The following is a 72,089-nucleotide window of genomic DNA, read 5'->3' on the forward strand; positions in this document are numbered from 1 at the left end:
GGTAAATAGCACGTTTTGTCAAAAGTCGACAACGCAAGAATGTGACATTTGAACATGATGCAAAAATAGGCCACAAAAACAAGAAATCGCGAGAACGCGAGAATTCGACATTTCATTTTCACGCGGGCTCGCGTTCTCGTGTTCTCGCGTTTTCGTGTTCTCGCGTTTTAGACGCTGTACGTGCGCATGCGTAATATCATAAGGTCAAGGCGCATGCACACGTTAGTAGTCCTTTGGTCATGCTTCTTTCATGCTCTTCTTCTCCAAGTAGCATCTGGCAAAATTATGACTTGAGCTTGAAAATGCTATGTAATTTACAAACACAAAGTCCTATGTGGAATAGGGTAGAGTCCTCTCCCGTTGTGACACTTTCCTATGTCCTTAATATTAAAACCCTTAACATGCTCAATATAATTTAACAAAAGAAATTGTGTACATCAGTGTCAAATGATAGTGAAAACATTAATGTGTCCGAAAGCTGGAAACAAAACTATCACCGTCCGTGAGTGAGTGAGTAATATTGCATAAAGCCGCATCAGCAGCATTGCAGCTATGTTACATTAAGAGTCCTTTTTACATTAAGGGTTGTAAACAAGAGTTAACCCGCAACACTTAATGTAAACATTTTTACATTAAGAGTAATTTTTACATTAAGGGTTGTAACACAGCTATTCGCGGCTACACTGTCAGTTACAGAAATAACCACAAGCCAGATAGTTTCTCCATGAGGCAATATTATACACGTAACAAATGTTATATTTGGGATAACACTTTGTTAGTAAGGTACAGATTCTCGTACTTTTTTTGGGTTGATTCCCGTCCTGGATTCGAACCCACACTTGTCAGAGTAAGGCACCTAATCGCCAGCACACAAAGTCAGCGATCTAACCCACTCAACCACCGAGGCTTCCACAAAAATTTAAGTCCGACAACTGGTAGTCTAGATCGCGTACTTTGAGTACCCCTCTGACAAATATAAATTGGCACGGCTCCCATGGCCGAAAGCTATGAAAACACAATGCCATTTAGAAAGTGGTCATATGTAACAAAAGTTATATTTGGGATAACACTTTCTTAGTAAAGTACAGATTCTCGGTGTGAGTGTTTATTGCCCGAGTAGATAATGACATCCTGTAATGTACAAAACAATAACGTTATAAAAACAATAGTACATAGGTTTCATACACATCCATATTCATACAATACAAAGCCACCATTCATTTCATATAAACATACGTCTTTATTCTGCACATGAATAGAACTTAATAATCAATGATATACAAAATCATTATCTTAACCCTATAATAAACAAACAATTCATCAAGGGCGATAACTCGATCCAGACATCACTTATAAGATACAATAAAAATATAATATTGGTGAGTGCGGCGTTAACAACAAACAAACAAATCTTTCTGAAAAATACCTTTAGGCATCCATGTTGGTTATTTGACTCTTAGTTGTCAGACAATATTTGTCAGATTCAGTCAGTCCACAAACAAGAAACGGAGCGTGTTCTTGACTATTTTATGTGACTAGTTATAGATGTACAAATTTCGCATACATGTTTCTGTATTATCAAAAGACTTGGAAAATTTGCATTGTGACATTGTCAACAGTCAACAGAAAATTCTATGATGTCAAATGACACGAGCGTGAGATTTTATTCATCATCCAACATCATTTATTCCAACTTTTTCAGTTTGCAGACATAATCAGTGTCTGAAGTGTAAACAGTACTGCTAACAGCTTCAGTGGCAGAGCCATTAGTGATGTCATGTGATTGTGACGTCATAGTAACCAATGCCATCACAATGGTCCGCAAAGCATTGTGATGCAATTTCTTTGCAGCCACATCTGCAATGTAGAAATCGGTTGATCTCACCCAAGCGATATCTCCTGTGGGAGCCACTTTGGGATGATAAAACTTGATAATGCCCTCATATTGCTTAACGACGGGCCATTTCCACGTCCTTTGTTAGTTGACGTCATATGAAGTTCAATACTGACGTCATCTGGTTTGTTCTATGTCGTTTCCATATTTGTAAACGTGGGTCAGTGACATTCGTTGTTCGTTTATTGCAGTAAATATTTCAAAACCGATATTGTATAATTTAATTTGATTACAAATGCTATCCGTTGGAGCTATAATGAAGCTAACACTATTTTTAGAGCATTATCATTTGCAGAAGGTCTCGGTCTTTTCAACTGCTCTCCTTCGTCGGATACGGGGCCATTCAATATATAACCAGCCTAAGCTATTTATCAGATCTTAACGGTTGCATGCTTGTCACGTGCTGTGCACCAATGTATGTCACGTGCATAGACAAAGTTTCACTGAGGAAATTGTAGTTGAAGTCACACACGTGATCTATAAAGATGGCAAGGGTAGATTCTGCCAAATGTTCGTCAAAGGTTGAATACAGGGCTGTTATCCGAGGTGATAATTGATGGTGGTTCTGTATCTGGAGTTGATAACTGAAGGTGGTTCTGTATCCGAAGGTGATAACTGAAGGTGGTTCTGTATCTGGAGTTGATAACTGAAGGTGGTTCTGTATCCGGAGGTGATAACTGAAGGTGGTTCTGTATCCGGAGGTGAAACGTGTAAAAACCCTACCTCTGTGAAAACTGTTTCCTTGTGTCCGCAATAGAACATTGCTATGCCCCCTCGAGGTATTGGGAATCTAATATAACACGTCAACGCCAGAGAATAACCTGTCTCGCTTATCCCACGGACCAGTTTCTATTTGTGCCCCACTGGGTGTAAAATGCAAACTAACGGTTAAACCTATATGAAAAGGATCACTGAAAATCCGTTTTCACACCTGCTGTTCGTGAACACCAATCTAAGCCAAGACGTTCCTTATCGCTAAGGTACAGAACAGCAACGCTTCAACGTAACTGAACGTCATCTATCGTGATATTTCTTTATCAATTTTCATTTTATTCCAGAGAAAGCTATTTCTGGAGACCGCCTCCGTGGTCTGGTGGTAAAGCGTCCGCCCGTGGAGCGCAAGGTCCGGAATTTGATCCCCGGCCTCGTCATACCAAAAGACGTTAAAAGATAGTACTTGTTGTTACCCTTTCTGGCGTTCGGCATTAAGGGGCTAAAACAAGGACTGGTCGGCTCGGAGTCAGTATACTGTGTCTGAGTGGGGTATTCATGTTAAACTGCGGCATGGTATCTCAGTGAGCTAGCACTATAAATCGGCATCAGTCCGGACTAGTACAAGCAGCCACACGCACACACACGTGCATGCACGTCGCTATATAAGTGCAATAATCTTGGACGCCACGTTAAACCCAGTTTCACCTCACCTCACCTATTTCTGGTGTTTGTCAGCTTATGACCACACGTAAATCCAATTTGTAAGTGCTACCAGTGATATCACAAAGGTTTCATAAATGTAGCTAAACGTTTCAATGGAATTAATATAATGTCGGCAGTTTCATGCTTCATGGGAGAGTTATATCATGGCTGTATATTTCAGCAAGGTCTCAATCATTAACTTCAGTTCCAAAACAGTTTTGAATACAAGTAGAAACTGCCTCGTGTCGTGACAGTCGTCTCTATTGTTATACCGATGGACCCGATTATCAGGGTTATATAATTTAGTTTTAACACTGAGAAAATATTTTTATGTTTCACATTTATTGATTTAATCATGCCAATTATTCCATTGTCTGTAGCCCTCATCTCCGTGGACGTCATATTAGTGCAAATCAATGAAATTATTGAAGATCACTACATCAATTGCTAGAAAGGTCAAATGCGATGTTATGAGATGGTCATTCAGGGAATAGTTTAACTGAATTAATGTTTATTTGTGTAATCATCAAGTAATTCCTATAATAACCAACTCGTATATCGCGATCACACTTACAAAGTTTCGATATCGCGGCTCGGGACAAGATTTGTTCATCTGGAACAGATAATCTAGAATTTCTCACGGATGCTAAGTTACATTGGGAGGGAATACAAGTCGACGAAAGGAACGAGATTAGCCATGCAGTTAAAGGGGACAAATCAGTAAGGCATCAGCTGTTTCTGTGACTCCTCAAAATATCGAAGGTCGGGACAAATATACAAAACTACGATTATAAATGTTTCTCTGAATGAAAAGTAAACGTGTCGCTTCTTACATGTATTCCATATCGGCCGCCTTTGGCTCAGAATGTGGAAGAGGGAAATAGCCATGGCATGGACGATAACAGCATACCATATTTAATTGCACATACAATACCCGGGGTAGAATAGGTCTTCAGCAACCCATGCTTGCCGTAAAAGGCGACAATGCTTGTCATAAGAGGCGACTAACGGGATCGGGAGGTCAGGCTTGTTGACTTGGTTGATGCATGTAAGCAGCCATTTAGAAATAGCATGGACTTGTACATATTAGATTGAGTGTAATAATACGTCAGTACTGATTCAAACTTATCTCTGACATTTATTTAGATAATTATAACAATGAATTATGAAGTTTAGACATAAAATAATAATAATTTTATTTATGGGGATCAACAAATAGGATTAGCATCTTATGAATAACAGCAATTAAGTGTTTCAAGGCATATAGATGTCATGGCTCCTGGGTAATGAGCCTTTGCAATTAAATGTTCTTCAGACAATGGGTGTCGTAAATCAGTCGTTATGACAACTCACCAAATTAACAACGCATGTCGGTCTGACGTTGATTAATGAATAATTTTCATACTCGTATAAGCAAGGGGCCGACGTATGGTTCCTGTAGGAAGTGACAACTTGGAGACGATGGCTTGCGGTATATACAGTTTTACTTTATACATGTAGATATATACATACAAAAGACACTATATGCCAGGTCAGCACAGAGTGGTAGTGGTTGTTGTCTAGGTGCCCCGCAGCACCCTGCCTAACCCTAGCTAGGCTAAGGGTAAGACCTTTCTTCTTCTTTTTGTCAATCTCTCTGGACCAAATCTTATATAGCCAAGGTCACCTGACATTTAGTAAGTAATAAATATAAATGTAAAGAGTAAATCATCAGTGGCATACTTGCACATCTAGTTCTGTACACACAAATGGGGATTAACAAATAGGATTAGCATCTTATATATAACAGCAATTAAATGTTTCAAGGCATGTAGATGTCATGGCTCCAGGGTAATGAGCCTTTGCAATCAAACGTTCTTCAGACAATGGGTGTCGTAAATCAGTCTCTATGACACAAGAAAGACTGACACAAGACCTTGTGAAGGTTCCCCGAGGGCAGGTCTACTGTAACTTTGTTTAATTCAATGAAGTCAGTGCCTAAGCTGAGGGAGTGATGTAAGTAATAAAGGACGTGAAAGATTTGAGAGAGGTAGATGTGCCCTATGTAAATGTCAAGAGAGACAGAACTTAACACAGAATTGTTTTTGTCCACCTACATCTATAATTTGGGTGAGGTGACATGGGCCTAAATGACAGGGTTTGATGCCAATTTTGTGAAAGAAGTCCATGCTGACACAGCTAACTGATGCACCTGTGTTAACAAGAGCTGTAGTTCCCACTTATTGCATCTTACTATGAACAGTGTTCTTGGTCAAGGGAGGCACAAGTGCTACAAACGCTGAGTCTTGCCTGACGCCAGAATGTTGAGTATCAGGTACAAGTCCCAGAATCTTTCCATATTGTGCATAGTATGCATGCATACATATCTTTGCCTCTAAGGTGTTGTGGAAGTGGCAGCCCTTGACTGTTGCTGGGGCTGGATACTCCTATGGGGGTGGCTGGTATTGCTGTGGTGATAGTTGGTATTGTTCCTGTGGTGGTTGATATTTTTCCTACAGAGGCTGCTATTGTGGTTGTTGTGGTTGGCACTGCAGCTGTGGTTGGTACTGTTGCTGTTTTGCTTGGTATTGTTCAAGTGATGATTGTTATTGCTTCTGTGATTGTTGGTATTGATTGTACATCAGAGGGTCGTCAATTGCTTAATTTGTTGGACCAATCTGGCCGTTGTGTTGGCCTGACGAACCGCATCCAAGGTCGATGGCTCCTTCATATACACCCACAGCCTAATCTGTGGGAGTAGCCCTATCTCAGATTGTGGTAAGCTGTATTGTAACGCAGATGCCTGGACACTGGTGATGAAGTCTTCAACGTTCTCCTGCTCCGTCTGCGTCATATGGAGATGGACTCGAATCGAAGGCTGATGAACGTCAAAATTATTTGCTGAAAGGCCGCTTGTGTGTCCAGCTGTGTATACGCAGTCAGGTCCTTGAACCACACTTTAGCAGCTCCACCTGGGTAGAAGGGCAGAATTCTACAGAATTGGGAGTGCGAATTGTAGATATTTCGATAACTTAGCATCCTGCTGGCCTGTATATTTGGGGACATGTACCAGTGTCGTTACTGGGGTTTGCTGCTGGGTAAGATGAGACTGACTGTGTTGCTTTTGTTGCTTCTGTTGGAGAGGATGGTGTCAGCAGGCACAGTATGGTGTCAAACTGTAGGGGTGGTGGTGCTAGTGTGGAGTAGTTCTTGTTCTAATAATCAAGTTACTGTCAGACCTCAATATGGCGAAGTAGCTATCGGGAACTAGCCCTGAAACAAGAGAGTTTATTGAAGCAAGTGCGTCGAGACATATCATTCAAAATACATTAATTCATAAATGATAATGACATACAATTATTATAATGATAATAATATCCTAATACAGTTTCTAAGTCGGGGAATAAAGCAATGTATGTTATATTGGAGTATGTACGGCAAATGTACCGCAGCATTTACTAGAGTAATACCTGTAATGACAAATAGCATAAGTTTGCAGATTAATTAAGTCATAACAACAGTTTTACTCGTCTCCACTGTCAATGGCTGCCAATGTTGTTGTTGACATTCTCCGTGCATCAGTCAAGTTACAATGAAGCCAGATGACAACCGCTATCTGTGGTGTGGTTCAACATTAACCTGTAGATTTAACTGAACTAGATTTCATCAAGTGTGGTAACAGTGACGTCGAGGCATTTGTTTGCGTGTTTTCGTGGCCTTTCAAGGGAGGAGAGTGATGGACTTTCAGATCCCCTCCTGCCTTAAAGATCTTGACGGATAGATAAAATATCGATCGTAAAAAGGTTGGTAAACATTAAACAACATTTTGACATGAATATAGTTTCTGAAAACGCTTTTCTATGATGTTATATTTTACTTTCATTGTCGTTTGTTTCAGTGAGGAAATTACCTGTTCGCCACCGAACAGTTTCATAAACGGCATCATTTGTAAGCAAAAGATATGCCTTAGTTAAGTGCTGTCACCTCATCATCGAAAGCAGTCGGGGTGACATCAGATATTAAACGTACCGTATTTCCTCTATCAGACGCTCGGTTGTCTATTAATTTCGCGAGATCAGTTTACCGGCGTGTATCAGAGACCTGCCTTGTATCAGAGACTCAGCGTCTAATAGAGGAAATATCGATACAGTAGTAAAGTCACTATACAGTTCTTATGGCTGATCGGTGGCCGTCGTTTTATGGTTCGGTAAGTAGGCTATCGATGCATTCATACGCACGGTTTTTTTGTGTGCGAAAAAGCTTTATATATTAAAAGAGGTTTCTGTAGCAAAGAAGAAACCTCACTTTATCCAATCAGGATTATGCGATCTTCAATCTCATGATAGTATACAAAATCTTTGATATTCTAACGATTGTAATTAATAATTTCCTGCAAAGTGTATTTGCATTTTTTTAAATTTCTTTTTGTTGGTGTAGGCTCTGATTGTCGTTAGTCGACTCGGTAAAATGAACAATGAAAAATGTCTCTCCTCCCATGTCTGTTTCCTTCCCCACTTGAAAAAGCATTGTCATGACAACAGTACAGATGGCCTTGCCAAATGTATAAAGGTGCAGGTTTTTTACAGTATAAGTTAATAAATAGTTAATATTTTGCGATTTATCTGCAATTATTCAGCTAATAAGATGTACAAAACTCTTGAAGAAGACCACTTTATTAACCTTCTTCTCTTCTACTTCTTCGTGATGACGACATAGCCTATAACGTTATCCCATCCACAGGTGGAGATGTCTTGCTGCTTAATATGTTCAACCAGCAGGTCATAGAATGTGTTGACCACATCCCGCCTGGAGTCGGGGGATCTACTGGAAAGAGCCTGCATGAACATATATTCCGTCCAGGATCGGATTGTTGAGACGAATTTAGAAACAGAACTTTCCAGGTCATCCTTATCCTCTGAAACAGAAGGAGTAGCTCCAAATACAACCGCTGATAAAGTCTGCAACTGAATGTTGTTTTACTCCGCATTGCAGCAATATTTCAGTTTCATCAGACCCGTGAAGATCCGGGGTAGAATAAGTCTTCAGCAACCCATGCTTACCGTAAAAGGTGATTATGCTTGATTGATATCATGAGCATCGATCCACGCAATTTGGATACGATGACATGCATCAACCAAGTCAGCGAGCCTGACCCCCCGATCCCGTCGTCGCCTCTTACGTTAAGCGGGGCGGTCGGGTGGCCTAGTGGTTAAAGCCTTCGCTGGTCACGCTGAAGACCCGGGTTCGATTCCCGACATAGATACAATGTGTGAAGCCGTGATATTGCTGGAATATTGTTGAAAGCGGCATAAAACCAAATTCACTCACTCTTACGACAAGCATAGTCGCCTTTTAAGGCAAGCATGGGTTGCTGAAGACCTATTCTACCCCGGATCTTCACGGGTCTACATACATGTCTCGTCATTACACCTTCACTCTTATTTCATGAGTTCCATTATTTTTGTCGGAGTTAAATGTGGTAATTTGTTTAAACAGGTCATATTGGCAAAAGAAAAAGAATATCATTACCCAGAAACACAAACCTGACATAATTAGGAATTAGTATTAACACTGCACTGGAAGTAATTTCAAAGTTGCAACTAACATTGCGGTAAAACGGGGAACATTTTAGTGCGAGTCCAAAGTGGCGCAGGGCGTAGACGTTTATCACATGGTTGAAATGAAGCTGACTAGTACCCGATTATGTCATTTGTAATGTATTGTGTGACCATTCTGCATTCATTTGTGTTTTTAACTTATAGAGTAACTTGTGGTTCTGGTTGATTATTTCAACATTTGTTGACATGTTTCAATGAATAAAGTATGTATGTATTATTAATACTTATTTTTGCGTTTTTAATTTTTGCGATTGAGTCTCGTTCCCAAAACTTGCAATAATAAAACGGTCGCAAAAAATTCCCTGTTTACAGGAATCATTGGGATTCTGGGATTCCAGTCACAACCCAATGGATACCGACAGCTGAGGGTCTCAACCCTGCAAGGTTTACCCATGTCCTGCAAAAAGGGGTATCACACCTGTTTCTTGCTCTTTGTCTTTACACCTCTGCGTCAAGATGTGGACTTTTTCGTGGGTTAGTGTTAGGGACTTTATTCGCAGTCCAGCCTTGACAACCGGGGAGGCGTCGTCACGAAAAGGAGCTCTTAGTTCCTCCTCATTCCTGTAGTAGCCGGGGTAGTTGGCTGCCTCGTACTCACACTGTAGGAAATGTAGGCACCGTCAATGTCTTTGGATGCACAGCACAACTATCCTACACAACGGCCAGGCAAAGAGTGACATGAATCCACAATGCCAAGTGTTATCCCAAATATAACATTTGTTATGTGTGTCCAATCTCCCACAAAATTGTTTAGCGAATAAGTGGCAAGTGTTAAAAAAGTGTTTTGCAACTGCTTAAAAACTCTGGAATTAAACCTCTAGGTTTCATTTTCAAACATGCTTTTCCTTTGGTTTGATAAGTATATGACTGAAACTCTCTATTGGGGAGATATATAGTGCCACAACCAAGGGGATTAGAAATATAATTGATTGCCGGTGTGACATTGAAAATGGACCCTCGTTGAAAAGTGACCCGGGAGTCAGTATTCAACGTTGAAAACATACCAGGTCTCAGTTTTCAACAGACAAGGGTCAATTTTCAACAGTTGAAAAATGACCCTGTCAACTTAACAAGTCGTTAACTAGTGAAATAAGAAAATATTCTGTCACTAAACATATCAGCTACAAAATGTGTCGTTCATTGAGCTTTTGGACGTCAGTTTCGCGATCATATGACTATGATCGGAATGATCTCGTCCAATGGGAAATCCGCATATCGTGCGCACAAATTCACATAACTTACTATAAGAAAAACATATCATCAGGCGTAGGTTACAAGATGGTAATAACAATGGGAATTATTGTCAAGCATACATTTTGACGACACCTTCACTGTACGTACCTCTGTCACTTGATGCAGATCCCTTAACAATCTCCACACTGTCGTCATGGCTACCCACAGGTTCTGCAAATGAACTCTGCTTTCACCATATTTCATGTCTGTATCTTGTGCAGGAACTATCAGCAACATACACCCACCTAAATGATAATCAATGTCAATGCACGCAAAATTTAATTGTGTAGTTATAACGTTTTACAAAGACAAATTTTCAAACATGTTGACAAGAGGGATGACTTCAACTTTCCAATAGTCATATTGATATTTCAGCAGCTCCAGCTTTGGTTATGTACATTTCACAACCTTTTAGGCACAATTGAGCATGCTCCTTCAACATAGTTTTCACAGAGTCTCATACGACTCATGCTCGGACGTTGTTTGATCAATGTGACAAAATACATGGCCAAACATCTTTCATTTTTTACAGTAGACATGTGAAGGACATTACAATATGTAGCGCATGGGTGACAAAAATGATGTCCGAGGCTTTTCCATATTTTCACTTGTACCATATGTTCCAGCCGATTGTACCGGTGAGCAACTGACTTGCCTTTCCATGTGTTTGTGACGAGGGTAGGATATGCTCACCTTTTCGCGAACACCTGGTATCATCACTATTTGATTGGGATTCATAAACACCTGCTTACCATTTCACCGGAATCGTACACTCGACTATGCTTATTGCAGATATTTCTCATGAATATGGCAAGGGTTTTGTTGCTTTTATGTATTTATGATTCTGAATATCTGTAAGGGTATTCTCGCGTATTTTTAGCTGTATGAATGGCATTGAATACAAAAGTTAACTTTTAACTAAAAATGAAAATTACTTTACCACTTTTGATTTCCTTTGCTCTAATGAGGAGGAATCGTTGCCATCCATCGCACGCCAAAGCCGCTATAGCATCGCATTCAGCACGTGAGCCGTCAGGAAACGTATTCAAGGAATCTTTATACCATACAGAACTGAAAGCAAAACAAAGCACGCCTTCGTGTGTGTTACCATATAACATTCTCACATTGTAACAATGGCCAGACATGTGTGCGCCTAAAATAGATATATACCTTATTACAAGGATTGAACAATGTGGCATTATTTCACTTTAAGTCTCCTCTGCCATGATTGGAAGTGATGAAATTGGTATGGAATGGACTGTCGCAACCCGATGTCATGGGATCTTTATCATGCTATCAACGAAGTGGCCTGTACTGATTCAATGATTTACAGGCCGCAGTGACATTGTTTGAATATCACTGACTGCAGCGTAGAGCTATCAAAAATCAAAAAGTAAATTTAATCATTAGACACAAATCAAAACAACGTTAATAAAGAGAAATGGTGCGTTAGGATAACGGTACGCCACATCCGGTTGTCGCAATGGCGGAAAGAGACATTGGCATTGGAAGTTAAGGTGAGAAGCTGACGTCCTTGGTTCTAAGAACAAGTTGAATAGGCATTTACATATTGAGGAGTAAATTCTGCAGTGTGACATGTTGGCAGTTGGGTCCACTGGGAGTATTCCGCTGCCTACATAAAACCTTGATCAGTAGTGGTATAAGGGTATTGATTGAAAACACTGTATACATGTAACGCTGCTGTTTTTGAAGACAGGTTATACTGAATTAGGTATACACTTTGATTTCGAGACAACATATATAAAACCAATTTGAAAAGTGATATAAGGTTCACGGCAGCTGCCTGGCTGTGTTCTGTCATTTGATGACACCAGCATGAAACTAGTTTCAATATAGATTCCTGCCAGTGTTAGCCGGAGTTCCGTTTACTTGGAGAAATACTTACTGACAGTGTTTTTTTTTTAATTTATAGGTTTTTGGAATTTGGAACCGAACGCGAAGTGGTCATTGTGATTTGAATCGAGTATTTCCCAAATTCTTGGCAGAATAAAGCTTTACTCACCTAGGCAGGAAGTGAACAGACCAAAAACTGAGGAGCACGTGGAACGTGTTGTCAGGAACACACTGCTCATAGAAGCTGGTGGGGCACATGGACAGAAAGACCTTTTGGTGGTTAGGTGACTCTCTCCAATTACCTTAAACACATAGAGGGGACACCCAAGTAGGTATAAATAAATTACTTGCAATAAAACCAATTACCGCTTACAGCTATTGTGTTGTCAGTCCAGATTCGAAGAGATTATTCCACGACAGACTCGTATTGGCTATTCCAGATATACACATGAATATTTATTGAAAGGATCCTTCATTTTGTATCCCTTGTGATGAGAGACTCATAGTCAGGCATGTCCTGCTTGAGCGTATTGATTTTGACATCACAATGGATAATTATTTCAAATCATTATCTGTCAAGGATCTTTTTAATAGTATTAGTTCTCATGTATTTAAAATAAATAAAAGAAATTGAATTGTTTGAACATTTGTGATGTTTTGAAATGATCTACATTTCGTTTTAAAATCTGTAGATTAGATTCGCAAACTGAGATTGTTAGTGGCTGTATTCTTGAAAGGGGGTCAAAGTACTCTGAAATTATTCCCCCCTCAAAGAACCGGGAACCGTGCTGGGAAACCGTGCTGGGGAACCGTGCTTGGGAACCGTGCTGGGGAACCGTGCTGGGAAACTGTCCTGGGAAACCGTGCTGGGGAACCGTGCTGGGGAACCGTGCTGGGTAGCCATGCTGGGTAGCCGTGCTGGGAAACCGTGCTGGGGAACTGTGCTTGGGAACCGTACTGGGAAACCGTGCTGGGGAACCGTGCTGGGAAACTGTGCTGGGGAACCGTGCTGGGGAACCGTGCTGGGGAACTGTGCTGGGGAACTGTGCAGGAAGCTGAAGTATCGTAAGTCCCCACGGTCCCTAGTATGGTGGCTCTGGTGGCTGGCGAAATCTAACTTGTTTGTATCATGTTTTGTTATGTATATTGATATCGTTTTATCTTCCCATACTAGTTTTAAATATGTCTGTGCTACTCTAATTATTTTACTGTCCTTTGCTGATAGGCTTTTTAGAAAGTCTACATGACGTATGTATGTTTAAATTGTTGAAGTGACGATATGGCTGAAATAGTGCCGATTACACCATAAATCTTAACTCACTCACTCACTCACCCAAAAAGTGAAAAAAGTCCATCTTTTAGAACAGATGTTTGTTTCAGTTGGCCAAAACATTCTGTTTGTTATCGAACATAAGAAAAGCTTTATAATGCGCATAACTCATGTTGCATTTTCTTAACATTGGTTTAAACTGTTCCAATCTCATTAAAATCAGATCTCAGTTCTCGCTACAGCTAAACAAAGATCTGAGGACATCCCATTAGAGTTCACGTCAGAACGACCTTTCATCGGACCAATCAGAGCGTCGCTTACCAAATCATGAAAGTGACAGTCGGAATGGGATTTCTAATCATGCAGCCTCGGAAACTTCTAAACGGGGTATTCCGAACGATAGTTACGGGCTTAACGACTGAATCTATACAATCTAGACCATATATTAGCCATTCGAGAATGTTCTTTTGTTCAGGTTTCAAATTTTTAAGCAAAAATTTGTCAAAATATGTTTCAAAGCGTAGTCGCCAATTTGAAATTAGTGCCCTAAAGCACGAGAAAGCTGCCTTCTGATTGCCTAATATCAACTTCTTGTCAGTAATTCCATTGGTTGGTCAGAGTTCGCGAAAGGTCGGTCTGACATGACCTGTAATGGGATGTCCTGAGATCTTTGTTTAGCGGCAGCGAGAACTAAGATCGGATTTTAATGAGATTGGAAATGTTGTTTAATTTATTTATCGCTCATTTTTCATATAATGCATGGATCTGTACTTTTAAAACATGTGTATTTGTAAAGAATTATTTGTTTGTTTCCTGTTTAACGACGCACTTATCAATATTCCAACTATATGACGGCGGTCTGTAAAATAACCAAGTCTGGACCAGACAGTCCAGTGATTGGTATCATGAGCATCGAACTACGCAATTGGGATACGATGACATGCATCAAACAAGTCATCGGGCCTGACCACCCGGTCCTGTTAGTCACCTCTTACGACAAGCATAGTCGCCTTTTATGGTAAGCATGTATGAAGATATAAAATGTATAAGTTGCACAGAAGTGACACACAAACGATTGTCTGTATGTGTAGTTGACAAGCATCATCGACAAATAAAAAAGCAAAAGTCATTCGACCTGCATTGGGACAGCCAAGGAAATTGTGTAAAATATCATTAAAGTTAAGTTAAGTTAAGAAAAGTTATAATTACAGCCCGATTTGACTCCCATATTTTTATTAATTATCAGTCGTCAGTTTGCTCAATAAGTCACCTACAGCAAACCTTCTTAACCAAGGCATTGTAGTCATTATTGACGGTGTCTTCGTAGATTATATGGACAGGGAGGTCTTCTCCATGGTGCTGCTTGAGGGCGCCTTTAATGACAAATAATACAAAGAAACAATATGTGACGTACATACTTTAATCAATAACCTCTTGATTTATCACTGTAATCAATGACAATTCTACCATGACATTGAACAACGATTGATTCTGATTCTTCAGATTCTATACTAAAACGTGTATATGAAAACGTGGATCTTATCGAACGACAGCCTATGTAGGCATCGATGAATAAAATGATTGATGCCGATAACCGGTATTGTCCTATGGGTTCGTGTAATTTGAAATAAGCACTGTCACCAAGAACAACTTTCTGGGCAACTATGGATATAGAGAATAACGGAAGAAAGCATCAAGTGATTGTTTCCAGAATAATATTTAATTATATTACAAAATCAATCTCCATTGAGAGCTCTCTGTAAATAAAGAATATCTCTCCATAACTTCTATGCCAATAAATAACATAGAATCAAGGATGTGGGTTTTGTAAGTTGTATCAGTTGATCAAATACCTCGTATCTTTTCATTTGGAACCTCGGACTGTGTTCCAAATCAGAATTAGTGGTATCTTATCTACAGTGGGACAACATAAAATTTCAGAACACGCAGGGTTTTTTTCCTGAAGATGTAATTCAGGCAGGAAATAACAGGCGTCGAGTTACCCCAGTGGCTGACGCGATGCTTCGTCACACAGAAGGTTTGGTTTCGAGTCCCTACATAGGTGCACAGTGTGAAGCTCTTTTCTGGTGTGTACCCAATTGCTAGAGTGAGTGAGTGAGTATTGTTTTAAGCCGCTTTTAGCAATATTCCAGCAATATCACGGCGGGGGACACCAGAAATGGGCTTTACACATTGTACCCATGTCGGGAATCGAACCCGGGTCATCGGCGTGACGAGCGAACCCAATTGCTAGAAAATAGCTAAGGTCATAGTAAAGTCATACTCACTAACTCGTACACATCATGTCGAGGTAATTACCTAGTAGGTGTTCGAGAATATCCTTCGATGAAGATCCGTCATGACTCCCATAGTCGCCAACTGTAAACGGTTCGCCTCTCGGAATGATTGAAGTTTCTTTGAATAGTGACCAGAAAGATGTCGTTCAAACATTAAGGCTGTCCTTCAAATCCCACATACATGTAGGTATCATATGACTCACTTTGAAACTTGTCATGTGCTATGAACAACGTTTCAGTTCTATCACAGCATGTCAGCTTAACTGTGAAGGACACCTAACGGAATATAATCATTTACCCCAATTTTCTTTGTTTTGTGTGTTGTTTAACGCCGCACTTAGCAACATTCTAGCTATATGACGGCGGTCTGTAAATAATCGAGTCTGAACCAAACAATCCTGTGCTTGATATTATAAGCATCATTCCACCCAATTGGGATACGATGACATGCATCAACCAAGTCAGCGAGCCTGGCCACCCGATCCCATCAGTTGCAACTTACGACAAGCATAGTGGCCTTTTACGGCAAGCATGGGTCGACCATTTTGATCAGCGGATCCTCTTACTACTACGGAATGCAACTGTGCACATGGATAGCAATCCTAACTTGGATAAAACATGGATAAAATCCTTTTCTTTTTCAGAAATGAAACGTCAATCGTTCATTAATATCGGACGCATGCAGATATTAAAATTGTGTATTATATACTAAGTGAGAAATGGATTAACGAATATCTGGAAAAATTAAATACATATTACTCAAGTTATGCTTTATACAAGTTATATTTAGTACATTATCCATGTTAGATCTAGCAAATTATTAACAATGAAACCAGACAATTATACCAATACCTATGATCTGACGCACTGTGTCGTCAAAGTTATGGGTTTGCGACCTGATGATGACGCCAACAGAGCTTGTGTACTGGTCATTAAAGACGGCAGGGCATTCGTAATTCATTGTGCTGCAAAGAGAATTGTCGAAATATTTTCTAATGTGGTAAGCCTGAGATTGGTTTCAACTATACATTTTCCCGCAATGATACACAATGAATATCGCAACACAATAAAACATATGTAGATAGTATAACAAGAAGGTTATGCATTTAAAAATTGACATTCACTTTGTGTGCGTTCATTGGAGTAAGAACCTTCATAGACTGAGGGCCAAATAGCGTGAAGGTCGGAGCTTGCATAAAAGGGAAAAAATATAAATGTTTCAATGAAAGATGGCACCAGATATTCGCGAAAAGGGTAAGCATAACCGGGTCAGAGAGCAAACCAAATTGGTCACCCTGTTTCATTGCAAAGACCGAGATTCATTTGAGGAATGTCTACCCGAAAATGATGTTATTTCTACCAAGCTTGAACGGGATAAAGTCAGAAAACTGTTAGCGGAAACGAAGCACCGTAAACTCGTATTAAAAACCGATCAACCAGCTGCTTATTCAACTGCTTATCAAAAATAGCAACTGTTGAGCAAAATTATAGCAAAAATATAGCAACTGCTGAACAAAATTATAACAAAAATGGCAAAATTATAGCAACTGCTGAGCAAAATATAGCCAAATACAATAAATTGAACATAAAGGTTATCATGTAATAATGTGGTTTGAAATCCTCATTCATTAACCACAGTGTATTATTTTTGGCTGTATTGGATATGCAATATTTCATTATGCTAGACTTAAATATATCCTTAGGTATTACATTATGGAATGCGATGAACTTATCGAACAAATGCTCAAAGATGAGCCTGATCAACATACAGATAAACATAAAGAAAGACTCACGGCTGTGGTAGCTGGTGGAAAATGTTCCAAATATTTGGGGGGAAATTATACCACTGAAAAAATTGATAATATGACCGACGAAGAAATTAAAAAAACTGTACGCACGTTACGAGTCTAGACTGGGAGCTCTGATGACTAAAACAATAGGTTTAGCTATTTTACAACTATACACAGCTGTAGCTAGTACGTTTCTTACTGTCCAGGCAGAAAATCGAATGTATTCACGCGAATTGAGAAAGACCCATTCATCGAACACACTAAAAGCGCAGTAAGCTGTGAGTTTTATCATACATACGGAATGTTCTTAGCGCCACTTACCACAGCTTTAATAACGGCTAGGTATTGTCAATTTAAACATATGTGCCTACTTATTAATAATGGAGACGGAAATACCGCAAGCGAATGAGGAAACACAAGCGATTGCACCACAAACACAAGCGATTGTGGAAACACCACTAGTAGTCCATGAGCCAGACCCCTGATTTTTATGTTTGACTACCAAATGGAGGGACAAATTTCCATTGTGGTTTTCAGATAGCCTGATGTCTACACTTCATGAAATCACATGATAGACATCTCACATGTCCAGCTAAATATCATTTTGGCCGCCATTTTCAAGATAGCCGCCATTTTTTTCCAATTTGCTCCAAATTTCAGAAATAAGCATGAAAAACAGAATTTACAATTCCTAGGCAACTTTTGTGTAATGAAATGTGTCAGGCACTGAATTCCACACATTTTGATATACAGTTTGTATGGTTTTGTGCAATAAATGTTTCTCTGTTATCAAATTATATTTAAAAATCTATAAAAAAATTATTTTTCATAATGCAAAGACATTAAGAATTGTATACTTCAGTGTTATGACTTTACATAGCATTAAACTTTTGTGATTGATAACAGCTATTTGTTGTATTTGTAATAATAAGTGATCACAGAAATTACATTGTTTTCTTGCACTGCAAAGCTTATTTTCCTTGCTCAAAATGTTCTCCAAATTTACACACAAATGCCCGAGTGCTAACCCCGTGTTTGATGAAATCTCTGCATTTCAGTTTAATACAACAAACAAATAAATTTTGCAGATATTACCATAGTTAAAATAAACATTATCTATTTAAAACCCTGCAAGAAAAAAAAGAACAATATTTTCTTTCATATGAAGTTTAATTACTCACAATGAGACCTAAAATTGTGTAACGAAAAATATAATTCCCCAATAACATCTAAAACTACTGTCTGTTGTCAGTTAATGGATAAATACAATGCATCTGTGTTTAAATAAAATTGATGCAATGACTTGTCCTTTCGATATCATCTTCGTGGGAAACTTGAGGCTGAATTTAAAGAATCTTTGCATTTTTTCACTGTTGGACGGAGGGTATACATCAGACCTGACAACTTGTTGCTTGAAACTATAGCTGCTGATTATGTTTCATTGAAGGACAAACTGAATGCAAAGTCAGATGATAAATATGAAACATTAGTCAGTGATACAGCGATGTTCTTACGTGGACAAAAAAAGAGTGAAATCAAAGAACAGCCTTGGCCTCCACATTCTGAAGAATTGAATTCCACATATTCTTCTTTACCCAGTAGTGTCATAAGGTTTCTGAATCTCTTACTTGGTGGCAAAGAGACACCCTCAACTCGCATTAGCAGACTTTCATGGTCCATTGCCCAGGACATTGTTGCTGCTGTTACTGTTGGCAAAGTAATAACGCCAAAGCACATTCTTCTTCCATGGGTAATAAAAACTCTGACAGCTAATGTTGAGCTGATCAAAACTTTAAATCACTTGGGACACTCTTGTTCATACTCAAGTCAGAGTGACTAATAATCCTTGAAAAGTCGCAGCTGGTAGGAAGGGCACACTAGCGAGGAAGGCAAAGGCCTACAATACTGAACATAGCCTGATTAAAACTGATTACTGATCAGTTAACATAGCATTTGTTGCTGAGAAAAGGTGTACATCCTTACGAATATATGGATGATTGGTCTAGATTCGATGAAATTAAATTACCACCTCTTGAATCATTCTATAAACTTAACAGAATCTAAAACAACCGATGCTGATAATAAACATGCTCTGACGGTGTGGGATAAATTAGGTCGTAAGAATTTAGGTGATTATCACGATCTGTACTTAAAAACTGATGTACTGTTTTTCGCTGATATATTCAAGATATTTAGAAAGACATGTTTAAAACAATACATCTTGGACCCGGCATGGTACTATTCCAGCCCCGGACTATTGTTGGATGCATTGTTGAAGAAGACCGGTGTAGAACTAAAACTACTCACTGATTACGATATGCACTTGTTTGTTGAGAAAGGATTAAGAGGTGGTATATCGATGATGGCGAAAAGGTATTCTGAGGCTAATAATAAATAAGTGGAAGGATATGATCCGAGTAAACCCGATACGAACATATTATATCTCGACGCCAACAATTTGTACCGATGGGCTATGATTCAACCTTTACCCACGGGTTGTTTTGAGCGGCTCGATGTGAATGATATCCCCACAGATTCCGATAAAGGGTACATACTAGAAGTTGACTTGGAATATCAAACAGAGTTACACAAAGATCATAATAGTTATCCGCTAGCTCCCGAAAGATTAATGGTTAACAAAGTTTGGATGATGGAATATCAACACTCCTTGATGGGCAATACTAGGTTAGCTAACGTAGAAAAACTCGTACCAAATTTTATGGATAAGACAAAATCTATAGTTCACTACAGAAATCTCAAGTTATATCTATTGTTAGGTATGAAACTAAAGAAAATACACAGAGTTCTAAATTTCGATGAAAGCCCTTGTATGGAAACATATATAAGACTGAACACAGATTTAAGAAAGATGGCTACCAGCGATTTCGAAAAGAACCAAAATAAGCTCAGTATTAGGAAAAACTATGGAGAATCTAAGGAAGCGTATTGATATTTAATTAGTCAGATCTAATGAGGAAGAAAGACTCAGGAAACTTATAGCCAGTCCGGCTTTTAACAGAAGCAAGATATTCGATAACGACTTAGCCACACTACATATGCAGAAGAGTAATATAAAATTCAACAGACCGGGGTACGTTGGTATGAGTATTCTTGACTTGTCAAAACACTTAATGTATGACTTTTATTACAACGAACTTAAGAAGCAATACGGCGATAGGTGGGAGGTGTTATGTACTGATACAGTTTCTTTGTTGATTGAAAATACAAACCGAGGATATATATAAAGATATGGCAGAAAAAATATATATGTACCACACGAGCGATTACCCAAAAGATAATCCACTGCACAGCATGGTAAATAAAAAGGTGTTAGGTAAGATGAAGGATGAATGTGCTGGGACCCCTATAGCAGTGTATGTTGGATTAAGACCTAAGATGTATTCTATAAAGAAGTTTGATAATTGGGAGATAAGAAAAGCTGAGGGTGTTAAGAAGTATGTGGTAAAAAAGCATATCAAACACGAACAGTATAAAGAAGCATTATTCAACGGTAGAACATTCAAACACGAGATGAACGCTTTAAGAAGTGTCAATCACAGGATATATGGATTAAGATATGGAACAAGACATCATTATCCCCCTTAGATACAAAGAGATGGATTGATAAGGATGGTGTAACTACCTACGTATATGGTTATGGTTATGGTGGTAATACTGTATCGTTGGGAACTATGAGCAACTTTTCTCGTACAAATGCCATGCCCTGTCTATCTTTAAGATAATAAAGAATAGGCTCTCCTTCTTTCATAACCAACCGACTAATGTTTTATATCTTAAGGGACCAAATCGGATCGGTTGCACGACGTTGGCCTCCTTTGAGTTCACCGGGCTGGTATAAATATCTTACGCTTACTCTATCCGGAATTTTTTGTTCTTTGCCTGTCCTCGGTGCTGAAGATTTGGAAGTCACATATTTCATTTTAATCGTTTTTGATGGTTTCTTCCCGATTCATCTCGTTACTTCATTATTCAGCGCTGATATGTATCCGGTTAGGGTGGTGCAAATCTCACAAGGAAGACCAACGCCTGCTGGGAGTTGTGACCAAGAAGCCACAAGTTTATTTTCAATACCAATATTCACCCTGTCACATAATTGAACAAATAATAAATAAATAGTTATACACATTAAAACATTGCACTTATCACCGTTATTGATATCATAATTAAAATGCATCCACCACATTATTATATGATGTCTTCAATATTACTTCAACTGCATCAATGCACTTTTATATACAAGACGTATGTTATACATATATACATGAAATAACAATAATAAATAACTAAATTACTATGCCTACAGGATGTGTGGCACTCAGGTGATAGTAGGCCAAATCACTTGTCACTCAGATCCATCTATAAATAACATACACATGTCATTCTAACTGAAAAATATATATCATAAAATAATAAACATATGATCTACGGCCATATTAATTCAATCTAAACCTACTACAAACAATCTCAAATAGAATGTCATAGATAAACCTGCATAAATATACCCTTATCTAATCCTTACTAACACAACATTACCTGTGCTGTAATATGCTCAGACATTTCTCATGGCGAACAATATGGTGGACACAATGAACAAAAGAACTTACCAGCCCAAGTTCAGCTTGGAGCAATCAGGCTGGAAACTTGTACCGTACATGATCTAATAAAATACACCAATTACACTGCCTAAAACCAGTACCATATATATATATAGATAAATTATAAAAATGCCACTGACACAGATACAACAGCTGATAATCGTGTCACCCATTCGGTTGATCTTAATCGTTCCGATTTCATTTCAATCCCATACTGATAGCCAAACAAACGTTCCGCTAATGTCCGGTTAAATCTTTTTACAATAGCTTGACTACGGTGGGCCTCTTTTTCACCACGCCCGATTTCAACATCGTGCTTTGTTAACAGTTTAGTTACTGATCCCATAAACTCGCGACCGGGATCTACTTGAAATAGCTAAAATCATTTTAGTGGTCCGCGTTTATATATGCGACTCAGTGCATTAGCTACTTCTGTTGAATCTTTTGAGGTTAATGGTTCAGCCTCCTTGTAGCGACTAGCCACATCCACTACGGTTAAAGCGTATTTATACGTTTTGCGTCTTACCTTATCATGGGGAAGAAACAAGAGGTCAGCTTGGTGAACTTCATTCGTTGTAAATATATCAAACTTCTTCCTCGGGATATAACGCGGTGCCGGTAAGTATATTTGCCACATCGCTTGTTGCTTCAGTCAATCCTTGGCCACATCTTTAGATACCTTAGCCGCAGTGGCTAATTTTTGTATTGCTCCAATACCTTTCCACTACAGGGGGATTTTTTATGCAAAAATGATGATGCGATTCAACGATCGTCATCATTCGTATTAAAAGAAACATCAATATTAATTAATAATGGATAGAATTTACTATAGCCCACGAGGATATTGGAAAGGTATAGGAGCAATACAAACATTAGCCACTGTAGCTAAGGTATCCTGGTGGGTAAATAAGTGGAGTGAGTGAGTGAGTTGGGTTTAACGCCGCTTTTAACAGTATTACAGTTAAATCACGATGTGTCAGCTTAATGTGGGAGGAATGCTCGAAGTGATGCAGGTCTCAGACGTTTACCACTTTTGTGAAACCCACGAGCACGGGTATGGTGCTGACAAACCTAGAAACATAATCGGGGCGAACCGGAAGTAAATACGTGTAAGGGAATTGACTACATTGTATTTGATGGTAAGTGAATGTAACTAAATTTTGATGAAGGACTTATTCGTGTTCAAATAATAGAGAAATCTTTCCTGAAGACCGCTAAAACACATATAGTTGACACGCTATATCGTTAACCTATACAATATATTCAGAAGTGAGTGCATCTCAAACTTTAATTACTGTAATGCGGTTTAATTCCTACATGTGCACATTTTTTTTTTCACTTTGTGCTGGTAATGAACATACACCACACACTGCCAAAAATAGACACTGACAGTCATCTGACTTACTGCCTGACCTAGAAAGTAACCATGTGATCAAAACTCAATGATGATGTTTAAAATTAACAAAGTGGAAATTTCTCGAAAAGTTCACTTTGAAATATTTGTCATTACTGTAAGTAATATAATCATTAACGCCTAAAGTTGTTTTCACTTTAAAAGTATTAGAACACATTTTTGTTAATTAACAATCACGACATTTTGTGATTCTATTTCAAGTGGCGCCGACAAAACAGTACAACCAGTAATATTCCTAATCATGATAACTGCTGTCACTGGTTGTTTGGCTGACTGGCATATACTAGTAACAGTTGTGCGTGACAGTGAAAAATCTTTTTAATTCTCCATATGAAACAAAAGGAAGCAGAACATAATTACTTTGTTCGTTCACCGAACATACATGAATAATCGCAGGTGTTACATCATCATCATCATCATCATCATCATGATGTGTTAAGTAAATAACTATAGTAACCGGTATTCAGAATGCAAATGATAAACTCTTTAACTGACTCAAGTTTGGAGTTTTGCACATGTGCACTGACAGCCCAGTGTTAATTATTCTAATGAGACACTAATTATATTCAGATGACAGCAACACACAGATATACAACTGAGTACCTGACATAAAATGTAACTGTTGAATACAGAACAAAGGGAAACACTATTGATTAATTTTAGCAATTATCTAAATGTTGGTTATAACTCAGATGTTGAACATACACCAACATCCTGCTCCTGGCCATTTACATTCCATCCCTCTTCTATTCCATATCATTCTGTATTTATCAGATAGTTTAGTTTAAGAGCATAATATCTGTGGGATATAATGTCAAACAGCAACAACCCGGGCACATCTGCCAGGACACAGGTTTTGTTGTTTCGTTTGTATGTGGGGCATGTACAAGAAGTAGTTTGTATGTGGCTTTGCTTTCTATTTTCTCGTATTGTTTTTCTAGAGCTGCTTCTTGCAAAGTTGCTAGCTTCTGGGTGTCTGATGATTCTTCTACAGAAATAGGATTCCAGGAAATTGTCCCCCTACTAGAATAGAATTGTTGTGCAGGTTGTACGCATATATACAACCCTACTTGTTCGGTATCGTCTTCCTCTGGGTTGTTTTCTGCTGTGGATCCAGCAAATTTCTCTTTCGAATCTGTCTACATGGCTTTCTAAAAGTCGTGGCATTTGTCTAGCACTTTTGCGAATTGTTTGTTAGACCAAACAGCAACAACTTCTCCTCCTTCTTTGGGCACAACTACAACTCTGTAGGAGGACCAATTTTTGTTTTGGCTTCGATATCCTTCGATAGCCCAAACAGTTTTTACGTCTGCTATTTCTGCTGTTTTCTTTGTTTTTGGAATTCGAAGTATATCTTCTACCAAGGTTCGTGTATTGTTCGAAATTTGTAAAATATCACGCTCAAAATGTCGAGATAACCACAACGTTCATAGAAATTCCTGCTTTACAAATTAATTTCACGCTTTTTCAAAATGGCTGCTTCAAAATCACGTGACTTTTGATAATGTCCCAAGTCTTTTGATTATACAGAAACATATACAGTCAAGTCCCGTCGGATAAACGAAATGAAGTAGTATCAACGTTCGTGATCGAAACTACACGATAGATATAACGATTCAAACACGTAATAAAAAATATAAAATAAATATTCATATTGTTATGTTACATTAATATATTGTTGGCGGAATATGTTTTCTATCCATGTAACCTCTAAAGTTTAACACAAAACAACTGTTACGGACTGTATGACTTTTTCAAAATACTTTAAAAAGCATAGTCTGGAATGGAAGTCGCAACTTTAAAACTGGTACCTAAAGCTTAAGAAAACTGCTTTCTAGTAGGCTAACGTCGACTTCCTGTTGGTCATTTCATTGGTAGGTCATAGATCGCGAAAGGTTGTTCTGACGTGACCTGTAATGGGATGTCCTCCTCGTGAGCGAGAACTTGTATCCGATTTTAATAAGATTGAGTTAATCTAAGCATGTGATTTGTCCTGTTTTCTTTTTATTTAAAGCATTAATTGTTTATTGTAAAGCAAGTTTATCTCGGCAGCCGTTGTAATATGCAGCTACCAGCCGATTCGTCTCGCATCAAAACATGGGGCTGTGTACTCGTGGGCAGATGACCACAGAGTACACTGATGATTGTGTCGGATTAACTTCACTTTACTTCACTTTATTCTCCAGAGAACCACGCATGGTGGTATTAGAGTACATTTTACATGTCAATCATTATATACAAGTAGTCAAAATGGCGGCGGACTAAACAAAATATTGTAGGTAAACAGTTTCAGATATAATATGCATGTCTATTATCGAAGTTTTGATATAACAGAGAAGATAACATTTATACACTTTGCCAAGTTTCTTAAAACAGTGAAATCTGATGATGTAAACAACCGTCTATGAGATACCATATTGGAAAATTTGGTTAGTTTTGTTGAAATAAATCTTTTTCTATTTTCATCAAAACCTTAAGCAGGACAACGAAATATATAATGAAACTCGTCTGCAATTGAGAGTCACACAATTTACAAGTTCTAAATTCCCTTGGAGTATTATACCAACGCCCTGTCTCAATAGGTAAGCAATGATTGGATGTTCTAAATTTTAATAGTGGGTAGTAAATATATTTGGGCAATAAGATAAAGGCATCAAGTAGTGGTAGGGTCTTAATGTTGTCCCTTGGGACTTACTTCTATTGCATTCCTACATACTTGGTAAAAGAGATCTTTTAGTGTAGTTTCTACTTTAGTAAGCAGCCATGTTCTGTTAAAATTACCTGGGAACATATAAACATTACCTAGCCCACATGAGTAAAGGATATTTTCAACAAACTTAAGCCAAGAATAAGAATGATTATTTTACACACTATCTAAAGACATGAAGTTGTACAGTACCGAGTATAACTTAAGGTGAGACAGGGGCGTGTTGAGTTTATACCAATAACTAATCATTCTTTTAGAAACATGGATGCTGATAGGAAATCTTCCAAATTCACCATATAAGAAATAATTCGGTGTGGACATTCTGAGACCAGAGGCTTATTTTAAAAAGTTGGTATGTTTTTTTCCAAGTATATCTATTTTAACATGTCCCCAAAATTCAGAGCCATATAACATAATGGATAAAATCATTAAATCGAATGCTTTAAACACGCAGTCAAGTGGTAAATCATTGTTACTTGCCATTTCAATAACAAAAAACATACATTTCTTAGCTTGTGTGGCTAGAACACTTATACCAAATGTAAATTTTCTATTTTTGTGAAAGATAAAACCTAGATATTTATAATTATAAACTATTTCAATTTCTTCTTTGTCATAGTAAAATGATGGCTTATTTACTTTACACTTATCACTTCCAAAAATAACAATTTTAGTTTTGTCACTATTTACAGTTAGTTTTCATTTCTGACAATTAACATGAAAATAATCCAGGGACCTCTGCAGGGCTGACGCTGAAGTAGCAAATAGCACTGTATCGTCTGCATATTACAGAACTAGTAGTTGTAGACAAACTAAATTCAAATCATGTTTGCAGGATATATCAACACCATTACAATCAATGTTTTTAGTCTGGATTCTAAATCATTTATAAAGATCGACAACAATAACGGAGAAAGGTTTTCTCACTGTCGGACCCCCGAAAAACTTGGGAAAAACGCAGATTTTTCATGATTAAACTCGACACAGGATTTTATATTGGAATACATTTTTTGTACTAATGTAAAGAATTTTCCTTGGATACCATAAGTTAACATTTTTTACCAAAGACCAACTCTCCAAAAGTTGTCAAAAGCTTTAGAAAAGTCAATGAATGCACAGTACAATTTCTGTTTGTTGTGTTTTAGGAATTCTATAACTGAATTAAGAACAAACATGTTATCAACTGTTGAGTAACCTTTACGAAAACCGGCTTGGCAAGGGGATAATAAAGAATTAATGTTTATAAATCTGGATAATCTACAGTTAAGTATACTTGTAAAAAGTTTTCCCAGACAGCTCAAAATTGTAATGGGTCAATATGAACTAGGATCACACGAGTCACCTTTACCTTCATAGATAGGTTTAATGACCCCAATTAACCATGAGTCGGGAACTTCACCTGTGTCAAGTACGACATTAAAAAGTTTCTCTAAAAATGGGAGAAATAAATCTATTGAGTCAATTATATATTCGTTTTCTACAAAGTCTTCACCTGATGCTTTATTTCTTTTCCGTTTTGATACTAATTCACTAATTTCTTGTTGTGGTATGGCAACATTAAGAACTGAGCAATCTAAGGGTACATGTGTATTATTAATATCTTCAGGAACTATATCATCATACTCTTGTGCGTTTATATTCTTAAAGTATTCATATAGTTCTTTAACACTGGGGGATGAGTGATTATGCGCAGGCTTACATTTACGCAGTAATTTCCAGTAGTCCCTTTGGTTCTTCTTCTGCCAATCTCTAATTTCAACGGCTAATTTACATTTATATCGTTTCATATATTTGTTCATACATTTATTATACTCCTTAGGTGCATGACTAAAACAGATATGGTTGTCTTGATTCCTATGTCTTCGATATTTTCTCCTAGCTTTATGGTAGTGTCTTCAGAGTACATTCTTTTCCGAACCAAGGTTTGTTAACTTTATGTTTCTTATTGCCAGTATAAATATATGAGGGGGAAGAGCGTATGCCAAATGTATTTATTGCTGCATTTGTAAGAATATCAGAGAAGATAACAGTTGCATTATTAATTTATTCATTTGCCTTCGTAGTGTCATCAACCACTTTATCTAATAATGTGCTTACATCTTGTATCTGCATAACATCAATATTGTTCCTGTATTGGTTTGTTTTTGATGAGTCATATCTTTTGGGTTTTGTAGAAATTGTTACAGGTTTACTGGTAGATGATTTAGGTACATTACCATACATTCTGTTATTCATACTTGATAACGAAAGTGCTATAGGACAATGTACATCTTAGTATAGTGGAGAACAATCAACAATGTTAAAGCTCTTAAAATATGACAGGCACCTGTTGGAACATATGACATAGTCAACAGTACTTGTATCCTTACAGGTAACCTTTCCGGATTTTGCCTCTTTGTCCATTCTTCCATTACAAATAAACATATAACTTTTTTTACAGATGTCAATCAATTTGTAACCGTAATTATTAATTTTGTTACTATTGTACGAGTATCGCTGACGTGGAAGTCCGAGTTTATCTAGAACAGATTCAGGATCAAAGTCATCTGACATTTCATCAGAATCAATATCTAATTCCTCTAACAAATGTTTATCTAAACAGGCATATTCACACAGTGTTCCAGTACGAGCATTAAATTCTCCTTTAAGGATGACGGCTTCAGTGTGAGAGTACATATATAATCGTGCTTGTTCTAACTGATCAAACATGTCTGTAGTGGCGTACTTAGAACCTTAAGGGGCACTCGTGAAGAGCAACCTCCTCGTGGTGAGTGCTGGGTAACGCTAATCGCTCTTCCCCCGTGTGGAACCGGGGTAGAATATTTCCACAGCACCCCATTGCTGGTCGTAAGAGGCGACCAAAGTGGGCAGCCCGTTTGCCGTGGGTTGCGCCCCTGTGTCGGTGGAGGACGGGATTCTGGTGGTTGAGGGCACTGGAGCCAGGAACAGGTGTTCCTTTTGCCCAACACACCACTTTGACCCTTACTTCACCTAGACGGGTGGTAGAATGGGCCCGGTTCTATCAATCGGCTGGTCATGTCATGCCCTGGCATGGTAAATACATAGTATTGTATTACTTATACAAAGTACTTTTGAATATTGCTCATTATAACTGTATGGCTGTAACTTTGCCTAGAGTCCAATGCCTGTAGGCGGTGGCTCATGGGCCAATCTGGCATTATTGACCTCCGGGTTCTATTTGTCTTGAGATAATTGTCAAGGGCCGAACCAGCCTGACTTTTCTTCTGTTTGACATATATAGCTACCTGTGTCCTTCTTGCTGGAGTATAGCATCCCCGTAACCCTGGTGTTTGTAGTCGGCTTCCACTACAATATCGTCCTTGTTGACACTCCATGGTGGGTGGGGAGCCGGGATGTTGAATCACTTTTCTATATCATGGCTACTCAACAATACACTGGTTCTCGAACGAAAAATAAGAGACGACATTTAGACACAGACACAATTTCATCCTCTGATGATGAGTGTACGTCACAACTTAATGTTGACTCCTGGCCCCGCTTTCTGGTGGTCGATGGTGTTGATGGAGCTCCTCTTAAGATCAACCCTTTCATTGTGTCGAAAGCTCTTGAAGGAATTTGTGGAGATGTAAAGAACGTGACTCGCCTCCGGAACGGGTCATTGCTTGTTGAATGTTCTAAACGTCAACAGTCCATAAATCTGCTTAATGCACACCATTTCGGAAATGTAGAAATTGCTGTCTCTATTCACAAATATTTGAATTCATGTAGAGGTATCATCCGTGATCGTGCCAGATGTCTTTCTGACATGTCAGAAGAGGAAATTACGGTTGAACTTAAATCTCAAGGAGTCACGTCTGTGAAAAGATTCACAAGGAAAGATAATGACAGGATTGTACCAACAACCACTTATCTTCTCACTTTTGCCTGTCCAAAAGTACCTACTTCAATTAAAGCCGGTTATTTCAACATCGGAGTGGATGTGTATATTCCAAATCCGCTCCGTTGTTTCAAGTGCCAGAAATTTGGCCATGGGGCCAAATCCTGTGACAAGTCCCCCGTTTGCTCCCGATGCAGTAAAAGTCATGATAGTGCTGATTGCACAGATGTTATCCATTGTGCAAACTGCAGTGGTGAGCACTTATCTTCTTCCAAATCCTGTCCATTCTATCTGAAACAATCTCAGCTTCTCAAAATTAAATACACTAATAACGTTTCCTTTTCCGACGCTATGAAACTCTTGGCTCAACAAACTCCGAACACACCTTCCTCCTTGTCGTATTCTGCTGCAGTTGCTACTTCCACTCGCAAAGTTGACTGTGCATGTCAGACAGACATCAGCTGGGTCTCTGACAAGCAGTCAGTCTTACCTCCAGTTCCTCGATACAGCAATGACTCTTCTTCGTCTGCATCTCAGACTGAGCTTCAGTCTGAGTCTGTGCCTGTGTCTGAGGCTGTACCTGTACCTTTGGCAGTACCTGTGACTGTTCCTAAACCTGAGACAGTGAGAGAAGTACCTAACACTAAACATCTCACGAACAAGGAAAAGAAACAATTGAAAAAGAAAGAATTAAGGGCCCTCAAACAAGTAGAGGTGCCATCTCCTTTGATCATCCCTGTAGAGGTTCATAACACTTTTGAACCTCTAGCTATGGAGGTCACTCCTTCGCTGGCATTACAGCGTAGAGGACCTTCCCCCAGATCACGATCTCCAATTGAACCCCCATGAGCTGCTCTGCTCCCTTAATACAATGGAATTGCCGAGGACTTCGGAACAATTTAAATGACCTTCAGCTTTTAATTCAAGATTTAAAACCATCTGCATTTTGTTTACAAGAAACTTTCCTTAACATTACTGACAAATTTGATTTAAGACAGTATGATTCCTACCATTGCTTTTCCCCTCCGGGGGATAGAGCAACTGGGGGATCTTCTGTTATTGTGAGGCAGGGCATCATCCACAGTCCTGTACCTCTCAATACCCCTCTTCAGGCTGTTGCGGTACGTGTAACATTAAATGTTGTTTTTACATTATGTTCTTTGTATGTACCACCATCGTACTCTCTTCGACAGTCTGATCTTCAGGCACTATATGACCAGCTCCCTAAGCCGTGTGCTATCATGGGTGATCTGAATGGTCATAACCCACTTTGGGGTAGTAATGTCACTAATAATAAGGGAAAGGTACTTGAGGATTTTCTCTTAAATAATGATTTATGCATATTTAATGATGGTACTCACACATATCTCCATCCTGCAACTGGCACTTACTCTTGTTTAGACCTGTCAGTTGTAGATTCTGATTTACTTAATGAATTTGAATGGTCAGTCCACGATGACCTCTGTGGAAGTGACCATTTTCCTACTATTTTACAATCTGTGACACCTTCTGATGTTTCTCCGTCATCGCGATGGAATTTTACTAAGGCAAACTGGGCATTATATGAAGTCCTTTGCACTAATCATCTTAAACCTGATGGTTTTCTCGATGTTTCCGACCCTATAAAACTGTTTTCTGATAAACTAAATCAAATAGCTGATAAATGTATTCCGAAGTCCTCTTCAAATCCTCACATACGTAAACCATGGTTCAGCAATGATTGCAAACTAGCTAGGAAGGCAAGGAAAAAAGCTGAACAATATTTCCGTCGCCATCCTATGGTCCACAATTTAAATAAATTTAAAATATTAAACGCTAAGGCACGGCGTACTTTTAAACAAAATAAGCGTCAGTCTTGGCAAAATTATGTCTCCAAGATAAATTCACGTACGCCGATATCTAAGGTATGGAACATGATTAAGAAAATTAAAGGTAAGGGTTCTAAATTAGGTGTTCACCACCTTAAAAATGGGAATGACTTATTAACCGATACTTCAGATATTGCTAATAAACTTGGTGAAACTCTGGCTCAACATTCTTCCTCCTCGAACTATGCCCCTCAATTCCAAAAATATCAAAAGCAGCAAGAAAAGAAACCTATAAATTTTAATTCAGATAATGGCGAGGATTACAATGAAATCTTTTCCATTCATGAACTCAATACTGCCCTTGTGCAAGCTCATGACACTGCTTCAGGGTCTGATAATATACATTATCAACTCTTAAAACATTTACCGCAATCCTGTTTAGAAACCCTCTTGATGATCTTTGATAAAATCTGGACGTCAGGAGAATTTCCTTCTTCATGGCGTGATGCTATAGTAATTCCCATACCTAAACCTGGTCGTGATCATACTGATCCTTCCAATTATCGATCAATTTCATTGACTAGTTGCGTTTGCAAAACCATGGAACGCATGGTCAATAACAGATTAACCTGGTATTTGGAATCAAATGACTTAATCACAAATATCGAATGTGGATTCCGTAAAAATCGCAGTACCATTGACCACTTAGTTCGACTGGAGTCATTCGTTAAGAATGCCATTGTAAATAAGCAACATGCAGTGTCTATCTTTTTCGATCTAGAAAAAGCATACGACACTACATGGAAGCACGGTATTTTAAAAGACTTACATGACTTTGGATTGCGAGGCCGTTTGCCTCAATTTATATCCAAGTTTTTATCTGACAGACAATTTCAAGTCCGCGTGGGTACTACCCTGTCTGATCATTATAATCAGGATCAGGGTGTCCCACAAGGCAGTATTTTGTCTGTCACATTGTTCAGCATTAAAATAAATTGCCCATCTAAGGTTTTAAATGACTCCATTGATGGATCTTTATTCGTGGATGACTTTAACATATCATGTCGTGGTAAAAACATGCATACTATCGAAAGACAATTACAATTATGTCTCAATAAGATAGGTAGATGGTGTTTAGAAAATGGTTTTAAATTTTCGAAATCCAAAACAAACTGTTTACACTTTTGTAGGAAATACAAACATCATAAAGACCCTGAGTTAGTTTTAGATAGCACACCCATTAAAGTTGTAAAAGAGGCTAAATTCCTGGGTATTATTTTTGACCACCATTTAACCTTTTTACCACATATAAAATATTTGAAAAATAAATGCCTGAAGGCCCTTGACCTACTGAAAGTTGTTTCAAATTCCAAGTGGGGAGGGGATCAGAAAACCCTACTCCAATTATACAGAGCACTAATTCGCTCTAAACTGGATTATGGCTCCATCATCTATGGTGGAGCCTGCAAAAGCAACCTTAAACTTTTGGATACTATCCATCATCCAGACTATGTCTTGGATCTTTCCGAACTTCTCCTATTCACAGTCTGTACGTTGAAGCTGATGAGCCATCTCTTAAACAACGCCGCATTAAGTTATCCTTACAGTATGTCTCTAAATTACGCTCTAATAATTCGAATCCAGCATATGACTGTGTTTTTCACCCCCTTTATGAAAATCTCTATAAAAACAAATCATCGGTTCTCCCCCCACTTGGAATAAGACTTCAATCTGATATTTCAGCTGCTCAAATTAATCTTGAAGATATAGCCCCCACGCAGCTTTTGTCTTCTCCACCTTGGCAGTTGGTAAAGCCAGAGGTGGATCTGACATTTACTAAATTAAAGAAATCGGAAACAAATCCACTTATTTATCAACAAAAATACAATGAATTAAGAAACACATATAATACTTACAAATCTATATTTACTGATGGATCCAAGGATAGTGGCGCTGTTGCCAGCGCCACTGTCATTGGATCTAGGACTCTCTCCTCCAGATTACCCGATAATAGTTCTATTTTCACAGCAGAGGCCAATGCCATTTTAACAGCTTTACAATATATCAGTAAACAGTCAAAATATAAGAAATTTATCATATTTTCCGATTCTCTTTCTTGCCTGCAGGCTATCCATAACGTATCCTGTCAACATCCACTTTTAATCAAAATTATTGAATTATTTAATGAACTTGCTACTGGCCAATACGACATCGTCTTTTGTTGGTTGCCCAGTCATGTGGGCATCAAAGGCAACTCAATGGCTGATGCTGCTGCTAAAGCAGCACTCAACAAATCTGTGACACCACTTCTTATCCCATACACTGATTTTAAACCTGTAATCAGATCTTATATTTGTGATCTTATGCAAAAGAAGTGGGACTCCCAAGTCGGTATCAATAAATTACATGTAATTAAACCAAATATTGGTTACACCTACTTGGGCTGTCAGTCCAGATTTGAAGAGGTCATTATGCGACGATGTCGTATTGGCCATAGCAGGTATACACACGAATATATTTTAAAAAGCGAGGATCCTCCATTTTGTATCCCTTGTGATGAGAGAATCACGGTCAAGCATGTTCTGCTTGACTGTATTGATTTTTCCATCACAAGGGATAAATATTTCAGTGCAACTTCAATAATGGATCTTTTTAATAATGTTTCGTCTCATTTAATAATTAACTTTTTAAAAGAAATTGAACTGATAAATAAATTTTGATGTACATAATTGTTTCTTAATTTGATAGTGTCTAATTGTGAACTGAGATTGTTAATGGCTGTGCCCTTGACGGGGGTTAAAGTACTGTAAAATTATTGTCCCCCTGAGAGGGCATAGTAAGTCCATATCATTCGACGTCTGTTATTCCTATCATAGTTTTAATCGTAGAATATATGTTCTTTTAAATACAGCTACATTCCCTAATCGTCGCCAACAACTGAAGGGATGATGTAAATCCTGCTGGGGTCAATGCAGGTAGCAAAGGTACTGTAAGTCCCCATGGTCCCCAGTATGGTGATCTACCTTCAGTTGCTGGCGATCTATAGCCCATTTTATAATGTATTGTCCTGTCTAGTGATGTATTTTTATGGTTCCCTGCTAGTTTTACATACTAATCTGTGATAAGTCTAGTTATTTTACTGTCCCTTGTCGACAGGTTTTTATGGTTTACATGTATTTATTATATATAACTTTTGAAAGTCACGATATGGCTGAAATATTGCCGATGTGACTTAAAATCTTAACTCACTCACTCACTCACTAGAACCTTAAGGTGGAAGGTACACAATACCAATTAAAAGGTCATCTTTGCTATTGAAAGCTAACTTAGAGAGTTTAAAACATAGTATGTAATCCGATTCAAAATCTAATAAAGTGACATATGTAGAGAAACAAAGTTTAACTGCAAGGCCTATACCTCCCGAACGCCTGTCACCCAGGCCCCTGTGTTTCAAAAACAGTTTACAGCCATCAATTTCAATATCATCGAGTGTATCTGTTTTGGTTTCTTGAAGAGCAACAAAGTTAAAACTATTTACAAGATCCAAAAACTCTGGATAATTAAGTCGTTTTCTCAGACCGCACACATTTATGTTAATAGCACTAATTTGTCCAAGTTTATTAACAAATAATTCTGAATTGTAATTTTCCACTGAGCAACTTTCACTAAGAGGGACAGTTTGTGCACAAGCTGGACTAGACTCTCGATCATGTAAACCATGTGAGCCACGTGGTAGTTCAAGTGCATTTTATAGCAATTGGGTATTTACTGTCGAGTTCACCCTGGTTGTTTTTACAAGAAATATGGCGGCTAAAAACATTGGATGAAACATGTTCATAACATACCTGTTTATCTAGAGTTCCGTTTGGTTCAAGTGCCACATGGTGTGAGCTCGCTGCGTCCTGGCACAAGTCATTCCCGCCTTGCCATCCCTACACTTCCGGCCTAGTTGCCAGTTTAGCACGTGCAAACAACCGTTTTGTATTTGGAGGAGTATGATAGGGGGGAAGCACCGACGGGTTTTGTAATTTTTCATCTACATAAAGTGTGTCAACAAACATGGACGCGCGTTCACCTTGACTCCTTGCAGAACGGAACAAAAGTATTAGGACCTTTCGACGATAGGTACTAATCTCTTCTGGGAACTGCTAAACAATAACGTACGGCTTGTTTTTTAACTTGTACCCAGAGCGTTTGACAGCATCCCTCTCGCGGGTGTATATGAATTTAGCAATAATTGGACGAGGTCTGGTAGGATTTCCCTGGTTTGGGGCACGCTTTCAGCCTATTCTGTGTACTCCCATAAATTTCATATTCTTGCTGTCGAGACCAAGCTCTTCTTGTATAAACTTGCGTACAAGAGATTCACAATTGTCCCCCGAACCACCAGGGGGAGTACCTGGTTCACCCTCTGGGGCCTCTGGGATATTTGTAAATATAAGGTTATCTCTCATGGAGCGTGTCCGTTGATCGATCCGTGCTTCTCTCAGTCTGATCTGTTCTGTTTTCATGTCGTCTAACTTGCCAAGATCCTCTTTAACCCGTTTGACAGTCGATTCCATTTCAACCCTCGAAGTTTTCCACGATTCAAAAGTATCACTAATAAAATTGCAGGTGCAACTTGGAAAAAGCACTAAAAACCTTTTTACAGGAGTAAAAACCTACATTTAAAGGGCAGTGAGTTTCCGTCACAGATATTTACAAAATTGAACATGCCGTTCTCATGGATACATAAAAAGGAAGATTAAAAAGTATAAAAATTGTTTGAAAACTCAAAACTTAAACTAAGATTGGCCCATGTGCAGGCCCATGGGCGAGAATATTTTCCTTTGCTCAAAACTCATGGTTTCTTTGGCAAATATATACATCTTTGTCTACAAGCATAGTGACACATGATTCATCTCATTTTAACTTAGTTCAACTAATTTGTGGCGTTATTAAATACATTAAGTATGTTCTTTCCGTAAGCATGTGGGAGCACGGGTGGCCCAGTCGTCTAAGGCGCCGCAATTCGCTGTGCAAAGTTGCGTCATTTTAGCACGCCAGAAACCAATGATTGTGGGTTCGAATCCCGGTTCACCCCAGTTATGTTTCTAGGTTTGTCATCACAATACCCGTGCTCGTGGGTTTCTCCGAAGTGATAAACGTTTGAGACCTGCATCACTTCGGGCTTTCCTCCCACATTAAGCTGACACGCTGTGATATAACTGGTATACTGTAAATAGCGGCGTTAAACCCACCTCACTCACTCACTCTGTTAACATTTGTATATTCCGCATTAATGCAAATGTTCACGACGTTGCACATGAAAGGAAGATACGATAGTGTACTTGACACTTGGCATTCTGACTAAGACGCTGTTCCAAGGCAACGAGAGTCAATAGTACGGCCATGCCGGTGAATAATCCTGACAGGTTACATTGGACAGACAACATATAATAATGTACCTCGTTGGCGACCAGTTCTTGTGTGACACCAATGGACGGTTTACAGCGGAACAAATGCCAGCATACTGATCACATCGCAAGATAATTTCAAATAGAAAGTACTGAACTATGGAATACTGTAAGGGGCATTCTCGCGATCTCGACCTATGGAAACGAGCTGAATATGCCCCAAACACGAGAAGGCGAGATCGCCAGAACGCGAGATTTGGCCAAAAACTCGCATTCTCGTGTTTTTGGTAAATAGCACGTTTGTTAAAAGTCGACAACGCAAGAATGTGACATTTGAACATGATGCAAAAATAGGCCAAAAAAACACGAAATCGCGAGAACGCGAGAATGCGACATTTCATTTTCACGCGGTCTCGCGTTCTCGTGTTCTCGCGTTTTAGACGCTGTCCGTGCGCATGCGTAATATCATAAGGTCAAGGCGCATGCGCACGTTAGTAGTCCTTTGGTCATGCTTCTTTCATGCTCTTATTCTCCAAGTAGCATTTAGCAAAATTATGACTTGAGCTTGAAAATGCTATGTAATTTACAAACACAAAGTCCTATGTGGAATAGGGTAGAGTCCTCTCCCGTTGTGACACTTTCCTATGTCCTTTATATTAAAACCCTCAACATGCTCAATATAATTTAACAAAAGAAATTGTGTACATCAATGTCAAATGATAGTGAAAACATTAATGTGTCTGAAATCTGGAAACAAAACTATCACCGTCCGTGAGTAAGTAATATTGCATAAAGCCGCATCAGCAGTATTGCAGCTATGTTACATTAAGTGTCCTTTTTACATTAAGGGTTGTAACAAGAGTTAACCCGCAACCCTTAAAGCAAACATTTTAACATTAAGAGTAATTTTTACATTAAGGGTTGTAACACAGCTATTCGCGGCTACACTGTCAGTTACAGAAATAACCACAAGCCAGTGAGTTTCTCCATGAGGCAATATTATACACGTAACAAATGTTATATTTGGGATAACACTTTGTTAGTAAGGTACAGATTCTCGTACTTTTTTGGGGTTGATTCCCGTCCTGGATTCGAACCCACACTTGTCAGAGTAAGGCACCTAATCGCCAGCACACAAAGTCAGCGATCTAACCCACTCAACCACCGAGGCTTCCACAAAAATGAAAGTCCGACAACTGGTAGTCTAGAGTACCCCTCTGACAAATATAAATTGGCACGGCTCCCATGGCCGAAAGCTATGAAAACACAATGCCATTTCGAAAGTGGTCATATGTAACAAATGTTATATTTGGGATAACACTTTCTTAGTAAAGTACAGATTCTCGGTGTGAGTGTTTATTGCCGGAGTAGATAATGACATCCTGTAATGTACAAAACAATAACGTTATAAAAACAATAGTACATAGGTTTCATACACATACATATTCATACACTACAAAGCCATCATTCATTTCATATAAACATACGTCTATATTCTGCATATGAACTTAATAATCAATGATATACAAAATCATTATCTTAACCCTATAATAAACAAACAATTCATCACATGCGATAACTCGATCCAGACATCACTTATAAGATACAATATAAATATAATATTGCTGAGTGCGGCGTTAACAACAAACAAACAAATCTTTCTGAAAAATACCTTTAGGCATCCATGTTGGTTATTTGACTCTTAGTTGTCAGACAATATTTGTCAGATTCAGTCAGTCCACAGACAAGAAACGGAGCGTGTTCTTGACTATTTTATGTTACTAGTTATAGGTGTACAAATTTCGCATATATGTTTCTGTATTATCAAAAGACTTGGAAAATTTGCATTGCGACATTGTCAACAGTCAACAGAAAATTCTATGAACGTTGTGGTTCATCTCGATGTTTTGATGTCAAAAGACACGAGCGTGAGATTTTATTCATCATCCAACATCATTATTCGAACTTTTTCAGTTTGCGACATCATTATTCGAACTTTTTCAGTTTGCAGACAGTAATAAGCAGTGTCTTAAGTGTAAAATGTACTGCTAACCGCTTCAGTGGCAGAGCCATTAGTGATATCATGTGATTGTGACGTCATGGTAACCAATGCCATCACAATGGTCCGCAAAGCATTGTGATGCAATTACTTTGCAGCCACATCTGCAATGTGGAAATCGGTTGATCTCACCCAAGCGATATCTCCTGTGGGAGCCAGTTTGGGGTGATAAAACTTGATAATGCCCTCATATTGCTTAACGACGGGCCATTTCCACGCCCTTTGTTAGTTGACGTCATCTGGTTTGTTCTATGTCGTTTCCATATTTGTAAACGTGGGTCAGTGACATTTGTAGTTCGTTAATTGCAGTAAATATTTCAAAACCGATATTGTATAATTTAATTTGATAACAAATGCTATCCGTTGGAGCTATAATGAAGATAACACTATTTTTAGAGCATTATCATTTGCAGAAGGTCTCGGTCTTTTCAACTGGCCTCCTTCGTCGGATACGAGGGGCATTCAATATATAACCCGCCTAAGCTATTTATCAGATCTCAACGGTTGCATGCTTGTCACGTGCTGTGCACCAATGTATGTCACGTGCATAGACAAAGTTTCACTGAGGAAATTGTATTTGAAGTCACACACGTGATCTATAAAGATAGCAAATTTTCGTCAAAGGTTGAATACAGGGCTGTTATTAGGTACTTCTACTTAAAAGGGAAACCGGGAAAGGAGATACATGATGAATTGTCAGATGTTTATGGTGACAGTGCACCTTCGTATGCACAGGTCAAATTATGGGTTGCAGAAAAAAGAGGGGTTGGGTGAACCTGGAAGATGAGCCACGCCCTGGCACGCCTGGGGACAACTGGTGAAGCTGTGAGACAGCTGGTTGTCAAAGACAGGCGAATGAAGGTGTCAGAAATGGCCATGGCCTTGGACATTTCAGAGGGAAGTGTCCATACCATTTTGCATGATCGTCTGGGTATGAGGAAGCTGTCTGCCCGATGGGTCCCGAAATGTCTGAGTGATGATCAGAAGGCTGTACGTGCGTCAATGTGTCAGGCACTTTTGACTTAATGCAGTCGGGATGCAGACAACTTTATGGAGGGAATTGTTATTGGTGATGAAACCTGGGTACACCACTATGACCCAGAAACCAAAGAACAGAGTAAGCAGTGGACTGGCTTTGCTTCACCCCGTCCCAAAAAGTTTAAGACTCAACCATCGGCTGGCAAAGTCATGGCGACTACTTGCCACGTGGCCAGACTATTACTGGAGAGTACTACTCCGATCTCCTGGACCGTTTGCGGACTGCTATTCTTGCCAAACGTCGTGGAAAGATCACAAAAGGTGTGCTGCTCCAACATGATAATGCCAGAGTGCACACCTGTCGACTTGCGGTTGCCGCAGTGAAGCGGAACGAGTTCAAAGTATTGCCTCATCCACCTTACTCACCAGACCTGGCACCAAGCGACTACTTTCTCTTCCCAAACTTGAAGATGGAACTGCGTTGACGTCATTTCCGGTCCGATGATGAACTCACGACAGGAGTGGAAGGGTGGTTACACGAACCACCCCATGGTTTCTATCACAACGGGCTTTTAGCTCTCACACATCGCTGGACAAAGTGCATAAACCTCAATGGTGATTATGTGGAAAAAGAAGAAGTGAGGAGAAGTAGCAAATAGGTTAGGCTGGTAATAAATTGAATGGCCCTCGTAGTTAATGGAAGACCTCGGTATTCTGAAGAAAAATAGTGTTACCCTTATACTATTGCCACCAAGTTCCTGGAACTATATATACATATACATATCGCTAATGTGCACGCATTATGCATGTGAATCGCACCCTTCGGCAGTAATCAATCAAACTCTAACTATTAATTTATTGCGGCATTGCCATCTACATGCTGGGTAAGTGTGTGATTTTGGCTTATGGACACAAGAGCACGAGAACGCGAGATCGTGACATAGGTCAAGCGTCACGATCTCGCGTTCTCGTGTTTTATGGTGCTAATTGCCTAATACAGTCATATGTAACTATTTTCAAAACATGAGAACGCGAGATTGCGACATTGGTCAAGTGTCGCGATCTCGCGTTCTCGTGTTTTTGTGCTAATAGCCTGATGATGATGTTAATTTAATGACTACATTTAACAACTAAATTTTTTTCTGTGTCATAGTAAATTGAGACTGGCATTGATTTTAGTCAAACCAAACTTAAGTTATATCTGGCATTTATGAGCTGTAGTACCAATGAAGACAGAATTGAAGTATGGATTAATTAATCCTCCAGTTATACAAGCAATGACACGGCAGAAAGGTTTCCTGGCACAGCCTGGTTAACCTTTCCGGGAATTGCTTTCAGCCTAAACAGAACACATTCCTGAGGAGGTGTCGCTACGCACTGTCACTTGTTACGTTTTCATGGTGCAACAACAGCTGCGCCCTCACGAACAAAAGCTATGTGTGCAAAACTAGCACAGCCCATATGAACTCGCTGGCAAACCATCCTCAAATCAAATTCAAACCAACCTCAAACCACCCCCAAACCTCAAATCAACCAACCTGAAACAACCTCAAACCTCCTCATGCTAACCTCAAACCAAAATCAAACCTCATCAAACCACCCTCGAACCAAATTCAAGCCAACCTCAAACTCCTTAATCCAACCTCAAACTAACCCCAAACCTCACGCCAACCTCAAATCAACCAAAGTCTAACCAACCTCAACCTCCCCAAACCAAACTCAAGTTAACCTCAGACAATTTTCAAACCGACCTAAAACCCACTTTCAAACCAGCTTTAAACCAACCTAAACCTCCTCAAACAGCCCTAAAAAAATCTCACTCAAACCTCAAATCACCCTCAAACCTCCTCAAACCAACCTCAAGCAAACCTCTAACCAACATCAAACCGCCCTCAAATCAAATTCAAACCAACCTCAAACCATCCCAAAACCTCTAACCAACCAACCTGAAACAAACTCAAAACTCCTCACGCTAACCTCAAACCAAATTCAAACCAACCTCAAACCTCTTCAATCCAACCTCAAACCATCCTCAAACCATCCCCAAACAACACGCCAACCTCAAATCAACCAAAGTCTAACCAACCTCAAACCTCCTCCAACCAACCTCAAATTAACCTGACAACTCTCAAACCAACCTCAAACCACTTTCAAATCACCTTCAAACCAACCCCAAACCAACCTCAAACTAACCCTAAACAGACTTCAAACCAAACTCAAACCAAAGTCACACTAGTCTCAAACTAACCTCACTATAATCTGACACAGTCACTCAATTCAATCAAAACCAGTCTCAAACGGCAACAAATCCAGGACTACATGTTTGCCCTTCACGCCCTGGAGTACCATGAGTGCACGGTGCCAGACACAAAGCTACTCGGGGCAGATTTACAACCGGGGACAGCCAGGGCTTTCAACAAATCTTTCACTTTAAAACACGTCAAATCCACCGCACACAGTCTTATCATTTTGTAATAGTTAAGTAACTACGGTTAAGAAACGATATCCCACGTACGGTTTTTATTCAAGGAGGGTGGGCGTCGGTTAGCCTTAGGTATCTGTGTCTGATAACAAACGCTGGCATATTAACCTAACATGTTCATGACTGGAAATGAGTTCCAGCCAAATGCCTTTTCAACTGTGGGAACAGATGATAGTCCGACGGAGTCAAATCAGGTGAATGAGGTGGATGTTGGAGAAGTTCAAAGCAACACTCATGGATTTTGGCCATTGCTATTAGTGATGTGTGTGCTGGAGCATTGTCGTGATGACAAAGCACACCTTTCGTCAACTTTCCACGTCGCGTAACTTTGATTTTCTCTCTTAACTGTCTCAGAAGTTCCACATAGTAAGCCCCTGTAACAGTACGACCTTTAGGAAGCCAGTCCACCATGATCACACCTTCAGAATACCAAAACACGGATGCCATGACTTTCCCAGCTGAAGGCACAGACTTTGCTTTCTTTGGAGTAGGAGATGTGACATGGTTCTACTGTTTAGACTGTTGTTTTGATTCAGGTTCAAAGTGGTGGACCAATGTTTCGTCCATTGTAAAAAATCGTTTGAGAAAGTTATCTGGATCACCTTCAAAAAGCTTGAGGTTCTCCCTTTGACGTTTTTGATCAGCTGTCAACAGTTTGGGGACCCATCGAGCAGAAACCTTGGGCATTCCTGGAATATCTGTCAGAATGAAATGCACTCGCTCCTGAGAGATGTCCGCTAAGTTAGATATCTGTCGCTGTGTCACTCGTCGGTCATCCATGTTTTTGTCCAGGATTCGCTATACCATTTCAGGTGTTGAAGACACAATAGGTGGACCAGGACGGGGTTCATCATCAGTGCTCGATCGCCCACGTTTAAACTCTGCCACCCATCTTTTCACTGTTGCATATGACGGGGCATCTTCCCCTAGTGTGGATAACATATCCTCATATATGGCATTGGGTGTTACGCCTTTCTTGTAAAGGTATTTGATAACAGCTCGCTTTTATTGTTTCTCCATTTTCAGTCATCTCATAAACCCCCTCGCAGTCAATAGCTTATACTAAACTAATTAATGTGTCGAATACAACAATCCTCATGTGTATGTCACTGTACTTGATCATTCTATCACCACCACAAAGGAATTCATCCGTACCACACTCCTTCAGAGCTAGGCTCACAACTTATCAATCGCCCCGATAGACTGATCAAGTACAGTGACATACACTATAAATCACACCCGACTTTCTTTGTTCATTTGTTGTTTAACGCCGCACTACGCTATATGACGTCGGCCTGTATATAATCGAGTCTGTACCAGACAAACCAGTGGCTGATATTATGAGCGCCTTTCACGCTGTTGGGGTACGATGCCATGCAATTAATAATATCACAGAGCCTGACGACCGAGATATTAAGTTGCCACGTAAGACAAGCGTATAGGTTGTGGGGTTCAATTCTAACCCGGATTCCCAACGGGCCTTCACACATGAGGCAGCGACGACATGTTAAATACCCTAAGTCTAGGCCACAGTGAAGCCCATTTCTGGTGTCCCCCGCCGTGATATTGCTGGAATATTGCTAAAAGCGGCGTAAAACCATACTCACTCACTCACCCTAGGCCACACATAGAGTAACTATGTCATGTGCATGAGAAATTGAGTGAGTAAATTATGTGTTACGCTTCTGTTAGCAATATTACAGCTGTGTAATTTATTCATTGAAAAATGTACCATACCAAGCAAACTAGTGGTCAATAGCACGAGCAGCAATCTACGCCGTTGGGGCAAGGTGACACACAATCGGTAACTGAATCACCTTATGTCTCACCCGATCGTCATCTTGCGTTCACCCGATCTTCATCTTGCATACACCCGATCTTAATCTTGTATACACCTGATCTTCATCTTGCATACACACCCAATCTTAATTTTGTGACACCCGATCTTTATCTTCTGTACACTCGATCTTCATCTTGCGAACACCCGATCTTCATCTTGCGGACGTCCGATCTTTATCTTGCGTGCAACCGATCTGTATCTTGCATACACCCGATCATCATCTTGTATACACCCGATCTTCAACTTGCCTACATCCGATCTTCATCTTGCATACACCCGATCTTTAAATGCGTGCACCCGATCTGTATCTTGCATACACCCGATCTTCATCTTGCATACACCCGATCTTAATCTTGTATACACCTGATCTTCATCTTGCATACACACCCAATCTTAATCTTGTGACACCCGATCTTTATCTTCTGTACACTCGATCTTCATCTTGCGAACACCCGATCTTCATCTTGCGGACGTCCGATCTTTATCTTGCGTGCACCCGATCTGTATCTTGCATACACCCGATCTTCATCTTGTATACACCCGATCTTCAACTTGCCTACATCCGATCTTCATCTTGCATACACCCGATCTTTAAATGCGTGCACCCGATCTGTATCTTGCATATACCCGATCTTCAACTTGCCTACACACGATCTTCATCTTGACTACACCCGATCTGCATCTTGTGTACACCTGATCTTCATCTTGCGTACACCCGATCTTCATCTTGCGTGCACTCGATCTGCATCTTGCATACACCTGATCGTCATCTTGTATACACCCGATCTTCATTTTGAATACAACCGATCTGCATCTTGCATACACCCGATCTACATCTTGCGTACACCCGATCGTCATCTTGCATACACCCGATCTACATCTTGCATACACCCGATCTTCATCTTGACTACACCTGATCTTCATCTTGCATATACCCGATCTTCATCATGCATACACCCGATCTTCATCTTGACTACACCTGATCTTCATCTTGCATATACCCGATCTTCATCTTGCATGCACCCGATCTTCATCTTGCATACACCCGATCTCCACCTTGCATACACCCGGTCTATATCTTGTATACACCCGATCAGCATTGAGCATCTACGACAACATGACAATGACCAGGTTAGACAGTCGTGCAGCTACCAAGTGCATTTCTTTCCTTTACGAGACAGGGTTGTGACACTGATATACCCCGTAGCAGGCCGACCCGAGACGTAACGGAACGCTGCTCAGAGACAGGATAACGTAACAGGATATTGTGCGTGACATCAACAATTGTTTGGACGTGCAGAACCTACCAAAATAGCATTCTAACTTTGACCTTGTCTCATATTTTCTAAACGAGTGAATGCCTTTTCGTCTTTTCTTTGTTCGTCGTCGATCTGTTCATTCATCGTGGTTACACATTCCCTGGCAATACAATCGTTATTATTACATATCACGACATTGCTGTTTGGTGGTGGTCCGTCGTCTTGAAACTAGATAACCAGTCCAGGAGGATTCACCACTCTATGTCATTCGTGTAATCTCATTGTTGAATAAATACTGCGATACACAGGTTCCTGTACTCGCTTGTTAAATGTGGCGTTATTGTTAATAATATGTTAGTATTTCATTGTGGGTATATTGTTTAGCCAAAATGTATAAAGTTTCACTGAGGCAATTTTTTAAACGCCTAAATATTCAGTCATTTTACAAATTGACTGAAAATCGGTCCATTTATGTTATTGTAATTACGAATTCCCAACATTTTTTATGTTTTAATTTCATCACACAGTGACTGAAAATGATAGGATTAAAAGAAATAGAAATTCAAAGTTCGTTTCTATAGTTTTGGCTTATAATACTAGCTGGGCGGTAGGGTAGCCTAGTGGTTATTGCTGGAATATTGCTAAAAGCAGGGTAAAATCAAACACACTCACTCACTCTAATACTTGGATAAATAGTCTATTGTAATGTTTTAAGCCCTTTGAACCTCTTAAAAATTGTTAGTCAATCTGGACTTGGATTCAATTAATTTGTATATTACTGAACTATTTAAACATTTTATAAATTGCCTGAGTGAATCACATTTTACACATTGAGTGTAACATATACCCGCCGACAGGAACAAGAGGAACAAAAATGATTCTATCCAATGCAACAGCAAATGAATGAAAACAAATGCAAATATAGTTGCAAGCAACGATGCGGGCTCCCTATCGGAATTTGTAGCAGCGGATCCTGCTCTCCATTCATATAAGTCCTTTTACAAAATCGCACTTTTGTTATACAGAGTACTAAAAACCATTGAAACTGAGTTCTTAATTACCCTAATCTATTACCATTGAGGCATTTACCCCCGTTGTTATATAAGTGCATTCCGATATAGAGAAGGATATGTGCACTACTGTGTACGAATATAATATGATCTGGATTATCAATAGGATATTTCACCGGTCCGTTTTGACCAAGAAAAAAGTCCATTTTGGCTCTGGACCTGTTTAGGATGGGTGATACCAGCATGCAGGGGTGTTGGTGACTTGTTGTTGTAATTTGCAGGAAATGGATCTTGACATTTGACACGTGCTAAGGGCTGCCATGGCTTGGGACATTATCTAACAGTAACAACACATGTCGGTCACCTCTTGTCATCTTCTTGTTGAAGTAATTCAACCAATCAACGAAGAAAACTCCAGTCTTCCAAGCTTTTGTGATTAGAGTTTCTTTAGTAAGTTAAGAAAGGGACTGGTCTCTAAACGATAATGCTGTTGGTAAAAAACACTTGCTAAAGTTGGCATTATATCAGGGTTGTTTTCAGAAAAAAATGGAATTATCAATAATGAATAGGTTCGCATTATAAAAAGGTAATTTGATAGTGCGGAAAACCGTTCCAAGAAAAGACAAGGCATTTTATAAAAAAAACAACATGTTTTACAACGATTACAAAAGGGCCCTTGCCTTTTAGGAAGGGAGCAACTGGATGGATCTACCATGCAAGTACGCAAAACTGTGCACTTTCCACTGGCAGAGTTTACTACATACAACGTGAAGAGAATCCATAAAGAAACAAACTAAAGAAATCTAGAGCACTCTCACACCATGTTAAAATGTTACATCTACCGTCGAAACATCAAGTGAACGGATTACCCCGTTTGTTATTACCTTTAGTTGTGGTAATACAATACAGATTAATTAGAGCGCTACAGCGCTACCGCTATCTTGCTATACCGTTACCGTGGCTCTCGTTCAAATATGCATACGACTGACCCATCCTCAAGCTTACACGCTGCAAGGTCAATGAACATCCGTTGTGTATTGTGTATTCGCGTCAATGCAGATATGAGCTTTCACGTACGCCATTAACTAACAAAAAATACGATGTTCATATAGATCCAGCTGAAAACATTAATGCTCTCCATACATACATTAAGCAGATCGCAGAAACAGAGCAAGTGAAAAAACGTTTTTGACTTGAGAGCGGATCGGTAAAACACAACCGAGAAGTAGTTCCAGAAGAAAGAGTTCCCTCTTTAAAACTGGAATCGCAAGGACATGGGCTATCAGGCCAAACGGTTGGATGAAGCACTTTCAACAGACGTTGTTCAAGTGCTTTACCTGATAAGTTTCCAGTGCCAGAGCTTGCTAAATAAGTCCTGTCAAAAGTTTGAAGATAACGTTGGACCGGAAGTAAGAGTCAATATGGCGGCCATGGAAGACATATCTCTGCATGTTGTGTGGTTCATGGGTACGTTTAATAACAGTTGAAACAAGTCGGGTCTGGTACACAAAGTCAATTCACAAGGCTCAAAATCCTGGTTCGGGTCAGGATCAACACATTTGCTCCACATGGTGGCTGACACCTTGGATCTAACAAAAGTGGAATTTCAGAAAAATTGGATATAGACTTGGTTAATACTAAAAGAATGAATAGTATTAATTAACTGAAGCCCAGGTTAAATATCTCCAAACACATAAACAGCTATCACTGTATAATAGCCGCCCCAAATTTAGGAACTAAATTTGAAACTAAATAAAGATCATGTCAATGTTTCACAATATATCAAAGTTCATGATTTCTTCAACCTGAAAGAAACACATTTGAAACAAAACATGGAATCAATGGATAAAGGACAAAAACAGGTGCATCCGTTGTGGCAGAAATCACAAAGAGCAAGACTGCAACCTTAAGAAGCCATGCCGAGAGTGCCAAGGTCAACATCTAACCATACTTCATGCTATCCATGAACTGAACAAAATCACTGTGAAGAAGACAACTTCATTCTATCTAGACAATCCCAACAATGTGATGTTGAAAATTGTTCCTGTAACATAACATGGCAAATGTGACATTGAAACTTTTGCCTTGGTGGATGGTGGGTCAATGCGAAGCATGATCTTGTCATCTGCGGTGAATGACCTTGAACTGTCAATAAAACCTGACTCCATATTGTTGACAACGATCCAATCTGAACCTTTTCCTTGTGATGGTCATAGAGTGAACCTCTCTATTTCATCCCCCTTTGATCCAGATACAAAGCATGAAATCAAAAATGTGTTCACCTCTGAACAAATGAACCTGTCCAACTATACATATCCTGTCAAAGACATTCAGGAAATGTATCCGCACCTACAGAACCTGCCTCTACCAGCCATCAGTGATGCCAAACCTCTAATCTAGATAGGATCAGATAATGCTGACTTGATATTGCCCTTGCAACCAGTCAGAGCTGGGCCTCAAGGAACTCCAGTGGCCATCTACACACGACTAGGGTGGTCACTGCAGGGACCATGTGCCTTTGAACCTAACAGAAAGCAACACTGCTTCCTGACTCGAACTTTACACGAACCTCAACTCCAGATAACTGATGATGTTGAGAGGCTATGGAAGATCGACATCTTGCCATATACCACAAAACAGGTGACTCGTTCCAAGCGAGACCATTTTGCCTTCAAAACCCTTGAGGACAAAACCGTCAAAGTGACAGTAGATAGTGAAATCCACTTCGCCACTCCTCTTCTCAGAATACCTGACAAGACTGTACTCAAAACAGGTAAAGAGTCTGTGTTAGAGAACATGAGAAGAACTGAGAGAAGACTCAGCAAGCATCCTGACATAGCATCCATACACAATGAGAAAATCCAAGAACTTGTTGTCAAGGGATATGTCAAAGTGATAAGTGAAGAAGAAGCATCTTCAACACCAGAGTCCTGGTTTATCCCACATCACGTTATCGCAAAGTATTCAGTACAACTTGTTCACCATGTTGTGCCACATATGCAATTCAGAGACTGGGCACAGAAAACAAAGAGGAATATCCTGATGTGCAACAAGCAGTTCAAGATTCCTTCTATGTTGACAACTGCTTGTCTGGATTCCCTACAGTTGATAAGGCCTGGGAGTTCATCAGTAGACTACGTCATGTTATGAAGTCTGGTGGATTCAATATCCGACAGTGGATAAGCAATGATCCTGACGTTGTTACGGACTTGCCCAGTGAAGCCAGATCTGAAACTTGTGAATTGTGGCTCATGCAAGGCAACACTGAACCACACGAAGGAACTCTTGGCCTTCAATGGCAATGTGAAAAGGATCGTATCACTTACAAGTTCAGACCCATTGCATATTCTACTCTGACACTGAATGTAGTATATCGGATACTAGCAAGTCAGTACGATCCTCTTGGATTCCTCACACCTTATCTAGCAAGAGCCAAAGTCATCGTTCAGCAACTGTGGCAACACAAACCTCAGTGGGGAGAACCACTTCCAGAATGTGAACTTCTCACAGAATGGCATCTGTGGGAATCTGAACTGAAACTTATGAACCAAGTCTCACTTCCAAGATGCATTGATCCACCTGAACCAGTCAATCAGAGACAGTTACATATTTTCTGTGATGCATCAGAAAAAGAATATGGTTCTGTCGCATACCTCAAGTCAGAGACCAATGATGGATCATCTCATGTCTCCTTTGTTGCAGCACGAAGCAGAGTAGCTCCTAAGAAAGCCCTCTCAATGCCCCGCCTTGAACTGTTAGCTGCTCTAAGAGCTTGCCAGCACACTCACCAGTGAAATGACCATTGACATTCACAAAGTGATCATTTGGAGTGACTCAACAACTGTCCTAGCATGGTTGACATCCCAATCATGTCGCTACAAAGTGTTTGTGGGAACTCGAGTAGCAGGAATTCAAACACTTACTGAATATCCTGACTGGAGATATATCCCGTCGGAAGAAAACCCGGCTGATGATATCACCAGAGGAAAGACACTGCAGGACTTGTGTCCAGAGATGAAATGAAAGCATTATCGAAAGGTCTGAGAATAGCATCTAACAGCAGGCTCTCGCAACTCAGTCCAGAGTATGAAAAAACCATCACGTCATACGTGTTGGTGGTAGACTGAGAAGATGTGATGAACTGTCAATCGATGTAAAACATCCCATTGTTCTAGATCCAAATGATAATGTTACGAAGCTCCTCATAAAGAAATATGACTCTGACCTCCACCACTATGGTGCTGAAAGACTACACGGTGAAATCAGAGGAAAATTCTGGATTCTTCGAGGCCGTGAAGCTGTTAAAAAACATCAGAGACAATGCCATGATTGTCAGAAATGGAGAGCAAATCCAGAGATTTCTTTGATGGCCGACCTACCAGAGGCTCGGCTAAGACTGTTCAAACCACCCTTCTATTCGACAGGAATAGATTGCTTTGGGCCTATGTATATAAAGATTGGCAGACGCAGAGAGAAAAGGTATGGAATCATCTTTAAATGCATGACAACCCGAGCCGTCCACATTGATATACATGTACTTGACAGTCTGGACACGGACGCATTCCTAATGGCCCTTCGCAGATTCATCTCAAGGAGGGGTTGTCCCTTTGAACTGTTGTCAGACTGTGGCACAAACTTCAAAGGTGGTGAAAATGAATTGTGCAAAGCTTTTGAAGCTATGAACTCTGAACTGAGAGAAAAACTTGCCAAAACCATATCCGATTCCAATTCAATCCGCCATTTGCCCCTCACTTTGGTGGATTGTTGGAACGTGAAATTAGATCAATCAAGTATGGCCTACGCAGTATACTAGGAACTGAATCCGTCAGTGATTCTGTCCTGAGAACTGTCATGACAGAGGTAGAATCTATTCTGAACTCCAAACCTCTGTGTTACACCTCATCTCACATCTCCGATACCGATCCTGTAACTCCATACACCTTGCTGATCGGGAGATCAGACCCAGCACTTCCTCAGGATGTCTACCTGAATGAAGACAGACTAACAAAGAAACGATTTCGTCGAAGTCAAGTACTAGCTGATCACTTCTGGAGGAAATTCATCAAGGAGTACTTGCCAAATCTCCAGCCACGTGTGAAATTGACGGACGAACGGCGCAATGTACAAACTGACGATGTTGTGCTAATCATTGACCCTCTTCACACTCGCAGTGAGTGGAAGATTGGACAAGTGATAGAGACCTATGCAGGGTCCGACGGTAGAGTACGATCAGCAAAAGTGAAGACCAGTGACAATGAGATTCTCCGACCAGTGTCAAAATTGATCAAATTGCCAAAATATGACTGAATAAGACAATGTGCCTGAACCAGTTGACAATTAATGACATTTTTATTCTCAGAACTTGGTAGCATGGTACTTGGACACAAAGTATGGAAAGTTCGGTAGCTTTTGAGCTGGTAGTTTGAGCTGAGCACATTTTGGGAGACAAGTACTGAGCAAAATGGTAAAACCTACGTAGGAGATACTAAGTCCTACGTAGAAGATACTAAGTCCTACGTAGGAGATACTTAGACAAAAAAATCACCGTGGCCCTACTAGGCTTCCGTACTTTATCATTATCATAACTTCATCGGTAGGCGAAATTCAAAACATTATCGCTCATGATCAGACAAACCGGTATAACCGGAGCATGTTTCCAACCACGATTATAGGATTCTGGCAATCCTGAGGACCCAGCTCTGCTGGCACATAGAGGAACATTGAAAACACTACAAGTGTACTGAAAGTTTTCATAATTCAATAAAAAATTGTGAATGAACAAATATGACAAAACATAATACCTTAAATTGTGACTGTGCCTAAAACTTATATCTGAACACAAGCATATACTTACTGAGCACCAAAGCAGCTGTAGTTATCAGACTATGTTGACTGTCGTACTGGTGTGTCTTTGATCACGCAGTCATTGTTTGTTTATATGGGGACATGCAACATGATTGACATATTCCATATAATGCAGTCTGTGATCACGGCCCCATTGCCGTTGAGATTTTCAGATTAGAATTGGTCCCCAACAACCCCTGCCTGTTGTATGAGGTTATTGAATGGATCGGGAGGCCAGGAGCTCGGTGTGTTTGTGTGTTGGGTAACACCGCAATCAGATACTCAACAACAGCAACAAAAGTATACAACTTTGGCTTTTTCATTGGTGTGTTTTATCTGGTGTTGCATGGGCTGAAACTATCATGGAAAACACGAGGACAATGCACGTGCACGATGGTACGTCGTTTGGACTGTAAGTGTCACAGACGAACTGAACACTGTTTTGATGAAACATGGGGTTTCTACAATTTGTATATTTCACATACGTTTCTAAGGCAATAAATTAGAGTCGATTTTCCATGATGTATAGTTTCATTTTGTTGTCGAGTATATATGATGGTGGCGGAGAAGCTTGGTGACTTGGTTGATAGCGCACAACTGAAGTAGCAAAACTTCGGCGTTACCTCAGCGACGGGTATCAACATAATTTAGCTACTCTTATCAAATGGTGTTGACGTCGACGTCATTGACATGAACAAAACCCACGAAGCTTTTAACTTCTATAAAATCGTATCTCCTTTAATTGATTAAAGAGTTTTAAGTTTCATGATTAAGTTATTGTTTGAGAACACCTCGAAAACAGTATCAGTTAGCATGCCACTTATTGATATTCACAGAAGAAACATATGTGTTCTGGGTAGTTTAGGTAGGTCAAGGTGACCTATTTCCTTCAAATCGTTCATTATAACACAAAGTCATTTGAAACGTCTTTCTCTTGTATAACATTTGGATCAACAGTCTATAGGATTGTCATTGTTCCTCTATCATGTCACCACTAAATGTTTGATGCTGAATAGTGTGTTGTACAAATATGTCCGTCTGTACATTTTCCAAAATTGTCTATTAATTCAATCTCTGTGTTAACCCTTTCCATAATCATATGAAATCTCAACAAAAAGTCCATTTGTGTCTGGAATAATGACGGTAATCAGATGAAGGCTAAAATGTGAGCGGATCCATCGGTAGCACCCGTAACAAACACAAGCAAAGGCAAGGCAACAATACCTATGAATAACGTAATTATTCACGAATATATATTCATTGGACGACATATCACGTCCCAGCTCCATCACTACAATAACAGACCCGTGACGATCCGGGGTAGAATAGGGTTTCAGCAACCCATGCTTGCCGTAAAAGGCAACTATGCTTGTCGTAAAAGGCGATTAACGGGATCGGGTGGTCAGTCTCGCTGACTTGGTTGCTTGTCATCGATCCGAATTGCGTGGATCGATGTTCAAGATGTACATCACTGGATTGTCTGGTCCAGACTCGATTATTTAGAGACCGCCGTCAGATAGCTGGAATATTGCTGAGTGCGGCGTCAAACAACAAACCAAACCCTACAATTACGAGTTCAGAACTCATAACCAGCTTATAACCAACAACCAAATTCTATATATATTTGTTTGTTTCATATATAATGTGCATGGGGATTGTGTTGGTTTAAGGTGCACCTTCATATATAATGTGCATGAAGATTGTGTTGGTTTAAGTTGCACCTTCATATATAATGTGCATGGGGATTGTGTTGGTTTAAGTTGCACCTTCATATATAATGTGCATGGGGATTGTGTTTGTTTAAGTTGCACCTTCATATATAATGTGCATGGGCATTGTGTCGGTTTAAGTTGCACCTTCATATATAATGTGCTTTGGGATTGTGTTGGTTTAAGTTGCACCTTCATATATAATGTGCATGGGGATTGTGTTGGTTTAAGTAGCACCTTCATATATAATGTGCATGGACATTGTGTTGGTTTAAGTTACACCTTCATATATACTCTTTAAAAAAAAAGAAACTTGACATAGATGTAAAACCACTTTTTGCCAAATATCTAAAACAATTACATTAAATGAGAACCAAATAAGTCAAACAGACAGATGATGTGTCTATAATTCGCGAAAACACAAGCACATAACCGTAGCGTTTGGGGATCAATTTTACAGCTTCATCCAAACGCAACCGCCTGTAAAGAAGGTGCAGCACAGGATCCTGCATTTAGGCAAGAATGCCCCCCCCCCCCCCTGCTGAATGGGTATAAAAATCCACATAAACGGCTGTCCTTATAACGGCATTAGAGGCGGTGACAGAGTGCACAGACTGAATGCAGCTCAACGGAACAACGCCATTGGGAGATTACAAGCTGGAGCAACTCAGTAAGAGGTGGCCAGGCACTTTGGCGTAGCCAGACAGACAATCTCCGCACTGTGGATCCGATACAACAACACCAACAGAGTTGACGACAGACCAAGGTCAGGAAGACCAAGGGTGACAACCCAAGCACAAGATCGATGCATCCGGCTGCGACACCTCCTAGACCGCACTACCACAGCCACGTCTACAACCACACAGATCCCTGGGGTACGCAGAATATCAGATCAAACGGTACGCAACAGACTGAGGGAGGCTGGACTTTTTGCACGAAGACCTGTTCGACGTCATGTATTGACCGTCTGCTTTGGTGCCAACAGAGGGTTAGATGGGCACGTGCAAGGTGGAGAAATGTACTGTTCACTGACGAGTCCCGTTTCCTACTCACACGTGCTGATGGGCGCGCACGTGTCTACAGGCGTCGGGGTGAACGTTACGCCCCCAACTGTGTGCAGCAGGTTGTCCCATTTGGCGGCGGGAGTGTCATGGTATAGGCCGGAATTCATCACGTTGGTAGGACGCCTCTCGTGCATGTGACAGGTGCATTGACAGGTGGGCGTTACAAAGACTTGATCCTACAGCCTTACGTTCTTCCTTACGTCAACGTTCATGGCGGACAGTTCCAGCAGGACAACGCTCGACCGCATGTTGCACGTGTTTGTCAGGACTTCTTACAGCACAACAACATCCAGACATTACCTTGGCCAGCCCGGTCATCAGATTTGTCCCTGATTGAGCATCTGTGGGACGAGTTGGATCGACGCGTTCGCAGAAGGAATCCACCGCCCCAAACACTTCCGGTGCTTCTTGATGCACTTCAGCATGAATGGCAGCACATCCAACAGCTTGTTATTGACAACTTGATTGCATCTATGGGTCGTCGGTGTCAAGCGGTGATTGATGCACGTGGTGGGCACAACCTATACTGACTTTTTCTGTACCCCTGTGACATTAACTGTATCGTGTACGTGTGTCTGTCTAGGTGACACGATTAATGTTGTTAACATTGTGCACATTGATCTTCAAACAGTGTTTCAATTATGGTTTCTGTGGCCCTTTTTGAAACAACCGCATTATATTACATTTTGAAAGTCGGTGTCAAGTTTCATTTTTTGAAGAGTATATATATATATATATATATATATAATAAAATAATAAAGTCCACGTTAGTCCATCATCTTCTTTATATCAGTTTCATACATAGTACTTTCGCTGTCTCATGACAGCTCTTCAGTGTAACTGACATATACATATAATGACGTCATACTTATGATGACGTCATAAATTACAACTGTGACGTCACAATGTATTTACACACTCCAGCGACGACACCAAGTAATTTAACAATTGTAGGGAGACATTTGAATTAAATATACAGTATTTGTAAAGTAACAGTGCAACATTTACGATTGAAATGACAAATCTATTAATACATTCTAGAGTTCAACTTTGGTTTCATCAATTGGATAAACATTTGTTCTTTTTCCAGTCTCAGCTGCTCGTTACTTGTATACAATTTATAAAACGGAAAAATAGTAAATTTCCCGTTTCCGCAATCATCAATGTGTTTGCAATGTGATTGCGGATACGGGAAATTTACTATTTTTCCGTTTTATAAATTGTATACAAGTAACAAGCAGCTGAGACTGGAAAAAGAACAAATGTTTATCCAATTGATGAAACCAAAGTTGAACTCTAGAATGTATTAATAGATTTGTCATTTCAATCGTAAATGTTGCACTGTTACTTTACAAATACTGTATATTTAATTCAAATGTCTCCCTACAATTGTTAAATTACTTGGTGTCGTCGCTGGAGTGTGTAAATACATTGTGACGTCACAGTTGTAATTTATGACGTCATCATAAGTATGACGTCATTATATGTATATGTCAGTTACACTGAAGAGCTGTCATGAGACAGCGAAAGTACTATGTATGAAACTGATATAAAGAAGATGATGGACTAACGTGGACTTTATTATTTTATTATATATTACATGTACACCGAGTGAATATTTACCTCATTTTTGTATATATATATATATACATATATATATATATATATATATATATATATATATATATATATATATATATATATATATATATATATATATATAGTAATAATTAAAGAAGTGGAGTAAGATTGAACACAGTTTTAATACGCTAGCGCTTTCAACTCGTACCACGTACGAGTCTCATCAGGCCATACCTGAATAACGGACATGAAGTAGTAACATATAGTTACGTCACGTCATAACATTTAGGAAACTATGACGTCACAATGCCAAGGTGACAATGGACAAATAACTTACGCCTTTACATTTAACATATATAGAATACTAAACGAGCTCCCGTGTAATACCAATTTTATGAAACGCGTGAATAGTTGTGGTATCTGAACGAGTTTCATAAAATTGGTTTAACACGGGAGCGAGTTTAGTATTTTATTTATTACTTGCCATTTATAATGTTTTTATAATTATAATGTTGAGTGTGAACAGGCTGACACCTACACGATCCACGGCATAATCCAATTGAGTTAAGACCAATAATACTTCAAACACGTCAAAAGTTGAAACGTATGAATTTAATACCATACAACGGCCCACCTTTAGAATTCAGGCGTCCGTTCCACAAAATCATCGTAGCGTTAAGGTTATCGCAACTCACATATATACTTTAACCCTCATGGTGCCTGGACGTCAGAAAAACCACCAGAAAACATACATCCTCGTATCAGGTCGTATTTCGCACTTGGCTGCCTAACTTTGACCTTTGCTCAAAATATACTTGTATGGCCAGTCCATGAAATACCACTTGTTCTTTCATTTTTTCTTTTGATTTATAAATACGACTTGAGAAGTGTATTTACACCTAGCTAGGTATATATACATGTACATTTAAGGACATAAAGGAAAAGTTTGAAACAGATAATGCTAGACTGCTACGTCATGCATTTCAAGAACTAATATCCTGAGAACTAAATCTAACAATATAGCTTATCTCATTCAAAAAACAATCTTTGCACACTGTAGCAATTAAAGCTTGGGTCCCAGGCAGTGTATTGTGTAGTAATTCAAGACTGTGAGTTCAGATTGTTTCATAACCTTAGCCTTATCGCCATCTAATTAGTAATCTAATATGAGACCTCGAGAACATTTTTCACACATGAATGAGTTCAACCTTGGCAGTCCACTAGTACAGGTAAACAAGGCTATTAATGCTCATGTATGTCAGGTTGCCCTAACCTGGCCGTCACCTCTGTACTAAAACAATTACATAGTCTAAACTAGGCTACATATGCATTTCTTCAGCCGTTTCAATAATGCAGTGCGCTGTCACAGCATGCTGTGAAGGTCTGTACATCACAATGTATTTTATCAGTAATTGGTCGATCCTTCATAAATCATTTTTTTGCCATTCCTTTCACATATACCTCGGTAGAATTGAGGTAGGGGAAGGACTTCTGGTCGGTTAACAAGGTATTCAGATATCCAGAAACTCGTTTATCCGGACAACATTTTAGAAAAAGCATTTGTCCGGATAAGCGAGGTTCGACTGTCTAGCGCGTGATACATGACAAAACAGATGTGTTAGGACCTGATTCGCACTTGCTGAAGGGATACCAATGGACCCTGATCATAATACATTGGTTGCTATTATTATTATTAAACATATTGTATTGTCCAAAAAGACAAAGGGATTGGACACATGTGCAGCACTTATTACCGCCTTCTCCCTATAAACAGTTATACATAATATTGCAAATGAAAATGAACAATTTAAATTTGAAGCTTCACATTGTGGAAACATAGTGCGCAATATATATACAGTGCAGACAGTAACTGTGCATCTCATACATATGCTAATATTTTACATGTTAGTGTTGTATATAGATTTAACAATATTAATGATTAACAGTTTGGAAACAATAATATGCTAGCTACTGAACCTGTTAGTCGTTACTATAAATTTGTGTACAGACAAGAATATTTTTGTATTCAGGAAAACATCTAAGTTTGGATCACCAAAAAGAATACTATGTAGAGCTTTTTGTCCTCCAAGATTATCGATAGCTGTCAGTAATGTCTCCCTAAAATCATCATATAAGTTACATTCGAATAAGAAATGGAATGCATTTTCACACGGAGCTCCGCTTTTACAGGAAATAGTATCAGAAAAATTAACACGAAACAGGTCGGAATTATGGTGCTACAATTGTGTCTCAATCTAGTGTGCAATATGCTTGTAGATCTCTTACCGCAATTATAGTGCATAGGTGGTGATGAAGGCTGCTCAAATGCGACAGCTTTAAAATAAGATATTGACGGACTATCCCTGATTCCTGATGATAGATTATTCCATTGGCCTAATGTATCTATAATATAAGACCTTTTAAACGTAGATGTCCGTGCAAATGGAACTACAAAATGATGGCGGTTTCTGAGATTATAACTGACGTTCTGTGACACAGCTGGTGGTGTAAGATCAGTTACAGATGAAGGACATTGTTTATTTTATTGTTCATTTTATACATAGTTACAAGTTTGTTGACGTTTCTTCTATAAGCTTATGTATATGTATCCACGTCACACACACCAAGAACAAGTACACTTATTTGAATATTACTAATATTACATGAATGTTTCTGAGCAGTCAATGAGAGTTTATATCTTTGCGCTTAATCAGCAACATTAAGCCTTTCACGTATATTACAACTTTGTAAGCTTTGTAAGCTTTCCTTTCCAGAAATACTATAGAATGGTGACAGAGATGAACTTCTACCCGAAGAGACTTTGACTAAAATCTGCTTTGTTAGTTTGATTTCAAGTGATAGCCCTCACCTGGAAGGAATTTATATTTGTATTATTTAAATTTTTCTTTCCATAAATATCACTCTGAATTTTGGGTTTTGAAATAGCATGTCGCAGAAATAACTTCTGTTGGACCTTTAGACTTGCAAGAATACTCTAATCATTGGCCGAAACATGCCCCATTTGTGCTTCTTGCTTTGTCAGACCATACCCATACTTTTGAATTTCTCAAAAGCTTTAAAAGGGTTAAAGCTATTTTTGGAAGTATAAATGGGTTGATTGGTGACTACCACAGAGGTAGCATATGCAGTTATGTCCGATACAATTCTCTGTTTTGACTTGTGCCATATGTTTCCGTGTTTTTCGGGTTTAACAACTAACTTGCCTTTGCATGTGTTTGTTCCACCGGTGGTGCAGGATACGCTCACCTTTTTGCAAACACCTGTTATCCTCACTGTTTGGTAGTAGTTTATACACGTAAGTATGTATGTCATCTTAATATATCACTTGTGTAATCCCTCTTTTTGGGGTGTACTACAAACATAAATCATAAAAAGTTTCTTTTGAGCTAGCATGAATATCATAAAATACTTAGCAAGTCTATGCTTATCATTCCCTCAACTCCTACCAAAGGCTCTAATTGTGGCTAATTGTTAAATATTCTTCACGAATACTGTAAATCATGAAACGTGTAACCATATTAATGCGAGTTTAGACCGCTGGCTAGACAAACATCTAGTTTCTGAAATGAACATATTTTACAAAAATAAAAACAATTGTTCAGTTATATTAATAAAATATATAACTGCAGTAATCTAGACTTGCCAAATATGATTGACTTGCATCGGCTGTATTGGATATATTTGTTTCGGGAACTGTATGACAGGCCTGAAATGCGTCACGAAGGTAATGCGATAAACTTTGCTTTTGATCTGTAAAAGCTAACCAGCAAACCAAGACTGTCGACTTAGAGTTCTATTATGTAGTTTTGGTGGCAGTTCGATCGAAAACTGCCATTTGCTATGCTCAAAAACTTGACTTCAACTGTTGATCTAACTTCTATTAAATCAAAAGCAGGAACATTTATCCTAATCTTTCAGGAAATAAAACATGAAAGACTTAGACATCTTGAGTTAATAGCCGATTTCATATTGAATTCACTACAAAGGACAACTTTATGACGGGGGTGGGGTCATATGAGCCTTGATGGCAAAGGTATCAACATATGTGAGAACAAAGAAACGTGAACCCAATATTTCAAATGTTGGAAAAAAAGGAGAAAAACTGTACAGTCACGGTCTAGTGACCGTACCGTTTCCCCCTCGCTTAATTGTCTGGCTTCCGTCACCATCCGGCAGAGTCCGGTGGTCGTCGTTGTCCAGTGTCTTTACATTCATTGTTAGAGAATTGGTGACCCGTAAAATTGGTGTCCTCCCATCTGTCAGACATCCCACTTGTTAGACACTTTTAGTAATGGTTGATTCATTACTAATACCATGCCTGTTACCTACGGTTTAAGTGGACTCAGCCCTTCTTCACCCATTTGTCAGCCAGTAAGGAGTAAGGAAAGAACACCACAAAGTGTTACTCATATGTTTATTTACAGCACAAACAATTCAAAGACATGAGTCATATCAACAAAATTAAATCAATGTCAGCACTAAAACACGCATATCAAGTATGTAATGTATTGATTTGATATATTTATCTCATACATGTTTGCTACCTTGAGGAAGCCTATTAGGGCCACGGTCTAAGAAAATGTATATACGTGGCTGAAAGTAACATCGACGTCGCGATCGATGAAACTATAATCTACGTAGATGATGCTTGGCTGACTTTTATATGCCAATTAGAGTAGGTTGGTGGCAATGTATCCTACATAATAAAATAATATGCACTTTATGTGGTTTAAAAGACATCGGTGACGAATACCAATATTTGTATTTTTGTGTTCTACATCTAATAAAATATCTGTATGCAGATGATACCGTTCTATTTGATGAATCACCGCAAGGATTACAGAAAGCATTAGACTCTTTCGAAATATATTGTGACAAATGGAAATTGTCAGTCAATATCAGCAAAACTAAAATTCTCATCTTTGGGAGTGGACCAGCAAACACATTAAAATTAAATGTGTATTATAACAACAAAAGACTTGATATAGTTGACACATATAACTACCTAGGCATAACATTTCATAGGAATAGAAGACTGGTTACAAGTATTAAAGATTTCGCTGATAGTGCTACAAAAGCTATGTTCTGTCTGTTGAAAAAATCACGAAATATCGATTTGCCATTGGATTGTTTACTGTATGCCTTTGATACAATGGTATTACCTATTCTAATTTATGGGTCCGAAATTTGGTGTTTTGAAAATGTTGAATATCTGGAAAAAATCCATCTAAAATTTCTTCGACTTGTTATAGGATTAAGGAACTCGACCCCTCGTTTTATGCTCTATGGTGAACTCGGTAGATTCCCTATCACGATAAAGATGTACAAACGTCTCATTTCCTTTTGGCATAAATTAACCTATCATAACGGTGTAAATAAACTTTCAAACCTTGTCTATATTTACTTGACCTTGAATAATGAAAAACTAGAAAACCCCTGGTTGTCAAAGGTTAAAGACATTTTAGATGGAACTGGTTTGACGTATGTATTCAATAGCCCGAGCTCATGTACTACCCAATGGCTAGCTTCACAGGTGGAACAAATACTTAAAGATCAATTTATCCAAAACTAAGAAAAGATGTTGCCTCGAGCTCAAAAGGACTTTATTATAAATATCTCAAGACGTATCCATTATTTGACGCATATCTATCTTTTCCAAAGTGATTCTATATTCCTTTACTAAGATTTATTACATCTAATCATAATCTACCACGATGTGAGAGAACTTGCAATCTTTGTAAATCTTTTTCTATTGCTGATGAATTTCATTACATATTTTACTGTAAAACTCTCTGTGGTGCAAGAAAAATGTACTTACCATCCCTCATAACAAAATATCCAAGTATACCAAACATTGTTAAATTCTTTACAACCAAAGGCGCCAAAGAAATTATTAATCAAAATACGTCTCGAAGGTATTATCTCTTACAAGAACAGTAGAATCTTAACTCCAGCCATCTTGTATAATATCTTGTATTTATTAATTCTTCAATTCATCATTGTGTATTGATTAGTTTTTCATTTGTCTTTGTATACTGTATATGCTCTTGTACCACCAAACGTGGTTTTTGAGAATAAATGAACTTGAACTTGAACTTGTTAGAGCGCCTCACTTCTAATTGACGTATTTATCATATATAATTGCTGCATTATTTAGTAAATATGATATTTAAATTCGTGTTTGGTTTGTTGTGAATGAGAATGTCTGGCAAATGATTCTCATGTAACAGTTCTCTTAATTGACCAAACAACAATGGGATTATCCTCTTCTCCATCTACTGGGATAGAATATGCTCAGTTTCTTTTGTAACGCAAAGGTAGTAAAGATGTAATCTGCTACAGTGTAACAAGTAATCGTTTTGTCTGTTTGCAAATACGGAAGATGTACAGCTATATGCATTTACCAAGGGTACAAATCTACGTTTGTACATAACTTCATAAAATATTGATGCATGAACTTTTCCGTTGGAATTAAACTAACTGAACAGAATAAGCTGTGGATAAAATGATGTTTATGAAATCACCTTCATATAATTACTTAACATTTGTTGTGTGCTCATGTAGTCTATAACACAGTATCATAAACGATCATATAGTTCATATAATTTAAGTATCTTAACAGACAACTTGCAATTGTGAAATAAGGTACGGCGATACTAATTGCAAATCTTCCCCGATCCGTCTTGTCCATGTGGAGACCCATTTGAAGATACTAAACTCTTTATGCTCGAATGTATATTATTTCAAATGTTTAGAACTGATCCTTCGTTAATCATGATTTTACAATTGGTGACATTCTTTAATGTATATATGGCACGTTTCGGATTTCCTATGTTAGTTATCTTATATTTATAAACACCAAGAGATTTGTGATTAAATAAGTCTTCATTACATTTAAATTATTTTTTATACTAATATCTAAATTATTTTGATACTAATATAGCAAAGAAAAGAATAATACCTTATATTACCATACGATAATACAATAACACGTTGTCATAGATCCATATCTGACTCCAAAACACGTATTATTGATATATCATGTTCTTTTATTACGGTCTTCGAATTTCCCCCACGCCACTGCTTTAAGGCCATACAAACTAAGAACTACAATTTTGAAAATACCGGTCATGGTTTGTTTCATCCGAGGCTGTAATCTATCCCAGTAAGCAGATGTGACTTGTGATAACATTGTCTCAATTTAAGTAATGATAAATAAGACAATTTGATTTTTTAAAATATTTACGTCATGGGGGCTACTGAATTTTGAAAGGATAAAGGATGAAACATTTCATTTTGTTCTGAGGTAGTTTATAAATTAATTGTAACTGTGAATTGTACGGTAGGCTTGACCGCCTTTCTACGGATAAAATACATGTCCGTCTGATACGAATATGCATCAATATAAAAGGAATTATATCAAACTTTAGCAAACTAACACTTCTCTGCAATGTGATTGTAGTCGTCTGTGGGAATTTCGGGTGAACGACCTGTGCTCAATTAATATATGGATATACAGTAAACTACGGTTATAACGAACTCGAAGGGACCACTAATTTTAGTTCGTAATAACCGTAGTTCGTTGTAAGCATATATACGACATTTATACAACAAATGGTCGGGACTGAAAAATAAGTTCGTTATATCAGTCAGTTGGTTATATGCGTGTTCGTTATAACCGTTGTTTACTGTAGTTAAAATTGCTATCGGGATCTGCCAATGGTGTTGTGCTATGTTCAAATTTTGGTGTGTATGTGCGCGCGTGTATGTGAGTTTGTTTGTGTGTGTGAGTTTACAAGAACCTTGCAAGTTTTAAAAAAGGAACACGAGATTGAATAACTCTAAAAAACACTTGGATATAATTATGATCTGTTGAGTTCATGCTGTGATACAAATCCACTGTAACAACTTACATAAACACCGATAGCACAGACGCTGACAAGAATTACGCTTCCTATATTTGGCTAAGATGTATTTTTGTCCTTATGACAATATCTGTGATGTATCATATTAATTATCTTGGAAACAAAATCTAGTAAAATACCCCTTGTTCCAAATTATTTTACCCTTCACAACGCCTGACTGATTATTTATATTTCAGTGTCCTACATTCATAACTACAACATAGACTTAAAACCTAAACAATATCTGTGGTATTATTTCAAACTGCTTCAGTTGAACTTATGCGTACAAGTGATTTGACGATTTTTCATAAGGTGACATGTATCCATGTGACATGCAGTTCATACCGAAATAATCTTCCAGATATGATTTTGTTTCTTAAATGCGTGTTACACGAATGTGTAGTGATAGAAACATATGCACACAAGTTGCGCGTCAAGGGACAGCGGGTGTCATGGTGTATGGGTCTCCTTGTGTATGGTCTTCATTGTTAACACATGAGATCTATCTATTGTGGCCCGATTACCCGAAGCCTGTAAATTATAGTGACGTAGTCGTCCTACTTCATAGGACAAACATATCTAAACAGAATGTTAACAGCAAAATGAGATAAAATGGCGCTCCAATTATTCTGGGCAGGCTGATCATGAGGTCAGTAAGTCCACAGCAAGGCTATTCCTTCCACCACATGTCTCTCATTGCCTTGACGGTTACATAATTTCCTGACCTCCGTGTGTTTATGTTTGTCTCTGAGCGGGACAGAGGCTACTGTTTATTGATAATGACGAATTTCACATCAACATTATGTTGAATCGGTTTAAAAACTATTATATTATACTGGTACTGTCAGACCCAAATAGTTACAAAACTGAGATTGTGTATTGAACTCCTGTAAACACTAATTACTTGAACGGGAAACATGATAGAAATATCTTTAGAGTAAATGCGCGAATGCATCTTGGTTTTCTCATACCTTACAAGACAATACCGAAATCTCAGGCACAGAGATGATCTGATCGCAATATCCCTACAATAACTATGACGCGTGGAGCAGGGAGCCTCCATATAATTTCAGACCAGATAGAACCGACACTTTCATTTTCTCTCTCTCTCTCTCTCTCTCTCTCTCTCTCTCTCTCTCTCTCTCTCTCTCTCTCTCTCTCTCTCCTGATAAACAAACACCAGGTATCAATTCAGATATTAACACTGTCTTAATAACTCACCCAAGCACGGGTGAGACAGGAACAGTCAAACCACAGCCATCTGCTGTAATTCAGCCAAACACAGAAGAAACATCTCAACCACGTTCAGTAATTGAACAAACACCATATATTGTTACTCAAAATCAACAACATATCGATCAGAAAACAACACTTAGAGTAAGTGGAATTGCGGCAGGTTTATTCATGATTTTGATAAATAGTTTGACTAACCTCAGTAGCAGTATCAGCGAATAAAGTCTAGAGCCAGGATACAATACTTCTTAATATACCATGAAGTGCAGATGCAGCTTTCCCTGCAAGATTTCCTAGAGCTTCTCCTAATGACTTAAAATTCTTTTTATCCACTCTTTTACACCATCCTTATCATTATTAAAAAGTAGCAACAACAAATGAATAATATAATAATTATATGTCCAGAGGAAAGGGAAAAGTGTAAAATCGAGAAATATAGAAATATATTTTCTCATGACATGAAAGAATAATGTAAATATGTGGCCATGCTGCGTTCAAGACACAATTCTTCTATTAATAATAAACTATTATACCAGATGACAAACTTAGTTATCCTGTAACACTAATCCTTGTTTACAAAGAACGCATTTCAATTGACTAAACAAACATCCTTTTTTATATACTTAAGTAGAAGTATCAAGACGGACAGTGCATACAACTGTTTGTCAAACAATATCAAGCAATATTTTAGATTCAGAATCACCATATCATGACATAACAGAAACATTTAATTGTATATATTCATATTTGCCGCTATTCACGATAAATTTATTTTACCGTCACTGTTTAAAAACTACTCTGAACTACTTGTATGTATAGATCATCTTATTTGTAAACAGTAGGCGAACGTATTATATATCTAACTGTTACAAAAGTCTGCTGAAATCTTCTATAATTTCTTATTATGTAAAATTCTGTCAACGTGAATAAATGCCAATTATTTCATAGTTGTCATAATGAATATAGTTTTAAAGTATATTTGTCACATGCAATAATACTGTCCGGTATTATTAGTAATATTTTCAATATCAACCACATATTGTGAGAATCCAGTAAGAAGAAACTGAGTGAAGCAGTGGTAAAATCTATCCATATATACCAAATTGTATATTTTTGGATATACCATATATACAAAATTGTATATTTTTGGTTATACCATATATACAGTATATACAAATTGTATATTTAGTATGTATTGGAATTTTCCCTTGTGTTATAATGTAGATTTTTTTCCCTTTTCTAGGTTTTTAATCAACACCTTTTCAATATTCCATCCGTAGTCTAAATCTTTGTTTACATTTTTAAGCTCTTGCTCATGAAGCCGGGCTTTTACGACCTTCATCACGGAAATCATTCAATTTGTAGACAGGTACACTACATTTCAAAAGTCACTTACCCTGTACCGCGAAACTGTTGCGCGATACGTTCGTGATAGTGCCGTGAAAGTATCGCGAAAGTGACTCGAAAAAGGCGCGATAGTGCCGCAAAAGTGGCGCCATGTTCTTAAAAAGTGTATTTTTCCCCGCAAGGATGCAACACCTGTTCTATATTAACCAATAAGAAATTCATAGTCAATTTTTTTTATATTAACTGTATGTAACACATTTGTATCAGTTATCAATAGTCTTCAGAATGGGGAGTAGTGTATGAGAACGCAATTCCCAGTGGTGCCTGAATACACCGATTGTGTTTTTCTAGATTCACCCCGATTTTGTTCCTCGGTTCATCTGATTCATACACACTAAGGACTTGCGTTCGTCCGTAAATGCCTGAGATGCTGAGTGTTAACGGCAGCCATCACAGTCTCTGTTTCAATGAGCATTCAGGATTAAATATATGAAAATTCATATCGGTTTGATGAGCTTATGAAGCTTATGCTTCTGTTATTGGGGTCTAAGACTGAAAACGGAATAACTTTCCTTAAAACGAAGTAGAAATCAGATGATACACGGATGATACATGTAAGGAAGAGAATTTATGGATGTCAACTTTATTATGAGGACGCAATGTTTCGAAATAATATTTACTCCTTCATCAGGTGAAGGAGTAAGAAATACTATACATTCCGAAACGTTGTGAAGTATTGGTTGTTATTAAATGTTGATCACAACAATGAATATCTTCTCTCTTTATTGTGCCAAGACTAAATTATTATCCTTTTAACACAAAATACTTCGGACCGTATAATAACTCATTACAATGGACACCAGAAGAATTGAAATTTACATGGGAATATTGTTCTTTGTTTCATAAAGACCTATAACAAATGTATAGTATCAAACCTGCAGTGAGTTTGTGAACATTTCAATCGGAAAATATAATCTTAATGATTGTACCTGGATTAATATTCCGACATACGTTACCATAGTGACTGTTTCATTTTTTTAGGAAAATTATATGTATATGATGCGTAGTGTTGCAAACACAAGGTTCCTATTATTCTGTGTGAATGGAAAAGAATTCCAGTTATCAGGGATCAAATATATTAATGTAGTTTCTGCTATTAGGATATGGAAATAAAAATGCCAACTTTAACAGACGGACAAACATTATATTTTCGTAAATCATGCACATGCAAATAAGAGCTATACATAAGAAATAGGATAGCGACACTCATGTGCCGATATAAAACTAAAGGCTAAAAATACTTTAAAATACAAAAGTTCAGTGTTTATGTACACATTGGCCACTTGGGGTCGACCAATAAGCGACAACGACGTTTTACGGCTATTAATGAAAGTTCATTTTCGTATGGACTGTGCTCGTTGCCGGGCGTTGTTTTGAGACAATCATGGTTGATGTTTATACACGATTTCGCCAAAAGACATTACAACATGAAGTGACGAATAAAACTGACAGATTTAATAAAAGGATTATATGTACACGGGAATACTCGAAATAACTGACTTATACTGACTTATAATACTTAAAAGACTAGATTTTTCCACTGGTTCACTGGGTCTCAAATTTCAAGTTAAGTTGAGTTGTTTGTTTGTTTGTTTGCTTGTTTGTTTGTATCAAAAGATTCAGAGACTAAGTCTTAGTCTTGGTTTCGGTCTTGACACATAACTAAAGAATTAACATATATTTATCCAAGCCTACTGAAACATCCTGGATGGACTGAGATATATTCTAAATGTGAAAATGACATGGAGGTGAAAGAGAGGAAATAGGGATATCAAGACCATACACTCCTCTGTTCGGTTAATTGTTATAAAACACTGACACTGAAGTGTCGCGATGCATTGAAGTTGCATGCAACGTGACAATGGCACAAGTAAAGTATTGCGGAGTTATGCCCCTTTATATATCTGAGCTTCATGTACTTGATGTTTGAACTTGAAATTACGATTGTAACATATCATATTTATATTTTATTACATCGATTACCACATGGTTTCTTATTTGGCGCAAAAGTTAACTTTTCAGGGTTTTTTAAATGTATCTTCTTTCTAAATGGGTGCCGCCTATGTTCAGTAATTTAAAGTGAGAGCCAACTGATTATATATTTATGTTTAACACTGGTTGTTAATGTAGATAAATATTTTCTCATCTGTTAGTCACTCGATCGAAAACATTGATAAAATACTTGGTCAAAGTGTTTGACAGGCTATCATTTTTTTGTTGTCGTGGGAAGCATATTGCCAAGATGGATGCTGCCGAGGACACATTGTTTGTATTGTCATGTTGAGAAGGCGGTGGCGAAAGAGGCAAAGGAGCATATGGTCTCGGAGTTAAATAGCTGACGAAAAGGATCCAGACGATTCAAATGCCTACGTCAACTATCTGACGAAAGTTCAAGTCTCAACTTGAAAACGTGAGGCCATGCATGAAAAGGCAGGAAACAAGACTAAGGGTTTTCAATTGCATTCTAATAGGCTAAATAACATGAATGTCCATCAAAGTTTAATGAGAAAGTGTGACGTCATTGCACTTTACCTCAACAATTATACAGCGTAAACATTGTGTCTGTAATATATTACAATGTTGTAACCATTAACAATTACAGCTGCCTTGCACGTGTTACACCTGTAATGTGGAACTAAATGGATGTCAGTTGATCCTTTTAGCTAAATTGTAAGAGTTGTAATTATTTATTACTTCTATTCCTGTGCGTTAGTTTTATTTACTGGAGGTGTCTCAGTCTACTAATACATGTAATACATGTAGCTCTATTTCTATTTAAAAAAGACCTCCTCTGTGGTCCAGTGGTAGAGGTTGGGGGTTCGATCCACGACCGCGTCATACCAAAAGACCCTAAAGATGGTACTTGTCGTACCCTGCCTGGCGCCCGGCATTTAGGGGCTAAAACAAGAACTCGGAGTCAGACACTGTGTCGAGTGGAGTATTCACGCGGCATTGTATCTCAGCGGCACAATTAAATCGGCATTTGTCTGGACCAGTACAAGCAACAGACACACACAGACACACGCATGCATGCAAGCATGCACGTCGCCATATCTAAGTCTAAATATCTTGAACGCAACGTAAACGCCATTTAACCTAACCTCAACTTTTTATTTAAAATGTTGTTTTTTTTCTCAAAGGTGACACATGCTGCATGCATTTAGATGTTGTTTTGACAATGTGTGTCACATATTTCCTGTTTAGACATTAAGCGGATCGACGTCATTACTAAAACGCGACTTTGTGCAAGGGCAATTTAGCATATTTTTTAATGGCGACAGTTGACAATGACATCTGTGAACACCACATCATCTAGTGGTACATTTGACAGTTGGCTGGGGTGACGGTCGGTTATTTCTTGTCCTAAATGTCCAGTGATTTGTGCATCGGGCAAGCACGTAATATTGAATATGTTCAAAGAAAAGACATCAAATTGGAATGATTCTTATGGACACTCCTGGTGCCAGTAGGAGTAAATTTTATTTGACCTTATTGGTAAGAAACGTAGAATAAACGTAGACATAAATATTGTAACACGTCCCATTTTAATTCTGGAAACCCAAAAGTCCAGAAACTCTACGCTCTTTGCCCAGTCTCGGTTAAAGGTATTTACAAAATTAAACATGCCGTTTTCATGGGAACATACCAAGGAAGAAAAAATGAAAAAAAAATTGTTTAAAAACTCAATATTTAGACTATGTCGCCCATGGGCCTGCCCATGGGCGAAGTGTGGCCCATGGGCCTGCCCATGGGCGAAGTCTGGCCCATGGGTAGGCCCATGGGCGAGAATATGTTCCTTTACTTAAAACTCATGTTTTTGTTTCGCAAATACATTTAATGTATTCATTCAAGTATCATGACACAAAATTTAATTCATTTTAACTTAATTCAACGATTTTATAACGATATTGAAATATTTCGCCCATGGGCGAGAAAAATGTTTGGCCCATGGGCGAGAATATGTTCCTGTACTTAAAACTCGTGATTTTGTTTCGCAAATACATTAAATGTATTTATTGAAGTATCATGACACTAAATTTAACTCATTTTAACTTAATTCAACGATTTTATAGCGATATTGAAATATTTCGCCCATGGGCGAGAAAAAGGTTTGGCCCATGGGTAGGCCCATGGGCGAGAATATGTTCCTTTACTTAAAACTCATGTTTTTGTTTCGCAAATACATTTAATGTATTCATTTAAGTATCATGACACAAAATTTAACTCTTTTTAACTTAATTCAACGATTTTATAGCGATATTGAAATATTTCGCCCATGGGCGAGAAAAATGTCTGGCCCATGGGCGAGAATATGTTCCTGTACTTAAAACTCATGATTTTGTTTCGCAAATACATTAAATGTATTCATTGAAGTATCATGACACAAAATTAAACTCATTTTAACTTAATTCAACGATTTTATAGCGATATTGAAATATTTCGCCCATGGGCGAGAAAAAGGTTTGGCCCATGGGTAGGCCCATGGGTAGGCCCATGGGCGAGAATATGTTCCTTTACTTAAAACTCATGTTTTTGTTTCGCGAATA

The 72,089-nt window shown here is 38.6% G+C and overlaps 2 protein-coding genes across 3 annotated transcripts; one reads left to right on the forward strand and one right to left on the reverse strand.

Annotated features, from left to right (window-relative positions):
- Positions 1-4,883: 4,883 nt before the first annotated feature.
- Positions 4,884-52,709, reverse strand: LOC124131012 (loganic acid O-methyltransferase-like). Of its 2 annotated transcripts, XM_048400823.1 has the most exons (10): positions 52,634-52,706; positions 16,414-16,526; positions 15,584-15,679; positions 14,539-14,637; positions 12,164-12,296; positions 11,081-11,211; positions 10,249-10,385; positions 9,326-9,506; positions 7,970-8,204; positions 4,884-6,562 (listed from the first exon to the last, which is right to left on the reverse strand). In XM_048400823.1, the coding sequence occupies exons 2-9, from the start codon at positions 16,520-16,522 to the stop codon at positions 7,981-7,983; spliced, it is 1,110 nt and encodes a 369-aa protein (XP_048256780.1). In that variant the 5' UTR covers positions 16,523-16,526; positions 52,634-52,706; the 3' UTR covers positions 4,884-6,562; positions 7,970-7,980. The 2 variants fall into 2 exon arrangements, with proteins under 2 accessions (XP_048256780.1, XP_048256781.1); XM_048400824.1 differs by lacking the exon at positions 14,539-14,637 and having other exon boundaries at positions 52,634-52,709.
- LOC125382710 lies at positions 29,486-30,796 on the forward strand. The gene has a single exon (XM_048401004.1). The coding sequence runs from the start codon at positions 29,486-29,488 to the stop codon at positions 30,794-30,796; it is 1,311 nt and encodes a 436-aa protein (XP_048256961.1).
- Positions 52,710-72,089: the final 19,380 nt, after the last annotated feature.

Source organism: Haliotis rufescens, unplaced genomic scaffold (genome assembly GCF_023055435.1).
Source record: "Haliotis rufescens isolate VD_foot unplaced genomic scaffold, xgHalRufe1.0.p SCAF_20, whole genome shotgun sequence".
NCBI classification, from domain to species: Eukaryota; Metazoa; Mollusca; class Gastropoda; order Lepetellida; family Haliotidae; genus Haliotis; species Haliotis rufescens.

What these genes read in the sequence shown, in the direction of transcription:
- LOC124131012 (XM_048400823.1), bottom strand. Translation starts at nt 16,522, where the DNA reads ATGAATTACGAATGCCCTGCCGTCTTTAATGACCAGTACACAAGCTCT. An exon ending in TATTCTCGAACACCTACTAG is followed by an intron (nt 14,638 to 15,583) that starts GTAATTACCTCG and finishes TTGTCATTAAAG; the next exon opens with GCGCCCTCAAGCAGCACCAT. An exon ending in TCTGTTCACTTCCTGCCTAG is followed by an intron (nt 11,212 to 12,163) that starts GTGAGTAAAGCT and finishes TTTTGCTTTCAG; the next exon opens with TTCTGTATGGTATAAAGATT.
- LOC125382710 (XM_048401004.1), top strand. Translation starts at nt 29,486, where the DNA reads ATGGCTACTCAACAATACACTGGTTCTCGAACGAAAAATAAGAGACGA.